The sequence below is a fragment of the Notolabrus celidotus genome, chromosome 16, assembly GCF_009762535.1.
Source record: "Notolabrus celidotus isolate fNotCel1 chromosome 16, fNotCel1.pri, whole genome shotgun sequence".
NCBI classification, from domain to species: Eukaryota; Metazoa; Chordata; class Actinopteri; order Labriformes; family Labridae; genus Notolabrus; species Notolabrus celidotus.
The window spans coordinates 20381518-20440979 of record NC_048287.1 but is presented as its reverse complement, the minus strand read 5'-3'; the positions used below and the strand labels follow the sequence as shown (position 1 = coordinate 20440979).

General features: G+C 39.3%; 2 protein-coding genes across 5 annotated transcripts; one reads left to right on the top strand and one right to left on the bottom strand.

Annotated features, from left to right (window-relative positions):
- Window positions 1-3805: 3805 nt before the first annotated feature.
- On the top strand, window positions 3806-5689 carry LOC117828322 (G-protein coupled receptor 20-like). Its single transcript, XM_034705362.1, has 4 exons — window positions 3806-3979; window positions 4129-4358; window positions 4476-4608; window positions 5033-5689. The coding sequence occupies exons 1-4, from the start codon at window positions 3806-3808 to the stop codon at window positions 5687-5689; spliced, it is 1194 nt and encodes a 397-aa protein (XP_034561253.1).
- A 5641-nt stretch (window positions 5690-11330) lies between these two features.
- syngap1a (synaptic Ras GTPase activating protein 1a) lies at window positions 11331-58810 on the bottom strand. 4 transcript variants are annotated; one of them, XM_034705703.1, is made up of 21 exons: window positions 57787-58810; window positions 57516-57705; window positions 54650-54753; window positions 43746-43834; window positions 43437-43558; window positions 35712-35865; window positions 35057-35155; window positions 34661-34900; window positions 34242-34577; window positions 33995-34139; window positions 33328-33472; window positions 32773-33009; window positions 30204-30405; window positions 29041-29231; window positions 24978-25182; window positions 22905-23459; window positions 21316-21822; window positions 21021-21176; window positions 18496-18707; window positions 15203-15275; window positions 11331-13525 (listed from the first exon to the last, which is right to left on the bottom strand). In XM_034705703.1, the coding sequence occupies exons 3-21, from the start codon at window positions 54747-54749 to the stop codon at window positions 13487-13489; spliced, it is 3807 nt and encodes a 1268-aa protein (XP_034561594.1). In that variant the 5' UTR covers window positions 54750-54753; window positions 57516-57705; window positions 57787-58810; the 3' UTR covers window positions 11331-13486. The 4 variants fall into 4 exon arrangements, with proteins under 4 accessions (XP_034561594.1, XP_034561595.1, XP_034561593.1 ...); XM_034705704.1 differs by having other exon boundaries at window positions 57516-57630; XM_034705702.1 differs by having other exon boundaries at window positions 34661-34921; window positions 57787-58695.
- Between the last annotated feature and the right edge of the window lie 652 nt (window positions 58811-59462).

Sequence of the window (59462 nt, the reverse complement as noted above, 5' to 3'; positions counted from 1 at the left end):
CACACACACTAGATGTTTAAGGTTTATAGGGTGCTGCTCCTTTCAAAGAATCTGTGTCAAAATACTCTTACTGCACTTTGTCTCTCTCTCTCTCTCTCTCTCTCTCTCTCTCTCTCTCTCTCTCTCTCTCTCTCTCTCTCTCTCTCTCTCTCTCTCTCTCTCTCTCTCTGTGTAAATGTGATGCAGTTGTCAGCTTTGTAGAAACATCTTAAAACACACTGTTTATATTTCTTTGTCTGTTTCGTTCTGTTATTCCCGCCTCTTGCTCCCTAATTGAGTCAGGTATATACATGGGGCAAACAAAGGTAAAAATAAAATAAAAAATGTCCCCCTTCAGACCCCTTCAGTAGGGGACCACCTTGGAGACTGCTTTAAATAAACTTTATTGAAAACCAAGTTGACCAAAACAATCCATTCTGGCCACTCCTTGCTTTTATCTCTATAAGAGACAATAGTTGATGTGCCATAGAGGACCAGAACATAGTTCTGCCCAATTTTTTTGTCTTTTTTAACAGCCAAACACTAACTCACCTGTTGTATCAGATTCTTTATCCTCAGGCCAACAAAGAAATACCCTCTGTGCGAAGATTTGGATCCAGCATATCCATAAAAGTCTATCAGCTTTCCAGCTCTTAATTTTCCATTTTTTATCAAGTTCTCTCAATGATGTCTCCCTTGTAGCATGTTTTGACAACTTGCATGTTATCAACATTTCCCTGTGTCAACAACCACTTAAACTTTGCTTTTTCAATCAACCCACTCTCTCTATGAACTGTTGCTACATCATGTGGGCCAGCTTCTACTAGTCCTCGGTTTGACCCCACTACCTCGCTTCCATGCTTTCCTGTTCACTACATTAAATTTTGACAGAAAAAAAGGGAGGACTAGAAAATTAAGCAGATGGATAGAAAGTTTAATTGTGTATTGTGTGCATTTCTACACTTCTCCTCAGCGAGAAAGGGGTGTTCGGGTGTCCAGGGAAAGAGATGAGGGGGAGGTCCACACTTCGCTCTGCTTGTAGAATTGACCCACTCAGACTAATTCACGTCACATCTCTCTCCTCACTCTCCACAGTCTACAGAAAAAGAGACACTTACAGATATAAACACAGAGCCTTTAAGAATCTTCATGTGAATCTACTTTATGAGGGGTTCTCCTGTCATTGTCTTCACAAGGTATGTGTCAGACACATTTTTAAGCTCTTTTTTTATCATTGTTTGAATTAATTTAATTTGAATGTTGTTAAAATGCAGCTCTTTAAAATATTCTTTTAGGACTGGCGCCTATAATCCACTGATTTTGATCAAAGTATTTCTTTTCTAAATGTAAATCCAGACATCAAGGAGCCACATCTAAAACTTAAACATGGGAATGAGGTTATACAATAACTACAAGATCAAGAACATGTAGAGGTCAGCGGGTATGTTTCTGTCTTTAAATCCAGAACCTCGTTGTTTTATCCAACTGTCTGTTTGATGATGAAGAGTGGAAAGACCTTTCAGCAGGACCTGTTAACAGACTGTAGCTCATCTTTCTCTTGTTTTGATTTTTTTTAAAGGAGCAATTTTGTGTCCATCAAGACTTTAAATGATAATCTGAAAGCTGTGCCTGCAGGGGAAGTGTATTGACAAATTAACACATAAATGGAATTTATTGAAAGTCAACATAAGCCAGTTGCACATGAAGACCACAAGGAGGCCTCGTAACTGTCTCTCAGTGATAGAATATCACCTCAAACACATCACTAATTTTTTTGACCATGTTATAATTTCTCACATCCCTCTAAATCTTTGATCTATCTCTATCTTCATGTTTACTGTAGATACAATCACTTAAAAGTGCTCAGCACTTACTCGGTCAGAATCTTAGAGCCTCCTCTTTTTTAACAGGATGTTTCCCATTAATCAAATTTATGGGACTCCTTTAAGACATACACATATATCTCTCGAGTTCAACAAATAGTGTGTTAAAACAGCAGGACACACTGACATGGTTTGCATTAGTATTGTATACTGTGTTTAAATTAACACAAGCAGTCCTGTGTTAAACTTTGTTGAAAGTGACACATCCTTTTATAAAATAAAGATTGATTGTTTATTAGACCAAGTCTGTCTCTCTCCCTGGATTAACTCTTGCTGATGTGAACCACTTTTCATTCCTCTGGCTCATTACTCATTCTCTTTATTTTCTGTAAGTGTTTGAGTGTTTGGACGCATGAATATGTTGTGTTGTTTTGGGCTAAATGAAGCATGTTTTTGGCTATAAAGAGTATCAATAACACAGTACTGACTTCAGGGCATGCTCTAGCAGTAGTAATAGTAGTAGTAGTAGTAGTAGTAGTAGTAGTAGTAGTAGTAGTAGTAGTAGTAGTAGTAGTAGTATCTTTTTTATTTTTAGTAGTAGTAGTAGTATCATTTTTGAAATTATTATTATTATTGTTATTATTATTGTTATTGTTATTGTTATTATTATTATTATTATTAGTAGTAGTAGTACTACTAGTAGTAATAGTAGCAGGAGTAGTAGTAGTAGTACTACTACTAGTAGTAGTAGCAGGAGTAGTAGTAGTAGTAGTAGTATTTTTTATTATAAGTAGTAATAGTAGTAGTAGTAGTAGTAGTAATATCATTTTGCAATTATTATTATTATTAGTAGTAGCAGTAGTAGTAGTAGTATCTTTTTTATTAGTAGTAGTAGTATCATTTTTGCAATTATTATTATTATTGTTATTATCATTCTTCTTCTTCTTCTTCTTCTTATTATTATTATTATTATTATAATTAGTAGTAGTAGTAGGAGTAGTAGTAGTAAAGGTAGTAGTAGTATCTTGTAATCATTGTTATTATTAGTTATAGTAGTATCTTTTTAATTATTAGTAGTAATAGTATTAGTAGTAGTAGTAGTATCTTTTTATTATTAGTAATAATAATAGTAGTTGTAGTAGTAGTAGTAGTATCATTTTTGCAATTATTATTATTATTATTAGTAGTAGTAGTAGTAGTAGTAGTAGTAGTAATAGGAGTAGGAGTAGGATTAGGAGTAGTAGTTGTATTAATAATATTATCATTTTTTATAAGTAATAGTAGTAGGAGTAGTATCATTTTTACTCTTCTTCTTCTTCTTCCTCTTCTTCTTCCTCTTCTTCTTCTTCTAATTATTATTATTAGTAGTACTATTATTATTATTAGTAGTAGTAGTAGTAGTATTAATATATTACATGACCTTTAACCTTAATAAAATGAGTCTTGGAGTGTTTTCAGGTTTATTTACACACTATAAAAATCAAGTGTATGATGAAGAAAAACATATTCATTTGGTATAAGTAAAGTAGTAATAACAACAATAGGAATTCAACTTAGTAAATACAACTCAAAGTTGCTCTGTTGAGTTACCCTATTAGATTAGTAAAACATCATCTGCATTGATGTTGTTTTACTATTCAAATGACACCCTTCTTTTTTGTTTGTCACAGGAAACAATAATGTCTAGTTCCACTAGAAGATTTGGCAAAAAGGTTACTTTGTTAAAAGGAATGCATGAACAGTGGAGTCATTGAGCCAGCACCATTCAGGAAAAAATGGTTGTGATTGGACTTGAATCATGCCATCTGGGATTGTATCTAAAGGGGACCATATGCATCTACCAAAGCAAATAAAACATGAGCTGGCAGGGCTGGGAATTTGTTAGTTTGATCAGATTTTCAGGCAGTAGAATAAAATCAAAGACAATGCATTTGTCTTGTTTTTTCTTTCTCTTATTTTTCAACTCAGACACCATCCTGTCATTGATACTTCCTTTCCAACAAATGGAGACCATTCCTACCAACATCAGATCTGGGCCCTTCTTGCCTGTTTCGACTCCAGGCCCAGCAAACTGCAGCACGTGGGACCAGCGGTGGGGAGGGGCTTACTTACACAGGTTAGCTCACCTGGATGTGCAGCTGTACCAGGACTTCTATGCTGTGTGGGTCTCTCTCATGGTAAGACAAACATTATTTTCAGTTAACAGAGAATAGACTATAATAGCCAACTATAATCTAATTTGAAAGTTATATTTGTAAAATTATTTTTTGTGCCAACAATATCTGCCAGAGTTGCATGGCTGACGCTCAATATCCCCTTGCTGCAGGTGTGTAACTGTCTCATGTTAGTGGTCGGTGTGGTCCTCAACAGCCTGGCTCTCTATGTCTTCTGCGGACCCTCCAGCCATTCCTCTGCCTCCGTGGTTTATACCATAAACCTGGCTGTAGCTGACCTGCTTGTGGCACTGTCATTACCAGCTCGTATTGCTCTGTACCACAGTGGAGGCACCTGTGTGACCTGTTCCTACGTTCACACTTTCAGCTACTTTGTTAACATGTACTGTAGTATATTGTTTCTGACCAGGTGGGTGGCCAACATAAGAACTGAATGAATCTGTATGTGCAGCCAAAACTTTATTATTTCCCTCATTTTGCTCGGACTCCTTTCCTACAGTATCTGTGTAGATCGATACCTCGCTGTCGTCCATGCATCCAGTACTCTGCATCGATGCAGGACCACAGGAACAGCCAAGTGGGTCAGCACCACAGTTTGGTTCGTTGCAGTTGTAGTCACCTACTCTTTTCAGGTATGAACACACACATTACATACACAATATAATAGTATTGTAATAATAATATATGTTATATTGTAAACACTTGTACAATTAATTATAAAAAAATTACTGCTCCATCTCCCTGTTTGTATGCCACATAGATTTTAAGTATTCTTACCTCTCACTCTTTGTACCATGGATATTACTTTTACCGTCTATACTTCATGCAGTCAGAAGTAGGCTCAACCATAGGCTTATTGTACTCATTTTTTTTGTGTTCTTGTCTAAATGACTCAAAGTACTTTTACCATTTGTTTCAGTGACTAGAGGGAATGGATATCCCATAAAGTATTCTTTCTTAACCTATGATTTTCTCCCTGATTTGTCGCTTTAATGTCAAGTTAAAAAAAAAAGGGGAAAAGAATACATAAAACGTAATGTGTTTGTCTCTCCACAGACCACTGCACTGGAGTTCAGCTCCTCCTGTGTGCTCCTCCCTGCTCTCTTCTACCTCACCATCCTTGAGTTCCTTCTACCCCTGCTGGCCGTTGTTGGCTTCACGCTACGTGTTGCCTGTTTTCTCTCTTCCAGCCATGGCCTGATGCCCCAGCAGAGTCGGGCAAGGAGGGCACGGGCTGTCAGGCTACTAGCCACTGTCCTGGTAGTCTTCACAATCTGTTTCACACCTTTCCATATCCGGCAGGTGTTGGTTTACTTCCGGGTCAAAGTCAAGGGAGAGGAAGGACTGGGTCAGGGGGCAGGGCATGTACTTGCCTATCACATCACGGTCACACTAAGCAGTTTGAACAGCTGCCTGGATCCAGTAGTTTACTGTTTTGTAACCGACAGCTTCAAGAGAGTGTGGAGATCAAGGAGGCGGGGAGTGAGGGAGTGGGACGGGGAGATGGGACACACAAGTGTGGGAGAAGGTGAGAGACATTCAGTTAATGGTACAGCACTGGCAATAGCTCACAGCGTGGCCACACTCACCCTCACCAGCACTCCCCTCTCTGCAGCCCACATGGAACAGTCCTCTGAGAGGGAGGTGACCCCCTGTACACTTTTGGATGAATCAGTCAAAATAGACACCTGGAGAGGAGTCATCAAAGAGTGATTGATAAACAAATACAGAGGTGAAAGATCAAAATAAATGATCAAAGGAAGTCTGAATAAAAAAAGATAAAAACAGAGACATTTCTCTTCACGATGAACAAAACCCCTTCAAGACTAATCAACACGTATTTCACTGCTTTGGTTGATTCTTCTTTAATTTTTTTACCCCCTTACTTTGTTTCATGTTTTCCTGAGACCAGTGGGAAAACAAAAGAACACAAAAGGAATTTTCTTATCTGTGGAAATAGTGACCTTTGAGAGACCATTTGTGTATTCCCAACGGTTGTTATGATGTAAACAGAAAAAATAGGGTCCCTGTGAGAAGAACGAAAACCTAATTTTGGAGTGCCAAAAACTGAAGTTCCTCTGATGACCACTTGAAGGCAGCCCCAAGAGTGAGTCAACTGCCAAATACCCCAATGTAAACATACTAAAACTGTGTGTTAGGCCTCCGCGTTGCCAGTTTAAATTCACCTTATTTGACTTCCTAGGTACCCTGTTTGGTAGTTAGCTGTTTGCCAGACTGAAAGGCTAAATGTTGAGCAATATTTACTGCAGCTTTAGTCCTTTCAATGGAAAATAGATTTTCTTATTTGACACTGATGTATTATTTTATTTAACATTTGAAAGTAAAAATACTACATGAGTGTGATCATAAAAAAGAGTCTCATCTGCTCACTCTGCCTTATGTGGTCCTTATCCATCACAGGATGGTGCTGTTGTTCAAGATAAAACTCCACTGAAGCTTACCCATACTGTAAATATCCTTTATTTCTTTTACCAGTGTAATGGATTTGACTTTAAATGAAGATTGTTTGTTGACTATAATGTGATTTTATTGAATGTAATAGATTTGTTGAACAAACAAATAATAAAATAAATGTAGTCATCCATCCAACCACTTTCCTGCTTATCCAGGGTCGGGTCGTGCAGTTAGCTGTTTAAGAAAGTCAAGCTAGAATCCCTCTCCCCAGCAATGTTTCCAGCTCCTCTTGGGGGATCCCAAGGCATTCATACAATAATAATAATAACTCTAACAAGCACTAGGTCTACCCTGGGGTCTCCTCCCATTTGGACGCACCTGAAACACCAGAGAGGTATCCAGGAAGCATCCTCATAAAATGCCTGAACCACTTCGACTGACTCATTTTGATGCGAAGGAGCAACAGCTCTACTCTGAGCTGCCTTCGGGTGTCCAGGCTCAACTTGACCCTATCTCTCGGGCTGAGCAACCCTTCAGAGGAAACAAGTTTCCCCTGCTTGTATCCGGGATCTCTTTCTTTCAGCCATAGTTCCTGACCCTTGGTGAGGGATGGAACTTAATCAACTGGTAAACAGAAAGCTTTGTTTTCCAGCTCTGTTTCCTCTTCACCTAGACAGCATGATACAACACCTGTATTATTACTGATGCAAAACCAATGTGTCGTCAGTGCCAAAACCATTTTACCCTTACTCGTGAGCAAGACCCTGAGATACCCACACTCCTTACTGGAGGCAAAGACTCCCTCCCCACCCGGTGAGAGCAATACACCATTTTCTGGCAGAGAACCAAGGCCTCAGATTCAGAGGTGCCAACTCCAGTGGTGGAGCCAGACCTTTTTGACTGGGGTGGCCAAACAGTGTCCTTGACTTTTGTAGTGGTGGCCAGGCAAGGTAAACATTGGGGCTAACCCAATGTTCATGGTCTCATAAAACCTACAAGGGTCATCATCACTAACCATATCTACTTTAACTCCTAATATATCATCATTTTAAAAGTTGTATTATTGTAAATCATTTTTAACTTTACAATCTGACTCAACAGAGTAGCAACATTTAAACCTGCTGGACTTAATTATTTAAGGACCCAAAGTTAGATTTTTATCTCAAGTCATTGAAAGTACCAACAAAAAGAAAATGTTCCACATTGAAATGCAAAGAAGCTACAACCCAAATAGTTTATTTCTATATAATTGACACCTCTGACAAGGCAAACATCATTTAAGGTTTCAGGGTGGCCAACCCTGCCATTGTCACACCCTAAACTGCCTCTCTCCACTAGACCTCCGTGCCTATCCCTGCTGCTGGTGGGCCCACAGTGTAATCAATACATTACAATGTTACAATGTTACAATTTCATTTAGCAGATGCTTTTATCCAAAGCGACGTACATACAAGAACAAGAACAACACAAGCAAACATCTAGACAAGAGGAAACAAGATCAGTACGGGTAACAAAGTGCTTCAAGTCCATTTGGGTGCAGGTACTGCCAAGCCGTGTAAAGGCAATGCACAAGTAAATAAGGATTTTTTTTTTCTTTTGTAAAATAAGGAACATCTACAATGAAGCAACCAAACCATTTAAGACCTTCCATTATCATCATCAACAATTAACCTCACCACAATAATGACCAAAGTACCAAGTGCTGGGTCACTCAAGAGCTGAACACAGATTCCCAGAGTAGAGCAGGAAAGTGCGAGTCAACTATAGCTGGAAGACATGATCTGCCACTGGGGACAACAGTGGAGAACAGTCTAGCTAAGTGCATAGTGCTTCCTAAAGAGCTGGGTCTTTAGCTGTCTTTTGAAAGTAGAGAGGGACTCTGCAGATCGAATGGAGTTGACCAATTCATTCCACCATTTAGGGGCAACAGAAGAGAAGAGTCGAGCTAGTGATTTTGAGGCCTTGTGTGCTGGAAGCACTAGGCGCTTTTCAGAGGCTGAGCGTAGCAGGCGAGAAGGGCAGTAGACCTGGATGAGGGGTTCCAGGTAAACTGGAGCGGTTTTGGTTACTGCTTTGTAAGTCATGATTAGAGTTTTGTATCTGATGCGAGCTGCAACTGGAAGCCAGTGTAGCGAAATTAGCAGGGGAGTGACATGAGCTGTCTTAGGCTGGTTGAAGACCAGACGTGCTGCTGCGTTCTGGATCATTTGCAGAGGTTTAACTGTCCATGCAGGGAGGCCTGCCAGTAGAGAGTTGCAGTAGTCAATGCATGACATTACAAGAGCCTGAACCAGAAGCTGAAACAAATTGAAACAATCAAATTGTTTTTATCACACTACTGGAAGTCGAATTACGTTCATCGGGTTCAAGTAATTTCATGTGCAATGCCATATTATCTCAAAATACTATGCAAATATAGTTAGATCAGATTCTTGCTGTAGCTAACCCTTACAATAAAAACAAGAGATCTTTTATTAGGGATTTTTAGGTTTATTTAAATCACTCAGAAAAAAATCACCTGAAAAATGAATACATTCCTTTTGTTCAAACAAAACAAATCATATCAATCAAGTACACTAATAATAATAATGATTACAAGTGCAATCATACCTACAATAACTACCATTATAAATAAAACTACCAACATTAAACATCCACCATACTACATCAGGGGACTGGAGGGTATGGCTTATCTAGGGGCATGGCTTATTTCAAAAGAAAAGTCAAGTAAATTAAGGTTATACATCCAGTAGGCCCAATTCAAGTCAGAACTCCCATCAACTACATATTTGTGACACAGAAGATCAATTGTGCAGAATAATAGCTGCCAAGGAAAAAACTTTGATTAATTCCATTATGCTATACATCCATTTTAAAAACATAAATGTGTTATAAGATGTTAAATACTTTTATCTAAAATATACAAGATATCCCGTTTTATTTTTCAGGTCCTGCTTAAGCTGCAGCAAAGCAACAGTTATACTCTTTAGGGTCAAGAAAGGTTCATACATACTCAGAAATGCTGTGGTTTTGTAAACATAAAGCACTGCTTCAACAGTGACTTCAATAATATACCTCACCTTGTTTTATTACTTTGGAGCACAGTCATATTTTTCATTCTTAGCAAGAAACGTAACTAATTATGTAACAAATAATACATGAAAAAGTGTAAATTAATGTAACTGTATGGATAAGACATTTGCCAAGGATCAAGAAAATAAAAACAGAGGAGTTGCCTTAACACTGACCTAACATGTGCTTTTCGAGTTGTACTTGATGTCAGTGGTCACCCATCAAAGATTGTGTTTCAACATTTTTTAGGCATTTGGCATTAAAGACATCAAAAGTTCTTGCATGTAATTTCTCTGCGCTTCTTTGCACCTGAGAAACACAGAGAACACAACCAGTCTTGTCTTTAATTTAAAAAAATGTATGTAATGATAATGGCACTTACATTGTACACAGGAAAAACTACAATTGGCCCTATGATGGCATCAGATATCCTGTTTTGGTTGTTCATTGTCACTTCAAAACAATAACAAAAGTGTGCATCGTTATTTCTGAGACAGCATCATAATGTGATTTACTATCTTTGAAACAGCAATGAACACTTTGAAATACATCAATTATGTTAAGTTTGTAAATTAAAATTGCTATTTTAGAAAAAGTGACAAACCTTATTGTTATTGTGTAAATAGCATTTTACATTTCATTGCAATTTAAAAAAAACAATAAGAATGTACATTATTATCTAAGCACAATTACAATTACAATTTTGCTTAAATAATATACATTCATATTAGGTTTTTATTAATAAACATTTGATTTATGTTTTAAAAATAGCAAAAAACATGTTAAATGTTATGTTAATATGAAATAGAAATGAATGTGACAGAAAAATGTTCACCGCTATTTCAGAAATAGAAATTAAAATGTAAATTGCTAGTTTAGGAATAGCAATGAACAAGTTAAAATAGAATAAATATAATGAAAAAAATAATAAAATAGAATGAAATAGAATGAAACAAATTCAAATTAAATTAAATTAAAAATAAATACATGTAAAGGGATTTGAATTTAAATTAGATTAAATTAAAATGTTTGTTTGTACTGTGTCCTAAATAAACAAAGGTTGTCGGACTCATGGAAGAGTGTGGTACAAAGCAGAATATGAGGGTTTCTTCATGAAAATAAAAAGGGAGTTGAGGGCATGATTTCAGAGGTAGCACACGATACCACTGCAGCTAATATAGAGGGTTTCAAGATTACATGGGAATATTATAAACTTTCATGTCTCTATAAACATTTTCAGATAATAGATTGCAGCTTCTCTAAAATGAAAACAGATGTGCAGTATAACATTTCAAAATACTGTATTGCAATGCAGGCAAAATAAATAAATGCATGTTTCAAAAGGAGATCACTTAAAACTGCAATCCAGTATTTTTGAAAGCACCACTGCTATTTTGGTTTCACAAACATAGGCGAGATCTTTGAAGAGTTGTTTTTGTTATTCCACACAACTGAAATATGCGCAGCTGGGAAGTTATTCAGCTTTCATCCCATCAACCCTGTCACGCCATAGCACTGTAGTTTCTGGATTGCAGCATTAAGAGTTAATCATATAAGAATCTTTTCCTTTACCACAAGTTGAACATGCCTGAAGGCCTACCCTTGATTTGAATACTTTTACATATAAGAATAAATATACACTGAGCTATTTTATACATTTCTGGTAACATAAACATATAACTTTATATCATTGATATTTATCTCCAAAGAAAATGTCTTTTAAAGGCAAGAGGTTAAGATAAATTATATCAACCATGAAATTTGTAATACAAATGATTCTGACTAACATACAGAGTTAACCAATACACTGCTTATTAATTCATCACCTGACTACAAAAAAGGACATTCATTTTACAAAGTTTACAAGTTGTTTTGTATTGGCATTTTTATTTTTGCCCTGTGGCACAGACTGTAAGGCAGTCAAATCCTATGCACATATACTACATATCCCTGCTCTTTATTGTCCTGTTGTTTTCACTGTCTCTCCACCTTTTGTTGGTCTGTTTGCTCTGTTGCCTTCATTAAGTACTTGTATGTCGTACAATGCAAAAGGCAGAATGCAACCTCTTCTGAAAAAAGCGGAAGAGTCAGCAGGTTGATAAAAAAAGATGCCTTCCCGTGAGAAAGCATGTCAAAGTTTTCATTTTTGTTCATTATAATATCCGACAACAAATCGACTTACTTGTCCTCGCAGTTTAAAAAGCACATGCAGAACTGTTGCACATCTATGCTTCAGAAACATTAAACACAACAGATGAGTAATTCACCACTTGCTATAATACGATTTGTTTCCAGTTGCACATAATGTTTATAATCATACTTATTAAAATTGATTCATACAGCATTTTCAAACCAATGTTACAAAGTGCTGTACAAAAAAAATGAAAAGGCTGAGAAATAATTAATAATGGAAATGGCAGACCATGATTATATTTTAAGTTGACTCATCAGTTTTGAGGCTCGATTAGTTCAGGCTGGCTTCAGACCAACACTGTCCTTCAGATGTGAAACAATCATACACCAGCAACTGAGCTGGAGCCCTTCTGTTGCTATAACGAAGGTAAAAGTAGCATTTTTATCTTTCAGAAATGTATGCTAGCTTTACCTTCCTGCGGGCGTTTTCATTGAAATGGGTAAAGTTGGTTTTACTCTACTTACACCTGGATATAAAAGGTAGTTCATATCTGGATGTCCCATCTAGATAAGGTAAGTGCATGTTTAAATGAAACCAGCTGGGCCAGGCAACATCTGTAGGGCTCACATTGTGAACCAAACAGAATTCACATCCGTACAGTGATAGCAGTCTGACTAAACACGCTAGCTTGAGTAGAGTATAAGTATAAGTATAAGCAGCTGCTAGTATGCCTTTCTTTGTAAAAATCTGATGTGTAGATGAATCCATTTATGGAATTGCTTCCTTTGGCACTAGAATGTAACATGTTTTTAGTTATGTTTTAAGAGAACCTAGCATGGGCTCAAGCATTAGTTTACTAATTGTTTAATTAGATCCATAAAGAACATCAAAAATTGCATTACAAATTCAGAAGTGCTCCTGTAGTGTGTAAAAAAAAGTGGAACGCCCCTTTAAAGTCAATTTTTTTTTGTTAATTTTCACCTGCTTCATCTTTCATTTTAGGTATTTTTTCCTGAATTACTTTGGAAGCACTTTATACCTCTGCTTTGAAAAGCCATATATAATCCATATTGTGATCAACTCTTCTACAAAGTAAACAAAACACAGATTACTTTGTGAAGTATTTCAGTTATTGAAAGGGTTTCTTAGCTTTGGGAGATCAAAAATGCTTTATACAGCGTGCCAAAGGAACACATAGATTGTATAGCAGTCAGTTGATTGTTTATTTGTATGGCATCTCTTCAAATGGAATGGCTTCACTATGAAGGATGCGTTAAATCATAATGGTTCTCCTTGTACATTTCAATTACTTTGAAGTGTGAATATGAAACTAATTGATTAAATTAGAATCAAATAGAGTTGCAGATCTCTGCCTGTACCCTGTATCTACGGCCTTAGATGGCAAATGATTTAACAACATTCTTGTTGCTTGTCACAGGCATCGCCATGAAGGGGTATTGAGCTTGTAAAAGTCGTCTACACTTTGTCTGCAGCAACTTAAGTGAGAGGTTAAGTGTGCTGTTAGTAGAGGGGAAAATAACGAAATCATCTTCAAAACCAGTGTTTTCATCTTCTCTCACTTCTGATTGAATAAAGAAACTCATTAGGTTCAGTATTGCCATTGTTGTGGCATTGGCTTAGATTTCGGTCAGAATGTGCGGATGATTCCCTGCACACATTGGTCCTCATGCTAAACTGATTGTCAAGTTCTCGTACAGGCTAAGTTTGAGTATGTGCAAAGTTCTTTTTAAAAAAGTGTGATGAAGCCTCCAGTGGTCCTGCTGGATACAAATCAAAGTTTCTCTTCACGGGTGTTTGTGGGAGGATCTGAGTCAGTCTTCTTACACCCGGGTGACCATCATGAGCTCTGGTCACCTTGGTAGCGGCAGTCAGGATCCTGGGTGGCCACCATAGCCCTGGTTGAAAGACTGAAGGGAGACAAAAGCAGAGGGATTACTATCCATCTCCTTTCATTGCTTCACAGGGGTGTTTCAATGAAGAGTTTAAAAAGTTGTTTATTTACTTTTTTGCTGAGAGTGAGATGAAAAAGTAGATATGATTGGAGTTAACAGCCAGTTAGCTTCACAAAAAGACTAGACTACCCCTTTTCCAGAGAAGTCAGTTCCAGGGCTGGTCTGGAGCCAGAACTCTGTTCTTTGAATATCTAAGAACTGGCCCTAAACCAGAAAAAGACGGGTCCTGAATAGCACCAACTTCTTGCTGGACTGGAAGAAAGAATCAGGGCTGGGGGCAAGGTTATTTTGAAGTGGCTCTCTTGTGGCCCTTGCCTATGGAAAAGCAAGCTGGTTCTTAGAGGGCTGAACAAGCACTGAACTAGCACCATAGCCACTTTGGAAAGGGGGAACAGGGAAAGGCTAGCCCTTTATGTCAACTCAGGATCTTTTCAAGCAACTCTGAGGCTAAGTTAAAAACAAATATTGTCCTGTTTGAGTATACCATGCAGAAATTAAAGGAGGAGGAGTATTCCTTGGCAAGAAAGGCAACAGGAGTACCATCCAGGAAGCTACTGCTCTTGGCCAAGAAGTAGTCCAGAAACCCACCCCCATAAAACAGCAAACTGTCATTAGTCATTTTTAACCTTTGCACCTACCTTTGGATTACATCAGGCTAGCTGTTTCCACTTTTTTCCAGCCTTAGCTTAACCAGCTAACTACTGGATTTCCTGCTTATTTATTGACAACCGTGTCAATCTTCTTCGCTATATCTTTCAGCAAGACAGTAAATAGACGGCTTACAGAAGCGTTAAATCGTATTCCTTGTTTGTTGTATTTCGAAAGAACTGTTAACACTTGCACACAAAGATTCTCCAAGTCTGAAGGAATAGCATTTTCAACACTAAATTTGGTCTATGATTGTTCTTTAAAGCCTGAAAAATTCGTCATCATAAGAGTGGTTTTTTTTTAGAAGGCTATGAGTATAATCTGAGCCGTTAAGGATGGCATAAAAACCCAAACTATAATCTGCAGTAAAAACATTTACAATCTCACAGCAGACGCTGTGAAGAGATATTTCTATATATGGTTGGAGATTTCCAAGAGGCTTCAAGAATAGGAAGTGTCTCTCAAGAGTTCATTTTGGCGTAAACAAGGCATACACAAACAGCCTCTTCACCTGCGTCACAATCCAGCCCACATGGTGCATTCACGACACTGAGCCCTGCAGAACTCACTGTGACGCCGCCAGTGAGTCACACTGTCAAGGTTTCCTCGTGATTAATGTGTTCTGCAGTATAACATCAGTCTTTTCATGCTAAATAATATTCACTTTCAGTGTTGATGCTTTGCTATTCCTTCACAGAGACAAGCTAGATTAGCCCCTGTACATGAATTAAAGCTCTGGATTATTAGGATTATTCATTCTTCCCTTCAGACGTTTGCAATAAATGGTGAAATCTTACCGGAGATGTGACAGAAATATACTTTTAAAGAGATGAGATCTGGTGAAGTGTATGACTGCAGCAAACTTTCCTCTTGTACTGGCTTTGGCAAATGCTTTGGATGTGATGTAGGAATGATGCAAACTGTTTTAGGACATGACTGGTTTAGCAAATAGAGATGATAAAAGATGTAGACACAGGCACAAACCTGGTCTGTGAGGATTCGAGGCTTAATATCAGGAATGGCACCCCCTCTCAGCTCATCTTCCACAGCCATGAGTCTGACAACAGGGAAATAGAAACAAACAAACCGGTTGACAAAAATAGAATTATGAAGCCGGTGTTCTTTCAATTTTAATGTAGGATTATGCAGCCATATGATGATATTAAGGTCCTGACACGTTTCAGGTGGGTACATTCAGCTATCCTCACAGCTTGTTAAAGCTGAATGTGAACAGTTGACAGTTTAAATTCAGCTGTTCAGACACATCACTTGTGTAATGAGTGTTTGCAGGACTTAAGAGTGTGCACCCATCTGCTGTTTTTGTATTCAGAGGTTGTTTTTTAAGTCAACTGAAGCAGGCTTTCTATCAAATAAAAATGTGAGCTCTGTACACTCCAGTTATAGAAAATGTTGGCTTTCAGAGCTAAATTTGTTGTGCTGTGTTTCTCATTGTGTTGAACTCCCACTCTGTCTCATGATCATGTCCTTCCTGTTAGGGTGGCTTAGCTAATTCAGCCAAATCAGAATCAGCCTGGCTTAATTCTCCCGTCTTTGTGTTTAGTTACTGTAATACAATACAACCAATTCCCTTGAATTTGAAACTGAACCTCACTTCACAACAAGTATGAAATCTAAATGAGCCTCATTAAAGCAATGGATCTACATTAAACTGCATACGATCATTGCTTTCTATCTGAGAGCTGAATGACAAGATTGATATCATTCTTTGTCTATGTGTTGAAGACACCCTGTGGAGTTTTTTCTTGTTGCCAGAAGTGGTGCTGTTGATCAATATGTGAATAAGTGGATTCCTTAGTTGTTTTGTGTTCTTCTTGTATAGGCAAAATTAGGAGATAGTTGTGTTTGGAATAACAGCTTGTAGCACTACTTATCCTGTCAAATGTAGTTGAACAGTTCAGAGGGCACAACAATTATCAAAGAAAAATAATAAATAAAAATGAAATGTTTTTATTTTATTGATTGTCAAGAAGTTACAAGCAATGTGGAAAAGGTGCTGAAAATGTAACATTTATGTTTGTTATAATGTTTAATTGCCCTACACAGTCACATTTTGCCTTTACAACATCATTTTGACCCTATATTTAATTGAAAATAATGCAAAGACAACATATCAAATGTTGAAACTGAAAAGGTTATTGTTTCAAGAAAAATCCCTGTAAATTTGATGCCAGCAACACGGTACAGAAAAGTCAGTACAACAAAACACTGAAAAACATGACTAATGCTTAAAAGGGATAATTTGATCAAGTTAGTAACATGACTGGGCATAAAAAATGCATTCCAGAGAGGCTGAGTCTCTCAGAAGTAAAGATGGAGAAAGGTTCATCACTTTGTGGGAGACTGCGTGAGCAAATATTTCAACAATGTCAAAGTGATGTGAAGTATTTGGTGGTTAACATCTACAGTACATGATGTTAAAAGTCTAAGAGAGAAATATTTATACAGAAAGGACAAGGTCAGAAACCAATTCCGGTTGACCGTGATCTTCGGGCCCTCAAGCAGCACTGCATAAAAAACAGATATGACTCTGTAGTGGAAATCACTGCATGGGCTCAAATTCACCTCCAAAAACCACTCTCTGTGGACATGGTATGTCACTGTATCCACAAAAGCAGGTTAAAATTGAACCATGCAAAGAGAAAACTATATGTTAACATGTTCCAGAAAAAACGGCTACTTCTCTGGGTCTGGGCCCATATAAGATGGACTGAGGCAAAGTTGAAAACTGTCCTTGATCCGACGAATCAAAATCGGACATACTTTTTGGAAGTCTTGGAACCCGTATCCTCCACTCTAAAGAGGAGAGGGACCACCCAGTTTGTTATCAACGCACAGTTCAAATGCCAGGGATTGTTGTGGTATGGGGATGCACAAGTGCCCATGGCATAGGTGGCTTATACATCTGGAACACTATATTCAGGTTTTGGAGCAACATACAGTATGTTGCCATCTGGACAATGCCTTTTTCAGAAAAGACATTGCATAATTCAGTAAGATGATGCCAAACCACGTTCTGCATGGATTAAAACAGCATGGCTCTGTAGTGGAATAGTCCAAGTGTTTTACTGGCCTGCCTGCTGTCCCAACTTGTCACCTTTTAAAAACATTCGGCCCATCATGAAATACAAAATATGACAAAGGAGACCCCTAACTATTGAGCAGCTAAGATCCTACATCAAGCAACAGTGGGACACTTCACTTTCACCCCAAAACTTGTCTCCTCAGTTTCCACACATTTAGTGTTGGTAGAAAAAGAGGTGATACAACACAATAATGAACAAGCCTTTGATCCAACTTTCTGGACACACGTTGCAGGCATCAAATTTAAAATATGGATCTTTTTTCATTAAAAAATAAGTGTCAGTTTTAACATTTGTTATGTTGCCTTTGCACTATTCTTAATCAAACGTATGGTTCAATGACTGCAGACCATCCAATTGAGAACTTTTCACACAGCGCTCTAACGTTTTGACTTTAATACAAAAGGTTTTCATCTGAGAGAATGGTGAAAACTATGATTATATTAAGTTTTAGCATGTAAAAGTTAATATGTAGATGGAAGTGCACATGCATTTGACCATGTTTAAACTCACAGTACAAGTCAAGTAAACAGTAAACCTATCTTTTTACAAGAAAACTCCACAGGGAACCTTTAAGAATGAAGCCAAAGCCAGGAAGTTTGTTTTTCTTATCAGCATAAATACACAATCACTTTAAAAGCTAAATGATAAGTAGCATGTAGCAACCTGTTTGCTTAAATCATACAAAAAAAAAATGTAAAAACAGTTGTGGGATCATTGCTCTTTAAATGTGAATGCAGTGAGGAAAACTGGTGCTAAGCTATGCTAATTGCCCCCCTTGCTCCAGTATAGCCACAAGAATGCTCTCTATCTTCTTTCTTCTCTCAGCAATAAAGCTGCTAAGGATATCCCCCCAAATATCTCACTATTTCAAAATGCATTCATGTGACATCATGAAAGTTATTCACACAATTAGCTTTCACTGCAACCATCACTAACTCCCTGTGCTTTACAAGCTGCAGAGACTGTTGTCATGTAGTGAGTATTGATTGCCTTACGTAGCTTTATGTAGGGCAGACATAGATTTGAGGAGTATTGTGGATTTTACCATTAGCAAAAAAACATTTTGCTTTTTCGATGAAGTCGCATCTTTGTGTGATTTGACAGGAAAGGCTGAGCAGTAATTGGCTCAGCCTCAGTTCTGCCGGCTCCAGGTTGAATTCTGACACTAATCACCTGTTGATGATGCCTTTGATTTGGGAGTCTTTCTCCAGTTGTTGCTGCTTCAGACGCCGTTCGCTGTCGTCCAGGCGATTTTGATACTGCATCAGGATCTTGCTTGTCTGCTGTTCCTGTGACACAAGCCTCTGCTCGTACTCTTCAAGCTTACGATGCGACATCTTCAGCCTTTCCTTTAAGGAATGTATCTCTTCTTCGTACTCTTTTACCTAAGATAAAGACAAGGTCACTTCATCTGTGTTGCCACTGGAATGTTCCTGAGTGGTGACCTTTTTTTATTAATACTGACACAGCTCTGTCCTACAACTCTTTTATGACAAGCAGCAGGTGAAATAATTGTGCACACAAAGCTAAGGTGGGTGTGTGGTATAGTTAAATGTGTGCAATCAAAACTTTCCATTATCTATAATTAGATGTGTTAGTAAATGTACCACAGAACAGAGGAGGATGAAAACAGGAGATGTACTTTGGTTCTCAAGAGTGTTTGTCTACTTAACATAACTACATGCACAATTTAAGCAGAAATAAACAAAGACATTTGGAGTAGAGGCAGCTGAAGTCATGCATAGATTATTAACCACTAACCCCAAAAGACCCACTGTTGTAAAATTAAGTCACCTTCAGCTGCCCTAAATTACATCAGCTAATGTCTTTCCTTAAATCCCACTATAACAAAGTCAATCGGTCTTAATCTTTATGTCACAAAATTGGTAGATGGCAAATTTGTCCAAAAATCAGGCCACAAATTTACTTAATTTGCAAACTTTTCTATGAGCTCATCTCTCGATTCGGATGGACTGGATATGTCAAGAAAAAAGTACACTTTCTAACTTTTCAAATGCAATTATAATGTCTATTAGAGATTAGATTTCTTACATGATCAAATATCATTGAAAAGAGTATAAGAAATGAAAAGACTGAGATGATTCTCAATAAATAAGCTGGTAATGCGTTTTCTTTTGTAAAATACTAAATTTGGAGCAGAATTCAATATACAAATAAATCATTTTTATCACAGATTTGAATCTCTCTTTGTAATATTTGTCTGTGTCGCACAAGTTGCAGGTTACACTGAACTGATCCTGAGCTCCTTGGCTATTTCTGGGTTGTGTTGTGTGTGTGTGAACGTCCCTGAATGAGGAGGTAAAGGTGTCCTTGGGAGATGCTTTAAACCTGTCTAACCCTCCTGTTATGTTGCGGGTCAAATTGACCCTTTTTAAAGTCTATTTTAGGCAATATATGCCTTCCCAACCAGCTAAATGCAGCATAAAAATCTGGGCAGCATGTGACAGAAGAGGTGTCTCTTGTTAATCTATCAACATAACTTCATAAAAAAATTAAAAAAAAGTAAAATAAAAGCAACAAAAATCTATGTCATGTAAAACTATTGCATTTATATTTAGGGCTTTCCAATGTACATTAAAAAAAGAGTGATAAGAGTTATCCTCAATGAACTATGATCTGTGAGAATTGAAGAACACAATTGAACTAAATCTTGATTTAAATGGTTAGTAATGGAGTTAAAATTAGATTTAAGTGCACTAGGATTTTTTGGGGTTCTGACACTTTTGGATAATTGAATATGCCCTGGGTCAAATTGACCCAGGAATATTATTGCTGTTCCAGAGAAAAGAACAAAACAGGAGGGTTAAACCTTCCATGATGATGAATAGAGAGTTGAAGAGGACAGACAAACAGTTGCAAGTTAAAATCAAATTTTATTTTGAGCTTATTTAGTAAATTACTAAGCTCTCTACTCAGAACTCGTCGTCCACCGCAGGATGTGATTGCTGCCCTTCATAATGTAAAGAGAGATGAACGAATGATGATGAGTCAGAGGACATATTGTTGATGAAAATGATGAAGACAAAAAGGATGATGCTGGTAAAGTGGAAAAAGAAACCAACATCTCCCTGACTGCTGTACAGTGATTACAGGACATGGACATCACGCCCAAGCCAACCAAACACACCCTGTCATGTTTGTGCAGCAAAATTCAAAAGGACTTGTACATCATTAAAAAAAAAGGTTTTCTGAGGGCAAAGTTAAGCACTTACATTTTAAGAAATATGATCTATAGTTACACTTACATTGGTGTTGGGGTCTCACTTTCATAAAAATCAAACTACCTGCAAAAATATACCCTTTCTGCTGTGGCCTATGTAGCCTAGCTTCTCCAGTCCATCTATTATCAAAGGGGCCGACATCCCCTTTGGATAATACACTTCCAATCTACAAGTGTGTCATACAACCTCACTTAACAAATTAACTATCCCTTTAAACTATTGAGTGTTTTTAGATAAATTAAGATTCCTGATTCCAGTGTCTTGTAATCTATATTGAATGAAACTGTCACCACTTCAATCTGTTTAAAGCTGCCAGCTCATTTAACTCCTCAAAACACACAAAATAGTATTTTTATATTATCTTGTGTTAATATGAGGCATAAATGATCTAGAATGATGTACATATTCAGGGGCAGAACCTTAAATTGTTGGTAGTAAGAGAATAAATGTGCTGACCCTCTCCAGTCGTGACTCATCCATGCTCTTGGAGTACTCTTTCAGCTGTCCTTCACGGTCTGGCCGCAGGCTCTCGATGTCAGCAGATAAATGAGGCATGTTGGACACCCAGGCCACTGTCCGCTCATTGAGGGCTGGTGAACTCAATGATGAACCCTGAAACCAAAGCGATCAGGCCTTAAATTCATTTCAGAATTTTATATTAGAAATCCTTTATCTCAACCTTGTGTGGATGCACAATACTTTCCTGAACAGTTTGAGAACATTTATAAGATAAACCTGTCCAGAGACTGACCTGTTTATTGCCTGGTTTGAGCAAATGCTGCTGTGGCGGCTGCAGTTGTGCCTGAGGCTTCTTGGTGCTTTTTGTTGGCGTGTCTGTTGATACCTCTGCAGCAGCTGACGGGCCCTGGTTCTCTTTGGCGGAGCTTGTCTGGTACGGGAGCCCAGGAGCTGGACTGTCTGTGACGGACAGCTGCGCGTCCTGTTGTTGCTGCTGCTGCTGAGTTTGCTGCTGTTGTTGCGACTGCTGCTGAGTTTGGCGCTGTTTCGGCTGACTGCCGCTGTAGTTGTTGTCAGAGGAGTCGAGGAGGAGATTCCTGCTCTGCGGGCGTACCTTTGGAGGGGTGGCGGTGGCGGAATTGTTCATGGAGCGCTGTGACTTGAGGTGTTGTCCAGGGGCCATGGATGACTGGCGGACAGGGTGAACTGTAGTGGGGGGTGTGGCCAGAGAGGCGGGGGTACCCGTTCCGGTGGCTGTCTGTGAAGCGACTCCCATCATATGCTGCTGCTGAAGAGATTCCTAAAGAGAGAGACGCAGGAAGGAAAGAAGGGAAGTGTAAAGAAAATAGAAAACAAATATTGTCATTAAAATGATTAAGCTTATTTTTATTACAGATGGTTGAACCTTTTTTTTAGAAGCACTGTTCAAATAAAGAGTTTTATCTTGCATTAATTGACTGCTCATATCAACTATCTGAGTTGTGGCAATGTAGAGAACAAAATTGAGGATGTGATACATTATTGAGATGTGTGGTGACTTATTCATTGTGCTATAAAATGCACAGTCACAATCATGACTAAAAAGGAAGTAGAGAAGTTATATTTCCTTATCCTTTGTTGTGTTTGTTTTGGTGGATCCAAAAAATAATCCAATCTGTGACACAAAACTTTGAACCTCTCTGAAGAGTGAGATTTGTGAGCCATTGCTTCCTTAATCACTACAGACGCCAATGCTAAAATAAAAAAACAGCCAGTACTCCAACAACCACAAATGTGACAAAGCAAAAGTTTTATTATTGAAAAGTATTTTCACCATGAGCAGAAAGTTTTGATGTAGAGACTGTAAATAACAAAACATTAAAAAGTAAGTTGTTTATGAAGCTTGTGACAAAACCACACTGACTATAATCCAAGGCGGTCCTGTTAAGGTCTGTTGAAATGATTTATAACTCAGAGAGGGTGAATCTTGATATGCAAGGTGAACACACAGTATGCCTGTTAGCATCACACTCAATTAAAAACATGATGTTTTCAGGCTCCTTTAAAGCTCAGGATACTACCAGCTAGTTAGTTAGTTTGGGTTTAAAATCTTTAAGCATGTAAAATGACATAATACTGCACTGTCAGCTGAAGGTGTCTTAAGAAGAGAGGGGTAATATGTGTAGATATAATCACAGGTGACTAACAAATGAGCTTCCTATTTAGTTAGTAGTCACTTGAGCAGATATATGCTGAAGCTGCAGTGAATTGCATGAATCTTGTTTCCTAAATCAAATGTATATTGCTTATATAAGAATGTAAATATTTTGAGCACAGAAAAGGTTTGTTGCATGGATCTGTCTCTGCGATATCCAAGTATTCACATAAAGGAGAGATTCCTACCTGCACCTGCAGTGACAGCTGGTGCCAAGCGTAGTCGTTGTTCTGATTCTGTCGGGTGAAATCATCGCTGTAACTGTGTGAGTGGACAATGCTGGGCTGCACCAGACTGCTCTGCGACCGCAGGCCCGACAAGTCTTCGCTGCGGGAGAAAGCGTTGTTGCCGAAAGCCGGCTGGTAGTCATGGTGGCCATTCTCGGGCTCAGGAGCAAGGAGGAGAGGAGGGGGATGAGGCTGTGACTGAGCTGGGGAGTTCTGGGCAGCCAGATGGAATAGCGGGTTCTGGAAAGACAGCGGGAAATTCATGGCAGCTGCCGCCTGCTGCTGCTGTTGAGAGATGGATTCGGTGGGCCCCCCTACGTGGCCCATCTGGCTCAGTCTCAAACCGGAGCCTCCCATACGCAGAGGACCGCTGAGGTTCCCAAAACTGTGGGCAAGGCCAGCGATGGATGCCTGAGAGGAGGTGAGCATGTCACCCACAGAGTTCAGGTTGGAGATGCTGTTCATACGGGAGTCCTGAAGGTCCATCATGGACACACTTTTATTCACACTATGGACCTAAGAGAGACAACATAACACTTGTTGCAGCTTTATTTAAAACCCCCTTTCCTACAAACATTGATTTTAATGGTTTACAAATCATCTTAACTCTATATTTGACTGCACTCAAAAACAGAAACAAAACTCTGTATCAATTCCCTGCATGGGCTCAAAATCACTTCTGAAAAACATTGTACAAGATCACAGTTAGTCACTGCATCCAAAAATGCAAGTGAGTACTCTCATGCAAAAAGAACCAAATTTAAACACGTTCCAGAAACACCAACTTCTCTGGGCCTGAGCCCATTATGGATGAGCTGAGGAAGAGTGGAAACTGTCCTGTGGTCAGACACATCAAAATGTTTAATTCTTTTTGGATATCCTGGACGCTTCATCAACTTACCGTAGCATTTTCCTGCTCAAATAAGTCTTTTAATTCAGTTAAAATGTCATAGTGTTCTGAATTCAGCAAACAAAGACAAGGAGGTCTGAGGAAACGCTGGCTTGATGCCATCTTTTACCTTAACATATAATTGTTTACACCGAATTTCATATTCAAACCAAATTCAGTAAATCAGCATTTGCTATGACCAGAAGTTTAATCAGCTCAGGGTACAAAGAGTATGAAATGTTCCCCCAAACTAATGATACGAAGTAAAGACATGCATATAAAGATCTATCAATCCTTAGCGTTCCTCTCAAGTAAAAAAAAAAAAGTGATATAACAGTAATATAGCTTATAGTTAAGCTGGATCAGGCTTGGACCAGCTTCTGTCATGCTGCTATAGGCCTAGACTGCCGGGGGAACTGGCACACTGACACACTGGGATCCTAGCTCACCTTCTTCCCCCCAACCCCTTCATCACTTACTTTAACTCTGCCTGTCCCATTAAAGTTACTAACCATAGACCTTTCTGGAGTCCCTGAGCTCCATTGTCTCATAGGTTCCTCTGAGCTGCCGTAGACGTCCTCCTGCTGTGGACGATCTGGACTCCAGCTGATACGGACGTGCTGGACTCCAGCGGCAACAGCTTCTACGACTCGTCTCATCACTATCACCTCTCTCTCTTACTCCCCTCTATCTGTCTTTCCAGACCCAACTCAGTCGAGGCATGATGGCTGTCTAACATGAGTCTGGTTCTGCCTGAGGTTTCTGCCTGTTAAAAGGAAGTTTTTCCTCACCACTGTAACTAGCTAAATACTGCGATGTGCAATGCTCATGATGGATTAAGGTGGGGTCAGACCGAGTCTTACCCTGTCTTGAAGTTGGGTCTCTGTTCATAATTTGACATAGTGTGGTCTAGACCTGCTATGTTTGTAAAAGCGTCTTGAGATAACGTTTGTTGTGATTTGGCGCTATACAAATAAAGATTGATTGATTGATTGATTGATAATATTTGTGTCACATTATGTTGCTTTCAAAGTGAAATATGCGAGATATTAAGTTGTTATAATAATGTGTATAGTGAAATTGTAAATTAATGGCAAACTAACACCGGAATAAATCAATGTCTCATGTGACTTTCTCTATTTTACCTTTGGGTCAGGTTCAGTGATGTCAGAGCTGCTCGTGCAGTATGCAGGGCTGGATCGAGCCAACGGCGGGCGTGTCACATAGAAAACTTCCCTAGATGAGCGGAGGTCTCGTTCTGCGTGACGCCTCATGTTCAGGTTAGATGAAAGGGATTCTACGGCAGAGACTCCAGTGGTTGGGGACGGGAGGCGAGAGATGTCTATTGAACTACAGATACACAACAGAGAGAGAGAGGTGTTACACACTGATACAACATTGTCATATTCATATTGTTAGCTTGATTATATTCTGCATTACCCTGACTGCTTTAAACAAAGTAAGAGGGCCATATGTAGGGAGATATCAGTGTGAGCAGGGACAGGACATTTGGCCTTCTGTTCTACCAACTGTTTTTATAATATTTTTTATGACTTTAAAAGACAGTGGGTGAGTTTTTAGGAGATAAGGGAGAGAAAGAGAAGAACAATGTGCCTTATTAAGCCCAATGCTGCAATCCAACGTCCACAGCCTCTAACCTCTGACCTTTTGTTTCCAACCTTTTTTGCTTGCAGCTCCATGTGAGGTTATCTCACTTTCTGCAAATCATACCCCTTTATTCCCGTCATTGGAATTTGCTATGCTTTTGGTCTTAACACATCTGAGAATCTTGCACTAAGTGTAATTATTGTAAGAGATAACAAAATAATATGACCAAATGTGTTTTCAATCAGAGAGTCTGAGCAGAAAGTTATGCATTTCTGATAAAGCTGCCTCATTTTTAGATATCTAAAAAAGTGAAACTAAGATTAATCTGATAACTGAGAGAGCTGTGCAAGCAAATAAAGTAGTCACAGATATATGGAATAAAAATAGATTTATACTCCTGGAGGACACAACTCTGCACAGACAGAAGATAAACGATGGAATCAGAGAGGGAGGTAGGAGAGTGATGATTATTTTTGATGAGATAGATGTATTCTAAAATCATGACCAGATTTGGACTAATTGACAGACTGCTGGGTTTGAGACAAATTGTCTGTAAGAGAGGAGGTGATGAGGCACATGGAACAGAGCCCATATTATCATGACTACCTCATCTGCACCCAGTGGACGCAACGCAATTAAAATGTGATTTTTTAAGAGAGTGGAAATAAAAAAAAGCAGAATTTCAAAGCAATAAAGAAATATCAGGAAAAGTCAGCCATATGAATATTTTCCTTCTTTTATTATCATTGCCTTACAATCCCAGGAGCCGTAAGAGTCATCCTGAACCACCCAGACATCCATGCCACTCCTACTGTTTACTGTCTTTAATTAAACCATCACTAAGTCAGAAATTGTGCTCAAGACAACTGTGGCTTGAAAGGCACATTTAAGAGTTGAATTAATATACAGTGATTTGTTTGGTATGCAAAGACAAAAAGTAAAAACTTGTAGAATTCTTTATTCATTCCACTTTTCTGTACTCATCCAGGCCTCGGAGACAGTTTCCGGCTTCTCCTTGGGGAATCTGAGGTGATTGGATATATAAATAGTCCCTCTAGACAGCTTTGAAGCCAAAACCCCTCAGGTACCTGCAATCTCATAACTTTGGCCACTACACAAAGCTCATAACGGGAGTTGAGGGGAACACAGACTGAATGGTAAATCAAGAGCTCCTTCTTCACTAAATCAATCTCATGATCCATTTTACCCTAACTTGTGAACAAGACCCCGAGATATTTGAACCAGTATTTTTCAACAGAGAGCTATTTCCTCAGACCTGCAGATGCTGACCCTCATCCCAACTGCTTTGTACTCAGCTCATAACCACCACAGTGCCTGCTGGAGGTCCCAGCTTGAGGAAGTAAATCATCTGCAGAAAGCAGATATGAAATTCTAAGGCCCCGATACCTAAAGCCCTCCGACCACAAACTGTGCCCGGAGATCCATGAAAAGCCCAGAACCAGTGAGAAGGGACTACCCTGGCAGAGTCGAACACACAGTGGGAGCATACCTGATTCAGTGCCGAGGATGCAGACACAGCTCTCACTTTGGGTTATGCTGGGACCAGATGGCTTGTGGCAATGGTACCAGTACCCCCATATTCTCACAGTATACCCCTACATGAGCCCCCAGGGGAAACAATTGTAGGCCTTCTCCAAGTCCAAAAAAACATGCGTATACCAAATGGGCAAACTTCTACGTCCAGCTCTGCAATTGTTACCATTTCAGCAGTCACATGTCCCATAGCCAGGTTGGAATCTGCATTGTCCTCCTTCATTCTAGGTTTGACAATCTGCCTCTTAGAATAAGCTGTACCTGGGATGGCCCACTCAGATTCCATCTCTCAAACCTCCCTTGGAATGCATGAAAAACTCTTCCAGAAGTGGGAGTTTAAGACCTCACAGACAGGAAACATTCTGTGATGTTCCAAGTTCAACCTCACTACACATTCAGGTTCATTAGGTCTCTCCAGCAACGTCCCAAAATCTGATCCAACTCATTACCAGTTGGTGATCAGCTGACAGCTCTACTCCTTCTTTCGTCCGTTGTCACAAGTACTTTTGTGAATCACCCTGTGCTCAAACTTGATGTTTGTTTGGGGAATCCATGATCAGCACACAAGTCCAATAACAGAATACCATTCAGGTTCAGATCAGGCAAACTGTCTTTCCGATCACCTCACTCAAGGTTCTCCATCATTACCTGTGTAGATGTTGAACTAGGTCCTGGGTGAAACATCTTCCAGGACTCAGTCGGAAGTCAAAAAGGAACACAATTTATTTAACCTACAGTAGCTAAATACAAGGTCACAGGGTCTGCTGGTAAACGATGCAAACGATTGGTTTGCTGTGTGTGACTACTTGCAGGATAAAAACACTGCCAAACTGCACCGAGATGCCATCTGTCAACTGTGCTTGTTTACATCCAGGTAATAAAGCACTATAGCTGGCAGGAGGCATTAACTGGAGCTACAGCACTAACTAGAAGTGTGTGGCTGCGACAACATATGACAGGCATTTTGGGTCTACACTGATAAAAATGCCAATTATTTGTTAAACTGATCAGTATTTCTGGTGCTGACTAGTGATGGAGACGTTATTTGATCAATTGGTCAGCACATCCCTAACAACACAGCTCCCAGGGTTACAGAGATATGTGATCCATCCACCATGTTAAGGTGGCAATTCATGTAAGACTGAAGAGAAAAAATAACAGATAAATTAAAAATGTCATATCAAAGGGTTTTGCTTTCCTCTATTCAAATTTCAAAACAAAGCATTCAAAGAGACAGATGAACTCTGCACAGTGTTAATCACTTTTATTTGCCGTCAAAAGTTTTTGATCTTTTGGACGTGTCTTTAAGATTTTCTTCAAGGACTACCCGCTTTATTATGTAATTGTTGCATAATGGAAACCCAGCTACAGCAGGTCTGACTCTATCCTGTCAGTACCTCTTATTCTTGTACCTCTGTGTTTGATTTCCCTCCTGCAGAATAATTTTAGTGTCTCTCTTTCGAATACAAACACTGCAGCAGGTTTTGTTACAAACAGAAGAGCACTTGGTATGAAGGTCTTATAGAAGCAAACTAAAAATAGCAGCAGTGGAGTCCTCTGGTAATACTTCTGTTTTTAGAGATTTTAAAGAGTTCTTCTTGAGACTATTAGGCCGTAATAGCCTCTCCTGTGTTTCAACATTAGCAGAGTGGTAATGGATTAAAACACAGAGGAGAGAGGTTTGGGTAAGAGAGTCTGGGAACAGATGGTGCTGGCAATTACTGATTGATAAAATACTTGAAAAGCCTGAAGACGTGCATTAGACTAAGCATTCTGGGTAGAAACACACCAGTGCTTTGTGTCAAGCTACTGAGTGCACCTGTTGTCCATTCTTCATATTTTTATGCATCATAGTTATAACATCGCAAGTGCAAGTATACTTAACTATCCCTCTGTTTGTGTCTTTGTGTCAAATGTCAAAGCTTTAGCAATAATCACAGCAGCATACAGTCCCTAGGAGAACACTGTTAAAGGACTTCCAATTCAAATTTCATGTATAAAAGCAACAGCAACAAAAATATAATTATTGAAACCATTCAGGTCTACCTGTTTAAGTCACGCATCATAAGGCTTTGGAAGTCAGAGGACATGAGACGATTAAAAGATGGTCGTGAGAAGAGTCGGTCTTTCGGTCGGTCGGGCTGGTGATTGGTGGGCATGTGGAGCTGCGGGTTCCTCAGGGCGACGCTGATGTCATTCAGTAGTCGTGGTAGGGGTCCGAGTTTGAGAATAGCATCCTAAAACACAGAGAGGTTTTTAAAAGATGAGTCAATCCAAAACTAGAAGCATAATGTTCATTTTCATAATAACAGTGATGAGGTGGTCGATGTAAATGGAGGTAGAGCAGAACATACAGAAGGTAAGAGTTATTACCTCTAGTAAAAATCATCTATTCTAGTTCAAAACAATTATTCTGTTGTCTTAGACTCGACAAGGAGACACAGGGAATAATAAATCACACAAAGACTGCTAAGTTCAAGGTAATTACTGGGCAAATTATCCTTATAATGATTGCGATGAGGGCTAATCTGGTCCAATCTCTAGATAGCTGAAATGAAGAGGGATTTCATGTCAGCCAGATGTCAGTAAAGAGTAAAGCGTTGACGTTACAGCTGATAATGACTTTATTTGGTCCCTTTTTTCAGTAACGAATTTTGTAACATCACAGGGAAAAAGTTTGATTCATGTTCCAACTTCACATGTTTCATCTGTGGATTAGGAGAGCATCGCACTGGATTAGTAACCAGTATCAGCTAATCATCTAATTTTATATTACAGAGCTTGTGATTAGAAGGAGGAAATTGGATCACTTTACTTGTTACCATCTATTACAGGGATTTTTTTTGCCGTATCACATTGATCCTTTCAGATTCTGCAATTAAAGTTGGACTCCAGAGGTTGGTCACCTCTGACTGGAATAAGATCCATTTGGTATAACTAAAACAAGGTAGGGCTGGGCTTGAAATATATATATAACTTTGGTTTTATAACTGCTACAGCACAGTTTGAATGATTAACTATGTAAGCACTGGAGTTAAATATTAAAGTTTTAATTCCAACTAAGTTTTTGTGGAGTTCAATGGCATTGCCAGGTCATCCTGTGCCTGGCTGATACAGGAAAGCAGAAACTCGTTTTCAAACTCTCTACATTATTTTGCCAGAGAAAGAAAATATCAAATATTTAATCCTCCAGTTTATTTTCTACCTACCTTACTAAGCTGGCCCATGACCTCCCACAGTAAGCTGTGCAGCATCGACAGCTCTCTGCCAAGGTCGATGTAGCCCTCAAATCCTCCAGCGTTTCCTCCAGTGTCCATGTTAGAGATCTCGTAGAGAAACTGCTGCATGGAGCCCCACTCCATCTCTAGGAACTCGTTCATGAAATACATGTACTCTTCCTTTGGTCCAAATCTGGAAATCAACAATGACAGGGTATACAATTGAGTCTATACAAGCAGAGAAGAAGATGAACATAATAGTCTTTTATGCTGTGATTTGAGAAATTATCTAGCGTTTGTTGTGATTTGGCGCTATACAAATAAAGATTGATTGATTGATTGATTGATTGATTGATTGATTGATTGATTGATTGATTGATTGATTGATTGATTGATTGATTGATTGATTGATTGATTGATTGATCTAGCCAGTTCTGGTCTTTTATGATGTTTTTTCCTGCTTTGAATGTCAAACAGGTTTCAGCTTTCAGCTTATCGTAAAAGCATTCTGAGTTATTTATGTTTTTTAGCTTAAATAAGATGGGATATTTACTTAAAACATGACAAACCTCATCATTTATATCCATATTTTACAAAAGTCCAGGAACATGATGATCTGCGTATTGTTGCTGTGTCTTGAAACCTATTGATTCATTAAAAAGTGATTACTAATTCATTTAAAAGAGCCATTGATTATTTTCTGGTGGCCGTGACTCTGCTGCATTGGTAATTTAACTTCTACATTTAGCTTTTCATCATATAATTGGTCACGGAGGATAAAACATAGAGTGAAGTCTAGACCTGCTGTTTTTGTGCATCTTGAGATAACATTTGTTGTTAATTGGCGCTAAATAAATAAAGATTGATTGAAAAGTTAGAACAAAAAAGAATCCTCTGAACTTCAATGGTTTGACTTTTATTTCAGAATCAACACCATAATTAAAATGTTTGATGTCAGTGTTCTTATATTTGGAGTACTTTCTACTTTCTACTCAGCTTCAGCACAACAGAGAGAGTACAGGGGACCTTTATAAATATCTATTATTATTATATGTATTTTTCTTTTTATGATATACCAGCATCAGAAAGTTTATACCAAATGTTTGAGGTATTTAAGAGGCAAATAAAAACTTTTACTCTTGTCAATTTCAGCATCTCTTGAGGGCGAAATGGAAACATGACAAAAATCTTATGTTTTTGGTTTGCTGATTCTGTCATGTTGTTATTCTCCAATGAAAAAAAACCACAGCTCTCCTTCAACTGGATTACTTATTACTCACTTTGAGCTTCGGCAGGAAAACTACACAAAGGCCCTTTCGGTGCAAATAGCTTAGTTGATCTGGTGGCAGTGGTGACAGGCATTAAAAATAACTACAGAGAAGTAGTCCATTTTCTTGCTGGATCACTTTTGTTGGTCAATTATGAAGGATAAGTCTTCATTAGCCTAACCATTAAACATTTTCTCAGAATGGTTTTAGATTTAAAAAAACAAGCCAATTCAGTGGCATTTTTCGCCTTTATTGGATAGGAAAGCTGAAGAGAGACAAGAAATATGAGGAGTAGAGAGAGAGTGGGGAAGGACGTACAGCAAAAGGTCGAGGACGGGAGTCGAACCAGTGACTGCTGCGACAAGGACGATAGCCTCTCTACATGGGGTGAGCGCTTAAATAGCTCAGCCAATGACTCCCAAATTCGGCAGAATAATTTAATATTTAAAAAATGAAGACATAGTGTATATAGGAAGTGATATGTCACAGCTAAAAGTCTAGGAGCTCACAGTGGATACCAAACAGTTCATCTGTCATATCTGGAGTGCCGCCTGCAAGCTAGTTCAGGCAGACAACTTGAGCTGCGCTGATTCATACTGACACGTCATCATCCTCTCTATCAGCTGATCTCAACATCCTCATTTGGTGGCCTATTTAAGCTGCAAGTCTCCCTGTCTCTGCCTCTGCTTTGCCAGTGCTCCTGCTGTCCCGCTCAGTGCTGTGTGCAAACTTCAAACCCACCTCCTCCCCGGAATCCACCTGCGGCCTTCGAGAGTTAGTCCTATCTCATTACTCCTAAATGTCTGCATTAAAATAATCTACAAGGAGTACTCAGGTTTTGGAGCCTATACACCAAACACAATACTGTATGCTGCAATAAACTTTATCTTAAGTTAATGTGAGTTGTCTGACTGAACTATATTTGTCAAACCTAAAGTCTCTAAAAATAGTATGGGAGTTGGGACCTTCAGTTATCAGGCACCTTTCCTTTGGAATCATCTACCAGTCAGGGTCCAAGACGCAGACACTCTCTCTACTTTTAAGATTAGGCTTAAAACTTTCCTCTATGATAAAGCTTATAGTTAGAGCTGGCTCAGGCTTGGACCAGCTCTTAGTAATGCTGCTATAGGCTTAGACTGCAGGGGGAACTGACACACTGACACACTGGGATACTATCTTACATGTGTGGCATTCAATAAAAGTCTCAAGAAGTGTCCAGAAATCTTAAAACTAAGAGACTGATATTACGCTGGCATTGCGTGAGAAGACAGGCAGACATGGTCGAGACTCACTTGCTGAAGCTGGCCAGATTCTGCATCACCTTTGCGATGAGTGTGAGTGTGCGGGACGTGCGTTCAGCCGGATACTCCTGCATTAAGTTAAACAGGGAGGGGGACATGATGGCCGGGCACATGAAGCGAAGAAAGAGGGAGGAGCTGATGAGGCTGTCGGCCAGATCCTCTCTGCCACGCTCAGCACATCTGGCTCTCCATGAGGCAAAGACCTCCTTCAGCTCCCGAGGAAATATGCTGAAACAAGAACATTGTGTTTCACCTTTTCGAAAAGAGCTGCAAAGTGAAATACAGCAGCTTATCCAACGCCCTCGTGAATACAGGAAGCTTTATTTCGTATCAAAAGTCAGTTTGTGACCTTTACTCAATTATTCTGTTAGGAAATGTGAGATCTTGAACGGAGGGGCCCTGAATTAAAGTATTGGCATGGACCAAAATGGACACCAGACAGAAAGATATGTACAATACTGTACATGGCACTAATAAATACAAATAAAGAACAGACGTATTAGTACAGTTTTCAGAGAGTAATGAAAGAAATGAGGGTAAACTGACCAGAGGGAGTTGATAATCTTGCAGAGCAACAGCTCACAGCACATGCGAAGGTTAGCTTGATGGTCTGCAAGGACTGATGGAGGGACTCGCATGGGATCCACTTCACAGTTCTCCTCAGACTCATATAAGGCTCGCACAAAGTCACCTGCAATTTTTAGATCACACTCAGTCATTATTCACTCAGTCAAATTATGCATCAGTACAAACTAATTTTAGTTTCACTGATGGATATGGAGGACACAAATGTGCATTCACTGTCCCGCTCAGTTATCAGAAATAAATCCAAATGTAATTTAGAGAAGAAGAAAAAGAAGTGAAAACATTTGAAAATTCTTTCAATGTTTTTATTGCAGGAGAGAAAATGTTCTGTGTTTGCTGTGACAGAAATGTTGATAAAGCACAGATCCTGTCTGGTTATGTGACATTAAGACATTTGTCTTGGACTTGTGTCTCTGAAAATGCTGCTATCGCACTGAGCATAGTTTGGGAAAAAGTTACAAAGTTATGTATCTCAAAAGGCGATCAAACAAGGCTGGGATTTACCCTACACTGTCACACTTCATGAAAGCATTTGATTTCATCTAAGCTTTGGGTAAAGGTTTCATCCAGGCAGCAGGTGATTTAACACAGAGTGAGGTGCATTTGGGCTCATCTGCAGCAGCCTCACCTATAGCCTCCTTGAGGTATCTGTGACCTATCAGTTTGAGGTACTCTTCCACTGCCTTTGTAGCCAGCGTGTTCTCCCGAAAGATCAGGTGCTCACGATCCATGAATCGATCCACCTCACACATCGCCATGTCGGACAGGAACTCCTGAGAAGAGATTACACAGTTAGCTCAGGGTAAAATCATACAGAAAGCAAAGAGATGGAAAACAGCAATGCTTTATAGGAGCACATTTGAACACTTGTTAACCTTTGTCTTCCCTGTGCTTTGCAGGATGTGCACCAGGGCAAACGCCACCTCCTCTTTGCTTTTCACACTCAGCAGTGGCTCCAGAACTGCACACAGTGTTCTGTAGTTGTTGGTGATGTATTCTGCAAACTCCTTGTACAGTTCCATTGGGAGGATGTTCATTGTCTGGTAGCGAGACTTAACACGCAGCGAGGCGTTGATCACTTTGGCACTTCCAACACCACCGCTTTTGGCCAACACACTGGACTGGATCACCGGGTACCACTGCTCGACAAACTGCCGGCCTGTAATGCTGGAAATTGGGATGCTGACGAGGCCAAGATATGTGCTTTTCTCCTGGATTAATAGGCAAATATTTAGAACTGATTTGTCAGTATTCGTAATGCAGAACATTTTCACAACAATAAAAAATGCATTACCTTGCGTCTTTTTTTGTCCGTTTCTTTGTACAGGTGCAAACGAAGGCTACGAATGGTAGGCAAATTGTTAAATTCAAAATGCTCGCCCCAGAAGACCGTGTCGGTTCGGGGTTTGCTGGTGGTGCGCGCATACAGCATGTCATCCAGACACAGCTCGCAATAGTAACGTTTCTTAGCCGGTAGGTCTCGAGCTTCAATGATCCACAGTTTGAGCACATTGTCCACCCGTCTGCTGTTATCCTGAAAACGAAACGGGGAGTCCTGTTACTGCATTATAACAGTCCTTATTTATGTTGGTTCCTTAAATTACACCCTGGATCTTGTGATAAAGCAGGTCACAGGGTGTCTAATAATGTGTTTTTGCACTTCATAGTGGAAAAAATGTATTGTCTCTACCTTGTTGGGTTTGATAGCTCGTTGCAAATTTTCAATCCACTTGTCTCTCTCTGAAGCTGAACGGCAGGCAAAACATTTTGTCCCTGAATTGGTGGTCACCTGAAGGAAAAATCAAGGTTGTAGAATTTTCAATGTCATAAAATAGCTATTAAATTGCGCCAAGACACAATATATTTTCTAGAAATAAATCTGTTGATGTATTTTTCATTGACTTGTTGGTCCAAAGCTGAAGACAACCTCTTCAAAAAGCTTTTTTTGGTCCATAAAATAAACAAATTTAATTTATAGTCATAAAAGGCGAGGGGAATACAGCATATTCTCATGTTTCATAATCTGCAACCAGAGAATTTCTTTACTTTATATCAGACTAAAGAGGATTATGTGATTGGAAATCCTTCTCTATTAATTTTTTAATCACTTGGCTAATCTTTTAAACATAAAGTCCTTAAACCACTAAGAAGCTTCATTTGTCTAATTCAGAGGTGAGTAGATGTTTTACAGTCGCACCTGATGTCTTTGAATGCACTGAACATTTTAACAAATGTTTGTATATTGGTAATTTGCCAAAGATATATACAGTCAATTTCAGAAAATAAGACCACTTTTAGGTGAAGGAATTTTAAGAGAATTAAAAAGGTTGAACAGCTAAGAGCACCTCAAAGCAGTACTCTTGTCCTAAAATGCTGGAGTGGACAGGTTTGATTATGGCATCTTCATCCAAAACAAGGTCCAATGCTTCTGCAGCACTGCTAGGAGAAAGCAGGGATTCATGCGAGTGTGACTCTTTGAAGCTCTGCATCAACCGTGTCCTGGTAAGAGAAGGAGAAGAAGAGATCTGTTTACGCTCCAATTTCAGATCAACATTAGCCTTTGTATGTTGGTTGTGTTGTTCTTTACACAAAGAAAGGTTTTCATATAACAAAAAATTTAGTCACTGCAGCTCAGTAATCCAGTGTGCATCACTGCTGCTATTTCTGGCTGATTTCAGAGATCTGATCCTTTTATAATGAGTTTATGGGAAAGATATGACTACCAGATTTTCAGATTTGGTTTCCTGCAGCTTGGGCCGTTGACTCGACACGTGACTCATACTGCATGTTAGGAAGCAGCCCACAGTATTGCCTACTGTGTGATATAAGGAAAATACAAGCCAAGAAAAGCAGATCAGTGGGGCTAGCCTGCAGGAAAAAAAGTGCAGTTATAAAAAGGCACAGAGGACTGATCATAGGGTAATCTTTGGAAGAGGGTTCCTCTCTCAAGAAAAGGTTGCGGTAGAAATGGAGGGAAAAAGGTGAGGGAAGTCTGTCACTTGAGTGGAGTGAGGTCAGAGGACCAATTGAAAAACTGAAGTAATGAAAACCCTTTGCTTCTACAGTTATATGAGAGGATTGCTGCCCCGCTCCTCCTGTGCACTAGTGACAATATAAAGCTGAAGTCAGTAAATGGTTAGATGAAAATTATCATAGTGGCTGAAATCAGGGGGGAGCTAGTCTGGTTCTGTCCACATTTCTATCTTCATATTTTCCCAAACTATTTTTGAAATACACTCTTGAAATACACTTGCACACTTTCTTTCAAAGAGTTAAACAAGAACATCAATATCACTCTTGTTTTTGTCTATCAAATATAGGCTATAACATCAGTTTAGCTTAGCGAAGCATAAAGGCTAAGAGCAGAGGGAGCTAACCTACTTTAACATTTTGTGAAAGTAGCATTGTTGAAGAAAAGTTGAGGGAAGCTGGAGCTAGCTTGCAACATTATTATAAAAGCATTTCTCCATTTTAGGAAGCAAACTAATTTACTAATTTGCATGAAACTGGATATGACTCATGTTTCTGCTAATCATACAGTATATAGAGCTACAACCAGCAGGTGTTTAGCTTTCATATTGACTAAAAACATGGAGAGAAATTTAGCCTCTCTCTGCTCTGGTGAGGAAGCCTTTCAGTACATATGGGCGTATCGATTCTGTGGTCTCGATATAACGATTCTCACACACTACTCATTTGAGTATTGATTACTCTAATAAAATATTGATACTAATTAATACATGCAAAAGAAAAGCGCATGTGTCACTTCTGATTCTTTTAGGGTAACTTACTTCAAAGTTTTGTACCGAAGAGGCTGTTTTAAGATTCCCACTCAGAAAATTTAAGAAAAGGATGTTCATTATTTATGTGTTTTTCTAAATTGATTTCATTGTTTAAAAAAGGCCACCAAAGGATTTGTATATTAAAGTTGTTAAATGAACCAATCTGGCCGCACACAGTTCCCTCAGCTCAAGTCCTTTAAATCCACTCCTTCCTCCGTCACTACAGGGGTGCCCCAGGGCTCTGTCCTGGGGCCCCTCCTCTTCATCATCTACCTCCTTCCCCTCGGTAATATCTTCCGCAAATTCAACATTCACTTCCACTGTTACGCAGATGACACCCAGCTCTACCTCACCACTAACCCCCCGTCCACTTTCCCACCCACCTCCCTCACTGATTGCATCTCTGAAATAAAAACCTGGTTCACCCTAAATTTCCTTACACTAAACAGCAATAAAACCGAGGTTCTCCTCATTGGCACCAAATCCACTCTATCCAAATCCAATAGTTTCTCACTCACCATTGATAACTCCTCCGTCTCACCCTCCCCCCAGGTTAAGAGTCTGGGTGTCATCCTTGACAGCACATTATTCTTTCAATCACACATCAATAACATCACCCGGACTGCCTACTTCCATCTTCGTAACATCAATCGTCTTCGCCCCTCCCTCACCCCCCACACTGCCGCCATCCTTGTCCACGGCCTTGTCACTTCCCGTCTGGACTACTGCAACTCTCTCCTCTTCGGCCTCCCTCACAAATCCCTCCATAAACTCCAACTGGTCCAGAATTCAGCTGCCCGTATCATTGCCCGAACCCCCTCCATCCACCACATCACTCCTGTCCTCCAACAGCTCCACTGGCTCCCTGTTCAGTTCCGCATTCAGTTCAAAGTCCTTCTGTTAACATTAAAGACCATCCACAACCTCACCCCCCCATATCTGTCCGACCTCCTCCATGTTCCCACTCCCTCCCGCTCCCTCAGATCCTCTTCCTCCACACACCTGTCTGTCCCCTCCGCCCGTCTCACCACTATGGGGAGCCGAGCATTCAGCCGCTCTGCTCCCCGTCTCTGGAACTCATTGCCACCTCAACTCAGAAACACAGATTCTTTCCCCCATTTCAAATCACAACTCAAAACATATCTGTTCAAAACCGCTTACTCCGTCTAACTCCAATTGCACTGTAATTTTGTTATTGTTTCTATGTTTTTCTTACCCCTTGTTAGTTTATATTGTTTTCATTTCTGACTCTGATTTTGTTTCCTTTAATGTGAATTTGTGTATGTATATATTTCTATCTGTGCGGTGTCCTTGAGTGCCGAGAAAGGCGCCTTTAAATAAAATGTATTATTATTTGTCATGGGAGTTGTTTTTCAAGCATTGCGTTTTATTATTTTTTTCAAATCACTGAAAGTATCGGCATCAGTATCAGGTATCGAATAAATTGCCAAAAATGTATTTGGTATCGTATCGAATCAGAAAATTGTGGTATCGTCCAGCACTAGTACACGTTAAAGCTTAACATAATAATATAATCAAGTTTAGCCTAGCTAAGAATTTTAAGCTATGGCTTGAAACAGGGGAGTAAGATAACCTGGCTCTGTTAAAAAAAAGGCAACAACATTTTTCTATCACAACCTCCAGAGCTCAATAATGAAGCTATGTTTTATCAAAGGGTTTATGTGCTAACCCCTAACCCTAAGCCTATTTTTAGGCCATAAAAACAGCTGTAATCATTTTACTTTTTTATTATGTCCCCTCTGTTACCAGCCTTCATGCTAAGTTAGCTTACAAGCTGCTGGCTCTACCTCAAAATACAGAGAAATTAGAGAGTGGAATCAATCTTCTTATTTAACTCCCACTGAGAAACTTAACAAGTGTAATTTTAAAAAAGTTGAATTATTCATGCAGAATTTTCTGGAACTAGTTTTGAATAACAATTGAAAATGTGGTTGTCATCTGCACTGAAACATGGAGCTAGCATGCTACACATGTAATGCTGGATTTGAACATCATCAGAGAAATTGAGGGGGAACAGCAAGGTGCAACTTTGAAGAAACACCTGATAATTATGCAAAAAGGATGCGTACTAGTTTAAGGGCAGATTCCATGTTGTTGAGAGGTGCAGGGAAGCGTCTACTTTGAGAAGCTGACAGTAAATCAAAAATGCTTTGGTACACCGACTTGGCAGAAGAGGCAGAGCAGCTGCGTTAGAAAGCTACAGTGTGAAGTTGGATGCCGAGGGTTTATAGCAAAGTCAACTTAACACTACCGAGTGAATTAAGCGTGTGTGGGCAGAACTCAAAGCAGGCTGTGAAGGCAGCTGTCTGAAGCAGCGGTGGGAGCGGGAGAAAGGCTGTGGTTAGAGGGGAACGCACACAGACTGAGACACAAAGTCGCTTTAACCCCAACACCATTAAGCTACACCCACCAGTGCAGGCTCCACTGAACCCCTTGGGTTTATATATAATTCATTTAAACGTTTGAACTGGGCCTCTGCTTTGGCTAACCCTGCAGTTTAGAACAAAGTATTTCTTGACATCCCTTGCTAAATGACACATTTCACATCTCTGAGTCTCTGACATCCACACCTGGCCTAAAAATGTTCATTATGCATCTCCTGTGGTGAGAGCAAAATGTACTGTCAGCATTGCATTTTTACTTTCTGCCACTTTTTTCATTTCCCACATGAAAACCGTAACTGGATTGTGCAAAGACTGCATAATAATTTGGTCACAATGCAAGCAGAGATCTTCTGGGATGTGACCTCAAGTCAGGATACTAAACAAAAAAAAACATCATGAGACCCAAAAGCGGCAAGCTTTCATATCCTGCCTTGATCCGATATCCTGCTGATCTGACAAATGTGGACGTAATGTTATTTTTTTACAGTTTTAAACAGATCTTTGTAAATAAAAACTTTTACCAAATAACATTGATTCATTTTTTTTCCTTTTGCATTGATTTAATCCTTGCAGAACTTTTATAAGTTTACTTTTCTAACTAAAAATGGTCCTACACACTCTATAGATTCTAGTAACACTATATAACATGTCCTCTGCATCCAGTCATCTCTCAGAAAATCTATCTACTGTTCACTTGACAACATCATGGCTCTTTGAAGTACTGCTATTAATGCAAATCAAATGAAAATCTTAAGTCCCTGCCCGGGATCCCTGGGGAAAAGGACAAGCTTAAAAAATGTATGAATGCGTCACTGACAGCGATGTCCTTCATTTTGGGGTCTTTGCTGTTGAAGAAGAAGACACAGTGTGGAGGAGTATCAGCTGAGCCACTCAGATTCCAACCACCTATTAACATCATCCAGACTGTGATTCAGCCACAAGCAGCACAAATAGCTCTTCAAAACAGGACTAGTTTAAAAAAACATGTGAAAAAGTATGTCCCGCAAGTATAACACTAATGTAAACATTATGATATAGGCACCCAATAACAAATTAAATTCTGGATATGGCACCCAAAAGTCACCCTGGGACTTTGGACGTCTAATAACTTGTATGGAAGTCTTTAAAACCAAGACAACACAATGACACTCATTAAAGCAGATATTTTCCTCAGGGACAGTATGTGTAATTAAAACATTTACATATCTCCAATCCACTTAAGCTCCCCACTAAGACGTATATGATGTGTTTATCTTGCTAAGTCAAAAATCTGAAGGAGGGTTATTTTGTTTTATTTTACTTTAAGAATCTCTTTAGTTAGGCACAATGAAATGAAAATTCCAATTACTAGCATCATAGCACATCTGTGAGATTAAGTCCTGTGTGCACACCAAGGTTAGTCATGGAGTTCCACTAGGTTCAGTGCTTGGACCGATTCTTTTCTCTTTATATTTCTTCTAGGTAGTATTATGAGGACACACTCCATAAATGTTCACTGATATGCAAATGACACTCAATTCTACTTATCGGTGAAGCCAGAAGAAACCAATCAGTTCACTAAACTCAAAGCATACCTTGATGACATGAAGACCCGGATGAGCAGAAATGTTCTGCTCCTAAACTCAACCAAAATGGAGGTTATTGTTAATGAAACACCTCAGAGAGACCTGTTTCAATGATATAACTGCCTTAGAGGGCATTAGTCTGGCATCCAGCACCACTATTAGGAATCTGGGAGTCCTACTCGATCCGGATTTGTCCTTCAACTCCCACATTCAGCAAATTTCAAGGACAATATTGCAAAATTGTAAAAATCAGACATATCCTGTCTCAAAATCCTGCAGAGAAACTAGTCCATGTATGTGTTACCTCTAGGTATGATTATTGTAATTCCCCTTTTATTAGGCTGCCCTAATAAGTCTTGAAAGTCTTTTAAGCTGGTCCAACCAAAAAGCTGCAGTTTGAGAACTGACTAGAATTAGGAAGAGAGAACACATCGCTCTGGTACAAGGGTCTCTACGCTGGTTCTCCAAACAATTTAGAACAAAATCTAAAATCCTTCTTCTGACCTACAAAGCTCTTAATGGTCAGGCCCTATTACCCCTCTAGGACACTACGCTCCCAGCATGCAGGCATGCTTCTCATACCAAAAGTCTCTCAAAGTAGTCTGGGAGGTACGTCCTTCAGCTATCAGGCCATTCTGCTTTGGAATCATCTATCAGTCAGCATGAAGGAGGCAGACCATCTCCCTACTTTTAAGAGTAGGGTTAAACATTTCCCTGAATCTTAAAGTTAAGGCTTAACTAACATGAATCACTGTAAGCTACCTCTCAATGTTGAAAAAATGCCGGCGGCTATGTTAAAAATACATTATTGAAGACATCATTGGTTCAAAGATGAAAGTTTTTTCACTGACTATTTGAAGACATTGATTAAATGACAGTGTTTGGACCAGATTTCACAGGCAAATCTTCTTCTGCCACGAGATTGTATTAAAGGGAAAGGTAAGGCTTGTCAATATAAAACCTATTACCCCACAGAAGATGCCAGTCAGGATGGCTCCATTGTTGAGAAACCAGTTATAGAATCAGCATAGAAGCTAGGCTATTGAATGCTGCAGACAGGGTCAATTTTGTAGCATAATTGATCTACTTTTAAAAAAGTCTCCCATGCAAACCCCACAAAGAAAGGCCCCATTCATGAGTCAAAGCAGGAACCCTCTTGCTGTGTGGCATCAGTTCTAAACACTGCACTACCATGCAGCGATAACTATCTGTTATCATGAGGAAAAAAGCTTTGTTGTTGGAAGATACTGAGAAAAATGAATCTGTTTTAGAAGGAAACCCAAGCCTGATGAGAAAATGAGTCAAGATCTTAAGAAAACTACCGAAAATGAGTTTTTATCTAGGAAAAAGGAGTGAAAAAATATATGAATGCATGACAGCTTTAAAGAACACGAGAAATGTCACAACCATGATCAGTACTCTCAGTATTAACTGCAAGATACAACAGTTGGACCATACTATATTCTTAAATAACAGAACACAATCAAGTCTGTTGAAAATAAGGAAAATCCAAGTTAGTACTGTTCTTGCTGCAGCTCAGAAAAATATGTAACCTCAGGCAGAAAAAAATAGAGTTTTCCATGAGGTATCATTTTCTAAAGTAGTCATAGCAATCCTAATGAAGTTACACTCAGTGCACAAAGCAGCATTTCAACAATCTGTGAAAGGCAAATGTTATTATCAGTGTCCACAGCAATTACGTATCTTCCCCACACGTGCACAAAAAGATTAGATGTTACCAGCACTTTGTATGACATTGTGACAAGAATTAAATAAAAAAATCGTCAAAATGTCTAAGAATTGTGATGGGTCTCTGATTCCGTCTGCGAGGAGTGTGAACATTCTCCACAGCATTGTGTGGGTTTCTGCAATGCGCTCCAGTTTCCTCCCACAGTCCAAGATGATTGTCCAGAGGAACAAAGAGTCATTGCTGTCATAATTTTTGTGTGTTATTTTGTCTGATCACATAATTTCAGTTTGATCTTGTCGTACATGCATCAGCAAGCCTTTTGAATACTTATTATGGACGTCAGAAATAGGTGCATCTTAAACTTGTGCTGGTAACAAGACAGTTTCTCACAAGAAATTCGACCATGAGCTTTCAAGTCAATCATAGCATCTTAATATACATTGAGTTTCTAACACCAGATTTATCTCAGACAGGATTATATGGATAGAGTGGTGATAAACGTGCAACCAGTCAATTTGTGTTTCCTAGCTTTACCCTAGCACACTGGGACAGGCTTCCCCAATGTGACACTGAGTTAGAAAACTATACTGGCACCGTCTGAACAGTTTATAAAGGGAAGGTTACTTACCTCTCTTGGTCGGCACTACGAAACCGGGGCAGAATCATTTGTCTGAAGCTGCTGGTCCTGTCCAACTTGGGCTGACTTTTGGCCCTCTTGATGGAGCCCTTCAATCTTCGATTGAGGAAACTCTGAACATTCAATAAAGTAAGAAATAAAAAAGTTTACATGAGCACAGCCCCTTGTCCCCACTTCTGGAGCAAAATGCATAAAAAAAATATCCAACATTTACCAGGACAGTGAAGTAAATGTGAGCAGAAAGCTACCGTATGCCCCACACTCGAATGAGGAGAGCGTGACAGACAGTGTGGTACTCACCGGCTGTCTGAAGGGCTGTGGGGTGGCATTTGGAGGAGTTTCCATGCTTGACTGCCTTACAGAGGCAAAACTTGCCCTGCGAGATTGGTCTATGAGAGAAGAGTGCCATACGAAAACAAAAATGAGAGAGAAATCCATAAATAAGAACACAGACATTACAAACAATAAATAATCTAACCCAGTCACCAACACCAGGTGTGAAAAGTCCTTAATGTTCTATTCTATTTCATATTCTTTTTTTTTTTGTCCTTTCATTTCAAATTTGATACCATCCATAATGTAATGCATTGGAAAATAAGGTTTTAAAAAATGAACTGTGCAAACTACCAGAGAGTCAGACTCATGAGATGCTGTGTGTTGTGTTATTTGGTTTCTTTTTCTTAGCTTGCACAGACCCCCTAAAAAAATCTGTACCATAATTGTTACGTCCAACTGTGTTTGAAAGCCACAAATTGAAAAGTAGGATACAATCTAAAAACAAAATTAAGCATCTTTTGGATTTCATTACTTTCAACAGAACTCAATGAACTTTTCAATTTATCTTTGAATAAAAAATTATATTTTGAGCTTAAAAATGCTCGAAAAAATGATGTGAAAATGGATTAACAATGGTACAGCTCACATGATCATACAGCCATAACCATGATATCATGATATAAATAACTCAAATGGTTGTATCTTTTATATATGTTTTTAATTAAGTAATCTTTGTTCCATTAATACAATCTTACTTAATAGTACAATACCTTGCACTCTTCATAGTCAGTTAGGAAGGACATTTTACTGTAATTCAACAACTTGTTACACTTTGCATTACCTTGCAGCTGCTTGTGCCACAAATAGAAAGGGAGGTAATATTTAAAAAAGCATTACAAACACATGATAATCACAAACAAGCTACCAGCACATCAACAATGCAGAAAAGTAGGTGTAAGCAAAGCTAACCAACAAGGACAGACAGCTACAGCCTCCAGAAAGCACAAAGAACAGTGTGACAGACTGATAGACACTTGGATGCTTTCATCAGCCTTCAAATGGAAAAACTTTATATCTGTAGCCAGGAAGAATTGACAAAAAAAACTGACACGAGAGCTATATTGGACTCTTCTATGGTCTAAATAAGTAACAAGCTCTGCTGAGTCATCTTGAACTGTGTGGTCTTTGTCTGACTTTGGGCTTGTGCAAACTCTGGAACATGGTGATGCATCTATACAAGTATAGACAGCCATCCATAGGGAAACAGTTTAAACAGTACATGTACACGACTGTGTGTTGGCTAAAAAGATGAAGTCAATACAAAGGGAAGGCGCATCATTGAGAGGAATACACCCCACACACGTCTTGTAAATCCTTGTCTCTACAAACGCAGGCAAAGAGATGCCAATGGGTTTTTTAAACAGGTCATAAAATATATGAGCATACTTCTATGGGATATTTTCAAAGTGCGGATTTCCTCAGCTCAGTCGGTAATGGTATACGGACAAGAATACTGGATGCTTGTGTTACACTAAAATCAACAGTAGTGGCAAGAAGAAAGCTAACTGCTTTATTTCCTCGTCAAAATCTAGACCCACTTGCCCAATTTGTCCAGAAATTAGAACATGGGTTCCCCTCTTGTTTAATGAACAAACATCTAACTCAAGTTTATGAGGCTAAAACCTGGGAACACATACTCCTAATTTACTAGTTAACTTACCCGCTGACAGCTGTCTATTAGCTGCACCTGTATGCTTAGCTCAAAGGTGGTAGCTGAACCTTGAATAATCTTTGTGATATTGACACAAAGTGAATATTACTTCTGACTTTTCAGCTGAGCCCACAGGGAGTTTTTGAAAATAAAATGTGCCGATCCAAAGCACAGTGGTGCCGCAGCAGGAAGCAGGAAGATGCTGCGGCAGCTTTACTACAGTGTGCTGAAAAGGACAAAATAGTATGTGATTTTGAAAACATGGGTAATTTTACACCTTAACCACTTCAGGATTATCTCATAATGTTGACAGTCCTACATATAAGGTCTGCTGATCTGGAGCAACTGCATTAGTTGTAGGAAGTTGTAGGAGATGTAGGAAAAAAAACAACTTAATAGTTCCACACTTAACAAGAAACCAGCAAACAAGATCTTAGGCAGAGTGAAAAATAAGATGATGAAGACAAAAAAAAGTGAAATCAGTCAGATTATCTAGCTAGTATTACAACTACATGCAGTATAGGGACTGTAATTGGAGAAATACAAAGGGACAAAAGCATGTCTGAAGGTCAAATTCAACAGACTTTAAAAAAACCAACATTTTCAAGCTAGAGTTTCTCTTTTATAGTCATATTATTTGACTTTTATGCATTTAAAACATGACTGATTTATCAAATCGACCATCAGATATTTAAAAACTGTTGTTGATATGTCACAGATTTAGTGCTCAGATCACTTGAAGGAGCTTTAAAAAGATGACATGGTATCCACGCATGTGATGCCTGACTGCAACAACCTGCTAAGTCCTCACCTGAACCTTCCTGGCAGCAAAACTACTAACTCCTAACTCCTAACTGCATGAAGGCATGGAAATCTTTACTCTGCCTGTGATTGGCTAGTTGTCATTGCCTTCATTGGTTGGGGTTTGTTAGTTTCAGCCATAAATAGTGAGATGGGTAAGGGTTAAGGTAAGACTGCTAGGATGAGCCAATCAGAGCCTTAGAAGGGGGGCTTGCTTGTACAAATGAAAAAAAAGAAGAGCTACTGCACAACTCTGTGTTTAGATGAAGCTTCGGTGGATGCAGAACTTGGGGGGAAAAGGAAGACTTGCAATAGATTGAACATAGCCAGCTCCGAATGGATATATAAAAGGCTCAATGTGGGCACAGATTTAGCCTAATGGTAAGGTACAGCAGGCGGCCTGGGTTCAATTCCAGCTTGCAGCCCCTTTCCTGCATGTATCTCCCCGTTTCCTGCTCTATCACTGTGCTCTCCGCTCTAATAAAAGGTGTAAGAACATAAAAGATATTAAAAAAAATACATAAATAAATAAATAAAAAGAGAAAAAAGGTTTGTTGTTGGGTTACAACACTTGACACTTATTTGCAGGTGCTCATACACCATAAAAACCTACAAAAATAGGCTTAGTAATCCATTTCTGCTGGTAGATCCCCTTGAATCCGACACATTTGGTCCTCTTAACATGAAAACGTGACAGTGTCTCGTGTTGGTATTCATTCTCCTCTTCTATTTTTGTCTGCGATTGATCCATTGCAGCTATTTATTTAGAAATTACCCATTACCCTCAGGAGCTCCTTTTTTTCCCTCTGCAACAGAGAATCAAGACACTCTGTCATCCTATGATTTCCTTGCTCCCAAAGCCTGTAAATAGGCGACTCTCCAGGTTTCTATTCTGAATCCCAGCTAATTGTTTGGTATCCATGGAAACAACTCCAAGGGCTTCTACTTGAACTACAGAAGATATTGGCACACAACAGCACAATAAAGATGATAAAAAACACTAAGTTACATGCTGCAAAACACTGTGGTTCTGGTAAGATGCGTGTGAGTGAACTAATAAGACCTATCAGCTGCCCACGAGGTGAATCTTTTCGTACTGAAGGATATATTGCAGTTTCCTTTGTGTCTCATCAGATGCAGAGCTACATTGATGGATCGAACGGCCCTGCAGAGGAATATAAAGCATATTTCTGTTTTTTAATCTGCCACTGAAACAGTCACTTGCAATGTGTGGTTCTTTAAGTAAACGTGACACATTAGAACACATGGATGCGTTCACATGGGCTATTCTGAATGTAAATTGCTGTCAGGATGGAGTGTGTGGGTGGCAACAGCCTCTAGCTAACAGTGATACAGAGGGAGAGGAAGACAGAGAGAGGAAGACTGTGAGTGGGAGTAGGAGAAACATACTCAACCTTTAGCATATATCTCTCTATTAATACACATTTAGAAACTTTGTTTTCTTTTCAATAAATTGATTAAATCAAAACCTTTTTTCACGGGATGGGTTTATTATAGAGAAAGTGTGAGGATGAAATGCACCATCAGTTAAACTAAGTGGTGTAAACATAAGCAGCCCGATCAAAAGCAAACAATTAAACTGATTATAAAATCTATTATTTTAAAGGGTGTTTGATAGAAAAAGATTGGTTTATAATAAAGAGCATTTCGGTCCTGGCTATGACAAGATCAATCCAAATTAAGAACATTCACTAGATCAATATTACTAGATTATTAAGTTCTCTCCACCATCAGTTAAATTAATTTGTTACCTCACTTTTTACCACCATACGCTGACATTATGGTACTTACATAACAGGACGACTGCTGCTCTATGGCTCTATATGGAGTCAACGAGAGTCATCAGTCATGTTTGCAGCATTGTTAGGCTGTACACTGGCACTACAGTGGTTTGAAGCTAAATGCTAACACCAGCATGCTAATTATGACAACCTAAGCATCCCAAAATAATGCTTCTTGAGCAGATACTTGGTGTACAGTGGGTTCATAATGGGGAGTAAACCATTAGGCATACTCTGAGGGCTGCAGAGAATATCAACATGTTTAAAAGCTAACTCAAATCCTATACATGTTTAGTCTCGCTTTTAACTGAGTCTTATTCTATCTTACCTTATTTACTTATTATCTAAATCAAATTTAAGTCTATCTTTAAAGTCATACACTGTCTTATTTTAAATTAATATATATAAGTATATATTATAATTTCACTTTATTTTAAATGTGTTTGTATTAATCAATTTATTGTGGATTCCCTAATTATCTATTTAGTTATCAATTTAATCTTATTATTTTATTCCACTTACTTTTTTGGATTACCTCTCAGATTTATTATATTTTAATCTGTTTTACTTTGCTGTATTTACTTGTAGTGTAGCATCTTAAATATTAACTGGTTTAATCTTATAGTGTTTTATTATGTTATTAATTTATTTTAATAGTTTAGTTTAATTTTCTATCTTGAGTTCCAACATCTTATTTTATCTCCAGTGTTTCCTCATTAAGATGTCATGTCTCATGAACATTTCCTCGGTCTTGTTTTGTATTTTTAATTGGTTCTATCTAATAACTACTTTTTTTTATGTACAGAACTTTGTGTTATACCATTGTTGTATAACAGTGTATTACAAATAAAGTCTGGTTGATCAATTGATTCTGACTCTATTGGCTCTATTGAAACTATCTGTATAATTAGGATGATTTTGACATGCACACAGGGAATGGAGGAGAAACATGCATCTGGTAAAAAAAAGAAAATAAATTCTGTTGCAGTGGGACAGCTCCAGAAAGATGTTAGAAACCACTTTTGGTTAACTTATCATTCACACTGCTCAAACAGTATCCTATAAAAATTAGCATGTGGTCATACAAACTGTAAAGAATTAGGATGCATTTTAAATTCGGGACAAGTGCACATTACATTATGTTTGACTCTACATACTCACACTGTAGAGTCAGATTGTAAGCCCTCACTTGAGTGTTTAGATTGTACATGGGAGATAGGGACGGAGCATTGGCAACTGTAGATAAAGTTTCCTTTAAAAAAAACTTGAAAAACATCACAAAAAATTGATCTGTGAAATCTATCTGCAATATAGGGCTCTATGGCATCAGCCACAACATTGAGGTCTATAATAAATGCTATTTTTATGAAGCTTTAACATTTTGAGTGTTTGTTGACATGGTCTGAAAGGCGATGTTCTACTTTATATCTACCGTTGAAGTCATAATGAGCAGTGGTGGTATACTGGTGTGCATCGTGTTAGAAGGAGTTTCTAATATTTTGCCCAGTCCATTCACATAAATGAGGGGTGCCATGGTGCTTTCAGTCACAGTTTGCCATATTGTGCAGGCACAATCAGGAAAAAAGCCACTGTGCGAGAGTATGCTGTCTGTCATGCCAGCAACCAATCAGTCGGGAGCAGCTGATCAGGCCATTATCAGCTCTAGTGCCCCCATATGCACTGAAGGGCTAACAACGCACAAAAATTCAGCCCAATTTCAAAATCGGATGTGTGGATCAAAAGTTGGTTCGGAAATAGTCTCTATCACACACTGTATGCTTGGCCTGAGAGGACTTCCAGACACAGATAACACACACACACCTCGGTATGCCTGATCTCCAGCAACCAAAAACAAGTGACTCACAGACAGGCCTGTTTGGGGCAGATGTCACATTGATTTCATATAATAGTGTCTGTAATTACCACATTACATGTAGTAAATACTGTTTATGTCAACAACAGACTGGTAATTAATGCTGGAAATTTACAATGATCTGACAGCTTGATGTCCAGAACAATATCTGAGTGTGTGTGTGTGTGTGTGTGTGTGTGTGTGTGTGTGTGTGTGTGTGTGTGTGTGTGTGTGTGTGTGTGTATATGGAGCTCCTGCTGGGTGTTTACCTCTGGTGCTGCCCTGACGCAGTAATGCAATATGAAATGACACACTGGGACGCCAATATTACACCGTCGTGGATCAATGTGAAATACAAAGGTGTAATGATGGCAGAGCTGGATTGTAGACTCACTGTTGCAGACTCGTAATATGAAAAGAGCTTTAGATATTAATGGTGGGGCTAGAAGAAAAATTATGATATACTGATGATCTCCACTTTAATCATTGCATCCATGCTTTGATTCTGCTTTTTACATAAATATTATAAATACTTTGTGTTTGTGTTGGAACTAGGTTAAGTTGGCTCCTTATAATCTTTGACAGGTAGCACAAGAGGAAAGCAGTAAAATGTTTTTGATTTGTTCAAATTGACTCTCAAAGCCACCACTTAACTTTATAAGTGCTAGTCAAAGAAAATGAATGCTTTTTGCCAAGGCACATTGGGTTGAAAACGGTTCAAATGCCATCTTAAATTCATCACAGCAGTTGAAAACCACAGACAGGTTAAATGTGTGCAGAAAGGTGAGGCTGTTCATTAACCGCAAACTGTCCACACAATCATCCAGCATGACTGACAGAAGAAAAAACCTCACAGCTTCAACCATGCTGCTTCATGACATGCTGGCAGCATCGCCTCGGGAGGTTTGACATGGTCGAAGTGTGAGCAGTGCTTTACAAAACGTAAGATGAGATTGGGGATGCCAAGCACACAGAGAAAACGGCTGCTAGCATATAAAAGCTGCTCAATGGAGTTAAGTCTTGTCTTGCGATGTCTGGCAGAAAACATTCGCAAGGTTTAGTCACCGTATTTGTGAGGAACCTGTTGTCACTAATGTCGTGCTCAGGAAAGGGTGTTCATGTTTTTATAATATCAGACTGTTTTGTTGTGCTTGGATCTTAAAGCTGGGGTTGGTAGTCAGATGTAGTTACACTTTTTGTTATACTGGTTAAAATGATCATTATGTCCCGATGGCAATCAATACATAATGTGTTCTTAAAAAAGAGCGGAAAAAAAAGCTGCTTTCTACAGCCGGAGTAAAACCTGGGAAAACACCAACCAATCCCTGCCATCAGGAGCCAAATCGTGAGACCAATCAAATCCCGCCCTGCCGTTCTGCCCGCCTCCTGCCTGACATTGTTTGTGTTTTTAACTTTCGCTATGATAATGTTTTGGTGTTTTCTTACCTCTGAGTGAGACATGAGTTGACATAGTGCAAAACACAAACAATGTGCTGAGGACCGGTATTGAATCAGTCAGGATCAAATGGTCCCGAATCAGCAGCGTCATTTTGGAGGAGCTCCAAGGAGAGGGGGGAGGGGTTAGACGGAGTCCAGAGGAAATGCTACATTCAAATTCATGCTAGTTTTCCATGGCTACCAACCCTAGCTTTATGTCACAAAAATGTTGGGACTTAACGTTACAATTTTACTTTTAGATTGATTAGAAACTGAAGACAACGAACAGCAAATTATGCAAACATTTGATAACCTGTTAGCTGCAGTCAGACAACTGCCAACAAGCACTTCCTGCTAATATAATACTTAGCTTAAGTTAGAACTTTCAAAATTACAAAGGCTTTGAGTAAAAATACAGAGGGAAATCTGTCCATAGCCTATTTAAAATTCAAAACAACATTTTTGATGACCAATTAACCACGGTCAGATAACAGCTAGCATTAACATTCAACCATTTATTAGCTACTATTAGCTTGGATGAGACTCTGAAAGTCTGAACAATTTAAATAGGGATGAAATTTCAATGTTACAAATTAAAAAAACATATTTGATGACTTGTTGGCTAAGTTCAGTCGCATTCAACTTCTTACTGCTAATTTCACTGTTAGTGTAACATTGTTAATGATTCCACTTGCCCTTACACGTCATCTTTTGCTATATTTTGTCACTATTTGACGCATATTTCCATTATTTTGCTGTTGTAACAGTGTAAACACTATTCGTAAAGTAATCTTGTTAGCTCTCCACTGGGGCAGATGATTTGTGTGTAACGAGAGCACCCTCTGCTGGGGCCCTCTGCAGACCTAAGCGGTGGAACCTGTGTATCGTTGCCATCTGCAGCTGTATCCTGTCCCTGTGATAGGTGGTGCTGTATCAAGCTCTGCTAATACACATTAAAATGATGATGACAATATGGTTTATGCACCTTTTACCTTTGAGAGAATATCTAAGTTTAATGGCAAACACTTTTGTGGAGTTACTGCTTTGTCGTAGAGTAACTTAAACTCCCCACGTTGTTGTGTTTTGCTAGCTAAAGCGCCATTGATCTCCGTGGTGTAGCATGTTAACCAACAATTAGCCCAATATTTTCTTCCTCTGTTTTTTAAATTTGCTGGAGCGTATTACCACAAAAGTAGCCTTGAGAGACCTAAATTTCTTCTGTTTCTATCAGAATAAACAGCAGGCTGGTGCAAAAGCGAAAGGTTATGCCTGATCCGTCATACCAACTACATTAGCTAATTAGTAAAATACTGAAAGCTAAGAGTATTAGAGAAGTGATTCACTCCTTTGTAAAGAAGTAAATTCCTTACAAATGTAGCTCAGAAATAACTGTGGATAAAACAGTGCCCTAAAATGCGACCCAAGCATGTTTCAGTGACATAATTAGCTAGATTTCATTGTTAACTTTCTAGGTTTTCAGCTCTCGAGCAATAAAAGCCATGCAATGTTGGGGCCACATTGTTTCGATTTCTGAATATCTACTTATTGCTAAGCAATACAGCACAAAACAACGCGATGCAACGCAATACCAAACACCTGCATGTTGTTAGGACATGCTGTTGTGAAATGTTATCTAAGAAGAGGTTGAATAATATTATTAGCTGTTGATGAAGATACATGTATGTGGTTTCAGCTTGTCATATGGTCTAATTAGCCATTGGTGGCTTGAAAAGATACAATTGTCAGATACCTAACAACTTAAAAATAACTTTAGTTAAACATAACATAGCAGTACTGTTCCCAACCCTGAGTGTTGAGAAAAATGGCCGCCTTGTAAATATGATAAACTGTTTCATTAGTTTCACTAGTTAAATTTCCTTTTGAGTGATGACACTACCAGTCACAGAAAAACTAACCTGAAGACAAAGTATAGCTCCATTAGAAGCAACAACATACACACTGAAATGATGAAGGCACTAATGTAAAAGTTGAGCTAAAAAGGGACGAGTGACACTTCTGACTGGGTTCAGAGACACTTTAGTACTATGTTTAGAAGCAGCACTGTCATCAAGAAAATATAAAGTACACAGAAGTGGCAGAGCCGCAGTATTTGAAAGCAGAGGTGGGTGGAGGGGTTAAAGAAGCAGGGCCAGTGTAGGCGCCAGGGAGCCATGGGAAAGAATCTGATTTCAGCTTGAAAAACTAGCAAGCAGATTTTTTTTTGGAGGAACATAAAAAAGAGTGACTGCAGTGTCACAGAGAGTTTTCAAGGCTAACAAACCCAGATTTTTTTAATATGAATATCATTGACGTTGTTGAAATAACCTAAATGAACAATAAAATGTACAATGTCTTCATCACGTGTGGCTTCCAGCATTCCCACCTCTCTCCTTCCTGTCCTTCTGCCTGCCTGCCTGTGTGTGTGCGTGTGCGTCTGTGTGTGTGTTAGCTAGCCAAGGGTAGTGTGGCCTAGTTACCATAGGAACATGATCGTAGCTTGTGCACTGCTCTCCATCAAACTACCTTCATTTTCACTAATGTGTTCAGAAACATTATTGTGAGCTTTGAAAATGAACAGACAATAATTAAACAGCTAAAAACTGTCTAAATGAAGATCGAGCAGCAATTTCAAGCTCTTCACTCTGTTTTCTGAGATGATTTTTCTGTATTATCTCTCCACATGAATCACAGCTGAAAGTAATGTGTGTGTTTTTTACATTATACTGCCTCTTGTTTGTTTCTCAAAGTTGTATGGTGTGTGGGTCTTAATGTATTAAATGCAAGAACAGATTTACAAGCTGCGCTAACAATCTGAAAATTATTTCCTTTCCTGTCCCTGGAGGGAGAAGTAATGGCTGCTTTCATCTGGAGAAGTAAAGAGAGCATATTGAGGAGGAAGACTCAGAGAGTATCAAAGCTAGTGTAAAAGGCAAATGGTGCTATCAAACCTGGAGGATGTCAAAATAAAACTCTGGGAGTGTGACAAAGCAGGGCTCAGAGGGTGAGAAATGCTACGCTGGAGGACTGAGTGGTAAAATACCCTCAATATATGGAGGCACTGTTGTAAAGGTTTCATCGCGGTAAAAAGCACTGGAAAGCCATGGCAGAGAGAGAAAGAGCAGGACATCGCAGCTGAGGCTGGAGCATGTGTTAAACCGTCTATTAACCAGTAGTTACAGCTGTGTTGGTGGGGGCGACATATAAAAACATAGATATAACAGAGAAAATCATGTTATAGCGAGACAGACTGGAAAATAAGCTGCAGGGAAGTTAGATGACAGGAGTAAAAGTAGACTTCCACCAATGTGGGGCCGAACTGACTCACTTGGGGTTAAAACTCCAGGTCCGCCACAGCAAACCTCCGCTTGACCAACCAACCCAAACTGAGTTTGATGCGGCAGCCACGACTTTGAAGATGTGTCCATAAAGCTATATGGCACAGACACAAGGTTTTGTTTCTTAGTCTTTATAAGAAGTGGACCAATAGTCACATGCAACAACAAAGTCCAGATTGTATCTTGTTTATGGAAAGAAAAATGAACATTATTGTACACTGAAATTAAAACGTCAATGAAATTAAAAAGAATGTAGAAAATGCAACAAAACATGAACATATAAATCTATCATTTTGGACCCTGTCGGAAAAAGAAATGTAGCTTATGGCTAAAACTTTGATTAGAAATTGGGTTGCAACTTTTTTTACATCCTGCATGAAGTGGGATATTTTTTCATTTTAGTAGTAACACAACTCTCTTAGGATTTTGGAAATACCCTTAAAGCAACAGTATGTCTTTTTGAATTACCCTTTTTCAAGGATCATCTGGGATTGATATCTTTATGCTATTAATCCTTGTGACTCAAATGCAATGATAACACATAAGAGACAATGTGCCACAAAATCATCTGAGAACCAAAACCCAAGTACACAAACTACCCCAGCCACAGGAAACTGTGTACTTGAATTACCTGCAATATTCAACTGAACACAGCTGCCTTTTATAGCCTTGTGGGGTAAATGTCATGATGCTGCTTAACCACAAGCTGTTACTATGATTAATTGATTAGCATTCCCACTGACATATCAGTTTTCTCATTTCTTCTTTTGACTGAAATTCTGAAATTCAGCTCATCTCTGTCAAAAAACAGCCGGTATGTATCATAAAGACTGACTACTGTATATTCTTTCATGACAGTAGTCATGTAAGCCTCCATTTTATCGTAAATACAACTTTAGCCCACTTGTGTGCTAACCAGTAGTGGGAACAGAATAAATGGAGGGGGGTATGAGGAGAGGTTTATCAGTTCTACAGGAGGTAACAGTTGAATATTCTGAGGTAGTTTGTTGTTAGGCCGTTATAGGTGAAAACAGGCTCAGGAAGGAGAAGAATCACTGGAGGAGTTAAATTATTTCCTCCATGTTTTGGCTGCTCAAAAGGAATGAGAAGGGTAAAGAAAAATAGACATGGCCAGAGGCAAAGGAAAACATTTTGAGAAGATAGCAGGACAGGAGCAATTTTTTTTAAGAGAGAAAATTCAGACTGTCAAAGCCTTTCTGTCCTTGGCAGCGGAAGAAAGCTCCCACCATGCGTTGCATTGAAGATGGCTGAAGAGCAGCAGAATTATAACAGAAAAACTTGGTGTTGGAGTCGAATCAGCTCAATGCCGGCTGTCAGGCCCCCAGATGACAACTGTGGCAGAGCTGCAAGGAGTCCAGATTCTCAGCAGATCAGGAGGAACCAGAAAAGATTAGATTTCCATGAATCTCTCCCTTCTATAATGCAGCTAAACCAACAGTATGGTTCCCTTAAAAGTGTATATGATGGTTCATATCTTAAATACGTTTCATACTAAAGAGGAAGAGAAACATCCGCAAGGGCCAACCACTCAGAGTGGGATGGATTTATCTCTTTTTGTCAAGTGTGCAGTCGCAGAGTCACATTTCATTAACTGGAGATCTTCTCTACCCAGTGCTTTGGTTGCTAATGCAGGGGCCAACAATACAGAATCATACCATCTTTGAGGGTTATTAAAATCATACTTGTGCTGCATCAAAACGTATTCAATCGTACAGAAATGTGATCAGCCTGAAATCACAGATCTCTGTGGAAATTCCAGTAAAAGTGGGGCACATTTTTACAACATGGTGCCAATGGTGGTTATGAGCAATTGCACTTAAGGTAAATTGAATCAGGTTGCAAGAGTGTCAATCAACCTGTTCTTGCGACAACTGTACCTTTTGACAGTGGTGTGGTGTTCTATGCAGGGATCCAATTTAAAATCTCTTGTTATATTAATAACATAAATAAATATAAACTTATTAGCGTGGGGTAAGTAACACATGCTGCATTTTGTGCCATCATATCATAGACGATCTGATGTCCGTTATGTGTTTATAAGGCAAGTAAAGGCACCTTGCACACAAAACAAACTGAATCCCTGACACCTGGTTTGCAGCTTTACGCATGTGAGACTTCATGTCTGCTATTTTGTGCAAATAAGCAGACATCTCACCCAAGAAAACTGACTTCAAAATAGTTTGAAAGCAGATATAACAAAAGCCTATAATTAGTTAAAAGAAATCGAAAGAGAAAGAGAAAAAAAAGCTCAGCCCATAGCTTACTGCCCTGCAAGAAATCTGAGTGTAATCATCACTTCATAAGTGGGAAACCTCCATAAATGGTCCTATCAAATTTCCATCAGCCCACTGGAAGTGGAGGGGGCAGCCTCACAGTACAGCAAGCTAATCTGAACAAGAGCTCATTTTGCTTCTGTGCCAAATTCCCAAAGCAGCCTATAGAGGTTATTTTCTATATACTAAACATAAGTAGTTCCTATAAGATTGACCAGGAAAAAAAAAAAAACTAAAGACATTTTTCACTGGCACCAGGTTTTTATGCTTTACTTCTCCGTATTGGTATCATAATGTCCCACTTTCACTGAACTTATCACAGAGGACAACTGACCTGCAATGCATCACATACACTGAACCTGAGCACCTGAATGTGATGGTGATGGCGTTCACTTAAAAATATATACAGACCCGTGCTGCTTGTACTGAAAAAACACACCTGCTTAAAGTCAAGAAGTCAATCACCTTTAGCACCTTGATTAGAGTGAGATGTTGTGGATATTACATGCATTTCTAAGTTATCTGGAATAAGTCACTTTACTTTCTGAATGCAGACACTTACCCAGAATCACGGGACTTCCTGGAGAAGAAATTTTGCAAGCCTAGTCACATCTGTGGGTGCAGACTGACTCCGGTGGGCCCCCGGGGCACTTTGGATGGGGTTGAGGTTCCAGGTGCTTTTTGGGACAAAGGTAGAATCAGTTTGTGCAGACCTGAGCGACGGTTTCCAAATAAAAGGCCAGTGTTGTCCTCTGTGAGAGATAGATGTGTTTCAATCATTAGGGCCAATTTGCTGTGTTCAACGTGGGCAGCAGTTTCCTTCCTGCTCTCACCTATGCTGCAGTTTGTCCATACATGCCTCTGTCAGGTGTACTCTGGGCTCCAGTCACCTTCTGCTCAGTCCATCACTGAAGCCAAGGCTTTCCTCTCGGCTCTGTTGTGCAGCTCAGCAGTTCTCCCCTGCTTCTCCTGCCTCTCTTCTTTCTCAGCTCTCTGTCCTCCAACTATGGTACAATCCTGGATCTCAGTGCAGCTTCCTCGATAATAAAGACAATCTCTTCTGTAAATGGGTTTTGTCATCTTAATTGTTTGTCCAGGGCACATGTGACTCCAAACAGCCCCTGCTTCGCTTTACGATCAGGGAAAAAAATCTGAACTGTTAACGCGTTTGGTTTAACGATGTATCGAGTCAATTAGTTTATTATGTGCCACTTATAAGGGCATTAAAAACACTCTGCAGAGATTAACGACGCATTGATTGATTCTGTACGGTTACAACAAGCTGCACATAAATCATACTGAATGCTCAAAATGATCAAGGTGATAAGCCTGTAGGCGAAGCCAACTCTGGCCACAGAAATCTACTGCACATCACGCTCACCGAAATCAAAGAAGCGTAAAAAATAAATGTCCAAACAGGTATTTACGTGCAAAACCCCGAAGATGCGCGGCAACATCTGAGTAATATTTGATTTGGGCACATCTTTACGTGCTCCTTTCGCTTCCAACTCGGGTGATTTAATCGTGAAAGCGTCTGTAGTTCACCCTGCGTGACATAACGACATCCCCACAATCCAGAAATTCATAACGATGATGTGCATGGGGGGGAATCCGGTGCCAAAATTGCCGCGGTGTCCCTTGAGCTCGTGCAGTCCGTCCGTCACACCTAATTTTGATTTAGCAGCAGTGCGTTAAGGAAAAAAAAAAGGTGCTCGGTAAACGGAGAAATATCTCCCTTGAGGGTGGAGATAGCGCGCGAGATGGACAGAAACAGAAACCAACGCCTCCAAAGGCAGGCGAGTCCGCCCCGCGCTCTACCATCTCTGGAGTTTGTAACATCCGAAAATAACACGGAGCGATGACGGCCGGACGCCCACTGAGCCCCACTGAGTGATTAACATGGGAGTGAGGATGGGGAGTAGGCTATGACCAAGTTCAGATGAGTTACTTCTTGAAAACAAGGGGTTTTTAATTTATCTGCATGTGTTGGATGTTACACAAGGATCAAGTTTGCACCCAAGGAAAGTGTCCATGCACTAGGAAGACAGAAAATGCTGCTTTTTATACTTTTGGTAAATGTTTACGTCGTACAAAAAGTTATAACTAGTGCAAAAAAAACACGTTCACGTTCCATTGCAGATGTAATACAAGAGCAGATCCAGGGGGTGCCAAGGGGTGGCCATGAACCCCCTTTACAGTATTTCTCAATTGCTAAAATACTAAACCCTATTGTCTGAACCAAATTCCTTAGCGATCTGAACCCATGTATTGAATCAGTCACTCTTTTGGCAAAACCATAAGCACTTTTCACCTGTTAGACACAACTTGCAAACACATTCTCACTCACTGAAACACATGTTGCACTGTGATGCACTTGTGTTGCATAATGGTAGGAACAGGTAGCAAAAGTTAAACACATTTGAAGCACAGGTGTCACAGCTTAAACACAACCACTCAAAATTGATCACACTTGTGGCTCATGATGTGAGGAAACCAATATAAGCCAGTT

Excerpts from the sequence above, each read along its gene's own strand:
- syngap1a (XM_034705702.1), bottom strand. The coding sequence starts at position 54,749 with ATGGACACATCTTCAAAGTCGTGGCTGCCGCATCAAACTCAGTTTGGG. Across the intron at positions 34,922-35,056 it reads GAGCTATCAAACCCAACAAG|GACTCCCCGTTTCGTTTTCA; the intron begins GTAGAGACAATA and ends ATGCAGTAACAG. Across the intron at positions 33,473-33,994 it reads ATACCTCAAGGAGGCTATAG|GTGACTTTGTGCGAGCCTTA; the intron begins GTGAGGCTGCTG and ends TAAAAATTGCAG.
- LOC117828322 (XM_034705362.1), top strand. The coding sequence starts at position 3,806 with ATGGAGACCATTCCTACCAACATCAGATCTGGGCCCTTCTTGCCTGTT. Across the intron at positions 3,980-4,128 it reads CTGTGTGGGTCTCTCTCATG|GTGTGTAACTGTCTCATGTT; the intron begins GTAAGACAAACA and ends CCCTTGCTGCAG. Across the intron at positions 4,359-4,475 it reads TTCAGCTACTTTGTTAACAT|TATCTGTGTAGATCGATACC; the intron begins GTACTGTAGTAT and ends CCTTTCCTACAG.